The 71397-nt window shown below is 30.6% G+C and overlaps 6 protein-coding genes across 10 annotated transcripts in view; 3 read left to right on the forward strand and 3 right to left on the reverse strand.

Annotated features, from left to right (window-relative positions):
• Positions 1-4658: 4658 nt before the first annotated feature.
• On the forward strand, positions 4659-10685 carry LOC118037967 (peroxisome biogenesis protein 2). The gene is made up of 8 exons (XM_035044161.2): positions 4659-5080; positions 5518-5631; positions 5736-5889; positions 7136-7272; positions 7410-7510; positions 7894-8011; positions 9731-9897; positions 10338-10685. The coding sequence occupies exons 1-8, from the start codon at positions 4979-4981 to the stop codon at positions 10465-10467; spliced, it is 1023 nt and encodes a 340-aa protein (XP_034900052.1). The 5' UTR covers positions 4659-4978; the 3' UTR covers positions 10468-10685.
• A 13202-nt stretch (positions 10686-23887) lies between these two features.
• On the forward strand, positions 23888-27547 carry LOC118037968 (transcription factor bHLH68). Of its 2 annotated transcripts, XM_035044162.2 has the most exons (8): positions 23888-24465; positions 24867-25191; positions 25394-25465; positions 25686-25751; positions 25999-26064; positions 26242-26301; positions 26462-26506; positions 27079-27547. In XM_035044162.2, exons 1-8 carry the CDS (start codon positions 24290-24292, stop codon positions 27205-27207), a joined length of 939 nt encoding a protein of 312 aa, XP_034900053.1. In that variant the 5' UTR covers positions 23888-24289; the 3' UTR covers positions 27208-27547. The 2 variants fall into 2 exon arrangements, with proteins under 2 accessions (XP_034900053.1, XP_034900054.1); XM_035044163.2 differs by lacking the exon at positions 26462-26506 and having other exon boundaries at positions 23890-24465.
• A 10313-nt stretch (positions 27548-37860) lies between these two features.
• On the forward strand, positions 37861-41316 carry LOC118037970 (probable inactive nicotinamidase At3g16190). 3 transcript variants are annotated; one of them, XM_073407912.1, is made up of 5 exons: positions 37867-38063; positions 38192-38305; positions 38717-38951; positions 39078-39194; positions 40915-41316. In XM_073407912.1, exons 1-5 carry the CDS (start codon positions 38010-38012, stop codon positions 40959-40961), a joined length of 567 nt encoding a protein of 188 aa, XP_073264013.1. In that variant the 5' UTR covers positions 37867-38009; the 3' UTR covers positions 40962-41316. The 3 variants fall into 3 exon arrangements, with proteins under 3 accessions (XP_034900056.1, XP_073264013.1, XP_034900055.1); XM_035044164.2 differs by having other exon boundaries at positions 37872-38063; positions 40888-41316; XM_035044165.2 differs by lacking the exon at positions 38192-38305 and having other exon boundaries at positions 37861-38063; positions 40888-41316.
• An 8361-nt stretch (positions 41317-49677) lies between these two features.
• Positions 49678-52118, reverse strand: LOC118037971 (uncharacterized). 2 transcript variants are annotated; one of them, XM_035044168.2, is made up of 3 exons: positions 51872-52118; positions 51606-51739; positions 49678-50858 (listed from the first exon to the last, which is right to left on the reverse strand). In XM_035044168.2, the coding sequence occupies exons 1-3, from the start codon at positions 52041-52043 to the stop codon at positions 50703-50705; spliced, it is 462 nt and encodes a 153-aa protein (XP_034900059.1). In that variant the 5' UTR covers positions 52044-52118; the 3' UTR covers positions 49678-50702. The 2 variants fall into 2 exon arrangements, with proteins under 2 accessions (XP_034900059.1, XP_034900058.1); XM_035044167.2 differs by having other exon boundaries at positions 51606-51746; positions 51843-52116.
• A 5253-nt stretch (positions 52119-57371) lies between these two features.
• On the reverse strand, positions 57372-59848 carry LOC118037972 (cytochrome c-type biogenesis CcmH-like mitochondrial protein). The gene is made up of 4 exons (XM_035044169.2): positions 59651-59848; positions 59209-59386; positions 58048-58179; positions 57372-57961 (listed from the first exon to the last, which is right to left on the reverse strand). The coding sequence occupies exons 2-4, from the start codon at positions 59353-59355 to the stop codon at positions 57761-57763; spliced, it is 480 nt and encodes a 159-aa protein (XP_034900060.1). The 5' UTR covers positions 59356-59386; positions 59651-59848; the 3' UTR covers positions 57372-57760.
• An 8822-nt stretch (positions 59849-68670) lies between these two features.
• Positions 68671-71397, reverse strand: part of LOC118037973 (golgin candidate 5) — a 9966-nt gene continuing 7239 nt past the window's right edge. The window contains exons 15-20 of the mRNA XM_035044170.2: positions 70758-70872; positions 70456-70676; positions 70186-70245; positions 69953-70066; positions 69139-69213; positions 68671-68996 (exon numbers count right to left, since the gene is read on the reverse strand). Of these exons, the coding sequence (XP_034900061.1) occupies positions 68961-68996; positions 69139-69213; positions 69953-70066; positions 70186-70245; positions 70456-70676; positions 70758-70872 (621 nt within the window). The 3' untranslated portion in view covers positions 68671-68960. The remainder of the gene's footprint in view (positions 68997-69138; positions 69214-69952; positions 70067-70185; positions 70246-70455; positions 70677-70757; positions 70873-71397) is intronic.

Raw genomic sequence — 71397 nt, forward strand, 5'->3', positions numbered from 1 at the left:
TTCCGCACTTGGCCAATTCTAGAAGTTCCTTTTTGTCTCCAGCTACTACACCAATAATCATTGTCTTATTTTATCGAGATAGGGCCTTAACTACCACATTTGCTTTTCTAGGATAATAATCGATAATACAATCATAATTTTTATCAGCTCTATCCATCTTACCTGCCTTGCATTTAACTCTTTTTTTGACATCAAGTACTTTAAACTTTTATGATCGGTGAAAATATATACTTGAGTCCTATATAAATAATGCCTCTATATTCTCAAGGTAAACGTTACAACTAATAAATCCAAGTCATGAACCAAAATAATTCATTTCATGTGGCTTTAATTAACTAGAGGTATAGACAATTACCTTACCATGTTGCATTAGCACACAACCTAGACCTTTAATGGAAACATCACTATAAACCACAAATGTTTTTTATCCCTCTAGAAGTATTACTATAGGAGTTGAAGTCAATCTCTTCCTCAATTCTTAGAAGCTTTCATAATCTTTTGACCATTCAAACCTGACTTCCTTCCTTCCTAGTCAACGACGAGGTTATAATCAAAAACCCTTCTATAAAGCTTCCATAATATCCCACTAGAAAAAAAAAACCTATGAATTTCAATCACATTTATAGGTTTTTTCCATTTTAAAACTACTTCTACATTTTTAGGATCAATATATATACCATTTTTTAATATCACATGTCCCAAAAATACCATCTTATTCAACTAAAATTCACACTTACTCAATTTGGCATATAACTTATTTATCCTTAAAGTCTCGATTGAAATTCACAAAAGTATATCAAGATGCCGTCTATAAACACTACCACAAACTAATCCAAATAAGGCTTAAAAACTCTATTCATTAAGTCCATAAATATTACTAGAGCATTAGTTAGCTCAAATGGATTTAATAGGAACTCGTAATGGCTATAACAAGTCCTAAAAGTGGTCTTCTATATATCTTGATCCTTGATCTTCAATTGATGATACCCTGATCACAGATCTATATTTGAGAATACTTATGCTCCCTTGAGTTGATCAAATAAATCAATCCTAGGAAGCAAATATCTATTCTTTATGGTCATCTTATTCAACTACCTATAATCAATACAAAGCTAAAGAGTACCATCCTTGTTCTTTACGAACAGAACAAAGGGCTCTCTAAGGTGAAGTATTGGGCTGAATAAGTTTTTTTTTTTCCCTAACAATTCCTGTAGTTGTACCTTCAACTATATTAATTAAATAAAGGCCATTTTGTGTGGGGCCTAGGAAATAAGTGTAGTGCTTGGCAATACCTTTATAGTTACCTCAACTTCTCGTCTATGAGGTAATCCTGATAACTCCTTAAGAAATACATTAGGATATTCTCATATTATTGGATTTTTAAAACTTATTTCCTCTATTTTCGACATCCTTTAAATATGTTAGGAAAGCTTCACACAATTTTATTATTAATTTCATAGTAGTCATCATTGAAATCAATTTATTAAACACCGCATTTCTCTCCCTTGTAAATTCCACCTCATTACCATTTAATATTCTAAGAATAATTATCTTAACATAACAATCCATCTTAGCAAGATACATACTTAGCTAGGCCATCTCTAAAATTATATCAAAATCTAGCATATCTAGTGATATTAAATCTACCCTTAACTCATAACCCTTTGTCAAAATAGTAAACCCCTCATAAACATCTTTTATTTCCACTTCCTTCCCTAAATGTGTACTAATAAATAACCCCCTCACTATTTTTCTTCCATGTACATTCAATTTATTGAAAAAATTACAAGATACAAAAGAGTGTGTCGCTTTTGGGTAAAATAATGTTTAACCTTTCTGAGTATTACAATGATCATACATACCACCATATCTTTAAAAGGCTTTAACAACAATCTAATCCATATAATATACTCTGCCCTGAGTCTTGTTACCCTATCTTTGGCTTGAACCTTACTAGTACCAACTCTTGACTGGGTAGGTCTCATCTACTCTCCACTATCTATTGTCTCTGATCACTGCTAACTTGATGCCAAAGTTTCTATTTGGGTAATTTCTCTTGAAATGCTCATATTCTCCATATAAATGACATCTCTCCTTCAAATATGAACACATTCTCCAGTGATGACCCTCCTACCTACAAATAAAACACTCCTTACAGTCACCCCACAATCTCCAACATGAAACCAGCTATAAATATCACCATATGGAAAGGTAAATGATCTCTAAGTAGCAGTCCTTAATAAATTGTCACCCTATGCTGCTCCAGCTCTACCTCTACCTCTACCTCTACTAGGAGTAAATCCTCCCTGTTATACTAAGAAAATCTACCAATCAATCCTCTCATATTGGGACCCCTTCCCCTAAATAATTGTCCTTGGCGAAGCCTACCTCCTCCTCTTTTAGAAAGAGGTGGCTTACTTGCAAAACATTCAAGCTCCTTTCTCTTCCCCAAATTTATTTGACCCCGTCTCCTAAAAAAAGCTCCTCCTCTCTTATCACATTGACCCCACATAAATTCTTTATTTATACATTTCCCCCACATGTTTGCTTTATTTATATTTTACCCCACTAAACTCTTTCTTTCTAGTAATTTAATTTTATACCATTTTTTCTCATTCAATTTCATCCTTTTGTTTTAATTAGAGTTTTCTTTGGACTTAAATCGTTTGTTTCCGGGTAAATTTCATTTTTTTTGATTCTATCATACACATTTTTATTTCACTTTCATTGAATTATATGACATACATATTTTTATTTCAACCTCTCCAATTTGTCATCTTCCCAACAAAATAAATATTTATTCCACTCATTTAGTATAATATTGTTCTTACTACTTGCTTAAATTCTATTTAGGGGTTTATATTTTTTTTTCTATAAAAAAAAGGATGCTCTAGTGCCGCAGGTGTGTTTTAAAGAAGAAGAAGAAAAAAAAATCATAACTTGGGTTATAGACTTGACTAAGTCAAATAAGTTAGTTTTATTTTAATTAGATAATAAAAAGGAGGCAGCAACAACATATAGACTAAATAAAAAAAAAGTTCTACAATAACCCGAGAAAAAAAATATTTTTTTAAAAAAGGAAAAAACAATGAAACTCAATTCTTAGCGGATTAAATACGGAACAATAAAATAGGGTGAAAAGGACAAAAAAAGCTAGTCTGATTTAACTCGAGCTGACATGACAAAACATATAACTTAGATTATAAAGGTCGAGGCAATTTGAGAGACCCAATTCATGAGATGGAAAGCCAATATTTTTTAAAAAATCAATGTCAAATAATGAGATCAAAAAGAAAAAAAAGAAAAAAATATTAATTGGTGCTAGTTTCTTAAATTAGAAGCACCCTATATGGAAAAACAACGGGACTCAATTCCCAACCAATTATATGTTGAAGGAGAAAATTAGAAGAAAAAAAAATATCCAATCACACAAAAAGAATAAAAAAATAGCAATTAAAAAGATTAGTGATCAAAATTAAACAAAAATAAACTAGAGGACAACTAAGATTTTTTTTATATCGGGATTGAAAAAAAATCAAAGGAATCAGGACTATACTAAAAAAAATAACACATGAAAAATTGAGATTAATTAAATAAAAATAAAAACTTCACAAAAGGGTCAAGGACAAAAATTAAAAACCAAAAAATTAAGAAAAAAATTCTGAAGACAAAACAAATTGAGGGGCAACTTTTAAAATTTGGAGGGTTAGATGACAAAATAGAGGTCCATTCAAGACAAGTCGATCAAGGATGGATGGGTTGCTGAGACACTTCAAAAACTTACATGAAAGCCATTGTTTGGCCGCACACCACCCATTGGTGCGACCATCCTTTATGAGTTGATGCGTGCAACGCAAGCTTCAACCATTTTTTTTTTATATATATAATATTTATATAAAAACAAAGAACAAATTTGCTCCTCAACCTAATCAACAATAATAAAAAAAACCAAGGTGATATAATTATCATTGGCTGTGCGCACCTCTAAAAAATATGGATTATTCTTTACACATTGATGCATACAATGCACGCTCCAACTATTTTTTAAAATATTTATTATATAGGGCAAAGTACAAATTTGTCTTTCAACCTAATCAACAATGAGAAAAAAAAAAAAAAAAAAATGTGATAGGATAAAAATATCAATGATGAAAGGGCATAACATATAATGAAAACTGCACATTAAAAATTTAAAACCCAAAGCTGACCTCATACGCATGCATAAACTTTTTTTGGTTAAAAAATAAAATAAAGAATCATATTACCACTGATGTAAAAATTTATTTGTCGAAAGTAAAATTATAATTTTACTATTACAAATTTACCATGCCCTTTGATTTGGAATTACAGTAAATAACACACCCTTTTATTTTAATATATTTTGTTAGAATATAGAGAAATTCTGGAGAACATAATCAATTAAAGAGACAAATAAATTAATTGAAGATCTCAATCAAAATAAATTAAAATAAATTAATTTTTTCTTACTATAATTAATTTAATTTGTTTTTTTTTCTTCTATTGTATGCTCTATATAAACAATTATATTTCCATCAAATCAATATAATCGTACTATATTTTTGTTATCATTTTAGATCCCCCTAGAATCTGGAAAAACTAGATTCACATGTTTCTGACAAAGCATTAATAAGACCACAGCACCCTTGTAATCCCTCATTAATAACTGCCACTACTTTCCCACATCTCTGTTTCTTGTTGAACTTGTGTAAGAAAAACAGAAACAGAGTTGGTGTGGTGTATGCCTGCAGACAGCAACTTGCCCATCTCTTTGGTTATAGCTGTTTCCCAAAGTGCACAGCTTTAATACAATACCATCATCCATACTCGCTCCCTCGCTCAAAGCTTCAATTTTTGAAGCAATCAGGAAGAGCAGAAACCCTAGCAACCCATCATCACCATCACCATCACCATCACCATCTACTTCTTCATACAAAAAAAATTAATTAATAAATAAATAATGGCTGCTCTTAATCTTCGACAACCACCACCGGAGGATGAATGGGTTCACACTTATCTAAAATTGCTTCCTCAATGGAAACCTCTTGCTCTTTCTCAACAGGTACCTTCCTCTTAATAATAATTACGTCCTTTTTTTTTTTTCCCATTCATTTCTCTTGTTTCTTGGAGTTCCATGCAGAATTCAAGTTTTATTAATCTAGTTTTTGTTGCAAGATGAAGAATATGAATCTTTCTTTCCTTCCTTTTGTTAATATATTTTGCCTTTTGGGTTCTAAATATTGTGAATTTTCAGTTGTCAAGACGTAAGTTTGCTATAACTAAATTCAAATTTAGAACATTTCTCAATTTCTTATAAGAAGTTCATCCTGGGAATCACGATAAGGGGTATTTCTGTGTCCCAATGTAAATTATAGAGTGCAAGTTTGAATTTTTCCATCTGGGTTCAGTTCACTGAAGATTTTGGGCTACTTCAGTGCATGAGTGATTGCCGTTTATATCATTTTTATTTTATTTCTGATGTTTTAATTTCCTTGGCAGTCAATGATACCGATTTCAATATCTAGAGTTAATCAATTTGATGCTGCGAGATTGGACATTGAAATGTCAGCTATGTTAAAGGAACAATTGGTTAAGGTCTTTTCTCTAATGAAGGTATGGTCTTTGGTTTTAATTTGCGAAGCTGATTTTAGTGAACATGTTGATATTATGCTGCTGGTGTCAATCTTTAATTTGATTCTTCCCTTTATTGGGATTAGCCAGGGATGTTATTTCAATATGAGCCGGAACTTGATGCTTTCCTTGAGTTTCTCATTTGGAGGTTCTCTATCTGGGTAGATAAGCCTACTCCAGGAAATGCTCTCATGGACCTGAGGTACAGAGATGAACGTGCAATGGAATCAAGAGGAAAAGGTAGGCAGGTCTGCGCATTACTGTAATGCTTATGGTGTTGATTTAAGAGAGTAGCTCAGTATTAGGTGATTGTTTGACTGATAGATTGTCCTCAATGGCTATGTTGCTTATGCAGATTTAGAAATGAAATACATGCCTTCTTTACAAATTTTGATTACATATCTAGATAGTGTTTGGGAATTTAGGAGGGATGGATTGGAAGGGATGGGATTAAGGGAGGGGAGGGGAAGGGAAGGGAAGGGAAATTAATTACCCTTATATTTTTTTGGATTCCAAAGTGGGAATGTAAATTAATTTTCTCCTGTTTGTTTAATGGATGGTAGGGAAATGCATTAGTTACAAGTTTACGCGGCTCCTTTTAGGGTGGAAGGGTGAGATTGTTTTTTTTTATTAAGTAATGAGGTTATAACAGGGAGTTAAGAAAGCAATTCCTTTCCTTTCCATTGACCACAAAATTTGGGGCAGACATTTTAATTAGAATGAGGGGTTAATTCCTGGCCTAGGTTCCTCTTCTCCTCCTATTAAATTAAAGCAGAACAAGTAGAAAACTCCTGCCCCAGTTTTTTCCCTACATTTCCATCCACTTCTTTCCGAAACTAATTTTAAGTGATGATTGTATAAATTTTCTAAATTCTGTGATGCACTTCTAGTTGATTATTAAATTAAAGATGTGGCTTGCTTCTTGGATTTCACTATTTGCACTCAGTCATTATAAATTGAACTTCAATTAAAACAGAATTTCCCTGGCTTTATATATATTTTGATGGTTCTCCTTTCTTGTTGAACCGGAATACATATTCAAATATATCTAACTTTCACTTTGAGTACTGCTGGTTTTGTAAATGCTCTTCTGGAAAATGAAATGGATGGACATGACTGCTATGTCTATTTTTCTCCTGTAGAACTGTTAAATAAATTTTAACATTTTTTTACATGTTCTTTATAAAACGTGATTCCCTTTTCTGAGGATCTTGTGGGAATTGAAGAAGTGTGTGATCTGTTTTCCCCTTTGAAATGATATTCCATGCATTTTCACAAATGGATCTGTTCTTTTATATATATATATATATATATATCTCACTGAACTTTCATATCTGACATGCAAAGGTGCGAAAGGCCCAAGAGACGTGTTTTAAATTCTAGCTGAGGAAGGCTCATATGAAGTTCCCTGATAATTCTTCATGTCAGCATTACTTCACCCTCTTTAATATTCTAACTTCCACTTGGTGTGTTTTTTTGCTTATAGTTAGAACAGGTTTGGAAGGACCTGGACTGACCATTGCACAGAAAATTTGGTATTGCATTGCCACTGTTGGTTGTCAGTACACCTGGGCTCGCTTACAGTCATTCTCTGCTTTTCGTAGATGGGGTGATTCTGAACAGGTACAACTATCATTAGTGTTGGGTTTTTTTTTTTTTTTTTTTTTTTTTTTTTTTTTATAAAAAAAAATCTTCTAAAGAACAATTCTCTGAAATGGCAGTGAATATCAAAAAGTACTTATTCTTTGTGTATTTTTCAGAGGCCACTGGCAAGGCGTGCATGGATTTTGATACAACGTGTCGAGGGACTTTATAAAGCTGCTTCATTTGGCAACCTACTAATATTTCTTTACACAGGACGGTATGTTGTATATTGTTGTTTCTTGAATATTAATTTCCATTAGCATTAGTAGCATGAAGTGAGGCTGTGGTATGTTGTATATTGTAGTTTCTTGAATATTAATTTCCATTAGCATTAGTAGTATGAAATGAAGCTGTGCATGTAAATGTAAATTCTCTTTGTAAGAGAGGAAACACACACAACTATTTGGGGAAATGCATATTCAGTTATTATTTGCTTGTTTAATTACAATATCTGCTCTTTTCCTGTCAGCCTAATATGATGATCAAATGGATTGATTACTATCACGAGATATCATGATGGGAGAATCCATTAAGATTATTCACTTATATCACATAATTGGATTTGATGATTCTTTAAATTTATGTCTTGTTTTAATGCAGATTTAGAAACCTCATTGAAAGAGTCTTGCAAGCAAGGCTTGTCTATGGAAGCCCTAATATGAACCGAGCAGTTAGCTTTGAGTACATGAATCGCCAGTTAGTGTGGAATGAATTTTCGGTAACTAATTTTTCTTTAGCATGTTATGTCCTTTTTAGATCAGTATCTTTCTCCCACCTTTGGATGATCTCTTGTTTCTTTTGTTATGATATTTTAGATCAGTGTCTTTCTCCCACTTTGGATGATCTCTTCTTGCTGTTGTTATGATATGATATGTTTTGTCTTTCCTTAGTGTTTGATTTCTTTAATTATTAATATCCAATAACACAAAGGGCAAGGAAATAGTGTGGGTTTTTTCAAGCGTTGTATGAAGTGTCTTTTTCTTGCACTTCTCAAGTGCTGTATTAGTCTGTGATGCAATGTTAGTTTGGTCCATAACTATCCCTCCTTAACTACTCACATTTGGGTTTCTTTCATTGAAGTTGGATCCCCAGGAAATTTTGCATGCGAAGTTATCGGTTATAACTTTTTGAACCTGTTAATATTTTTAACTAGGTTTTAGTAAGTTACTTTTCAACTGGATATTATAGGGACCAAAGTCGAACTCCATGAGTTCACATATGGTGACCAGGATGAGGCTTGTTTGTAGATGGATCAAGGAGGAAAGAGTAAAGGTTAAAAGAATAAATGATTAAGATTTATTACAAGCTCTATTTGGAGTTTCCAAAAGGATGGCCCATTACCTAGAAACTTTTGCACCTTTTGTACCATTATTAATTTTTGGATTGTGTTCATGCAAACATAATTAAACATGATTATTTTGTATCCCTCACAAAAAAGGATAACAGTTGGTCAGGGTTATGTCTCATAGTGAACAAACACTAGTCTAGCAATTATAGGCTCACAATTTATTGGAAGCCACAGTTTTCAACAAGGTAACTATTGATTGTACTTCTTGTCTTTGCGTTGGAATCAATGAGCGATCATGATAAATTGGTTGAACACATCCCTTATTGTATGTTCATGAAGACAATGTAGACAATATATTGGGTAAGCTATATTCCAACCTTTGTAGATTCTGCAATGCTCTACTTCAACCCAGTTTAAAATTTCCCAATGTCAACCTTAGAGTTTCAAAAGAGTTTCCATATGCCCCTTTAGCATTAAATAACTAATGGAAACTAGTGGCAGGACTTCCTTTTGAATTCTTTGTTAAGTATTTTTGGACTTTCAAGGGTTTTGTGGAATACTATCACATTTATGATGTTATGGGAGTAAAAATTAAGAGAAAAATAAGAAAAGAATGACAGCAAAAAACTAGAAAAGGTAAGCATTCCATGAGATGCTGTTAGCTATTCAACAGCTAAGGGCCAAATTAGAACTTTTTTGGAACTGTAGAGTTAACAGTGAAATTTGATCTATATGGCTGGAGTGGATGGCTAAATCTACAGGGGTAAAAACAGTTTACCCCAGTATGATCAATAAATCTGCGTTCTGTGTGAGTGACCAACTTCAAGATGTATCCTTTATTCGTGTTTTACTCAGTGTACTTTTCTTTGTTTCTTTGAAGTGACATTGTTATGCTGTCTCAATTCTCATTGGTAGTTGTGTTAATAGAGCATACTATCTTAGTTATGTGAATTAACAGTTAGTGAGAATGCTGTTTCATTCCCAAAAAGATCGTATTTCCGAAGCAGAACCTTATTAAACAGATGAACATTGTTACTAGACATGATTGGAGTTGTCTCTTTTAGCTGCTGTTTGAATTGCCAAAGTTTATGTACCAGCCATGATACCATCTGCGCTGATAAATGTGGTCCTTCTTTGGCTTATCTGCAGGAGATGTTGCTGCTGCTACTACCTCTTCTTAACTCCTCGTCTGTTAAAAAATTTCTTAGCCCATTTTCAAAGGATAAATCTTCAAGCTCCAAAGTAGATGATGATACTTGTCCAATTTGCCAGGCAATTCCAACAATTCCATTTCTTTCTCTTCCCTGTCAGCACAGGTATACAACTGCTTTCTCCTTTGCTTTGATTAAATCAACTTTTAAGAACCACTTTTGTCGTACGGGCTAGGGCTTAAACAATGTAGATCATTTTCCACCAAATTTTTTTACACACTGCATGAGAAAAGCCTAGGGCATAATTATGATTTCCCCATCCTTGTAAGCCTACTGGCTTTGGTCACAAATACTGCAAATTTCCAAAATCCTTAGCATTGCCCTTCTCTGGGCATGCTTGGCTCAAATTTTGTTGTACCACACAGGCCAAGTCTACTTTCTGATTTATTTCTCTCCTTAACACATATCACCACAATCAGATGTTTGGATATGATATTTTTTGCTAACTTAATCAGTTTTGAAGTACCTTTTCCAGCATGGCTGAATTTCCAGAATGTGTTTCTCTACCCCCTCCCCTAAAATCTGATTATTTTTCCTGCTGGTAGGTACTGCTACTACTGCCTTAGAACACGATGTGCTGCAGCTCCATCATTCCGCTGTACCAGATGTGGCGAGCCAGTGGTTGCTATGCAGCGCCATGGCGGTTTAGCCAGTAATACACATCCGAACCAATGATTACTGTAGGGTGGTAGGATGGAATGGTAGGGTACTGTATAAAATATGCCAAGAAATAGGCATACAATATAATCAAGTGATCACGTTTTCTCTGTAGAAGTATTTATCCCCCTAATCAAGTTGGGGTATCATTCTTTGCCATCTCTATGTGACCGTGAATATTCTTTTCAACGATACCATCAATTCTTCAAAAACAAGGATTAAAATTTCTTTCTTGATTAACGGTTTTAAGTGAAGTTCTCTTTTCTGGGCCTCTGGGTGCCGTGGAGTCCTGTAAGCAATTGCAATGCTTCCTACGTTGATATAAAAACAAAAGAGTTTAATCAATGGGTGTAACACCCTGTAAAGTCAGCCATTTGAGGGCTCGTTATATATCCCAACCATGGTTTATGAATGGAAGGGTGTGCACGATGTGATGTTACTTGTACCTTGTCCAAGGCAGAGACAAGTTTTGGGAGGAGGAGGAAATGCAGGGTGGGCTGGCCTGAAATAGCATTTTGGGTGGCTTCTTTCTGAAAGCTAAATGACCGGTCAGTTGCGGTACAATTTTTGTTGAATTTAAACCGTGGTACTTATTGAAATTTTTATACAGTTTTAAATTAATTTATTTTGATATTTTTAGATTATTTTAGTGTGATGATATTAAATATATATTTTAAAAAATATATTATTTTAATTTATTTTTAAATAACTTTATCGTAATCTCAAACATGTGTTATATTGTTTCCAAGTTCATTTCATATTGCTCTGTGTTAAAAAAAACATAAAAAAAATATGCTTTTTAACATATACTAGAATGATGTCCAGGCTTCGCCATGAGCCAGGTCAAACTTGTCTTCACATAAAAAAAATAATGTTTGATAATAATTAGAGTCAACTTGAATTAACTTGAATAATCTGCTATATAGAATATGAAATTGGGATAACCTAAAAATAAAAAAATAATAAAGCTTAACAAATAATAAAACTCAAGGTCCAATAATCCAATATTGAATGATAAAATTGAAAAAAAAAATTTCAAAAAAAAAAATTGAAGAAAAAACGTTACGTCAACCTGGCTTAACTTAACTAACTCACCACTTATGATATGAGATTGAGATTAAAAAAATCCAAGTCAACTCGGTTTAACTCAACTAATCAGCTACCCAGGATATGAGATCAGAATAACTTCACATAAAAGAAAGTGAACAAATCATGTAGCTTAAGACCCAATAATCCAAATATTAAATGATAAAATTAAGAGAAAAAAACAAAATTTAAAAAAAAAATGTAGAAGAAAAAAACTGAGTCAACTTAGGTTAACTTGATTAATCTGCCACTTGTTATATGAGATCAAGATGATTCTTAAAAAAAAAAGGATAGAAAAAAACTAAAGTTAAATAAATAAAAAAGACCGAAGTTAAATAAATAAATAAAATATTGGAAAAAAAAACTAAAGTCAATCTGGGTTAATTTGACAAACCCGCGACTTGGAACATGAGACATGGATAACCCCATATAAAGAAAGGGAAATTTTTTTTTAAAAAAAAAGTATAAAAAAGACCCGAATGAATCTAAGTTAACATGACAAACTCATGACCTGAGATATGAAACCTGAATAACCCAACGAAAAGGAAAGTAAAAAAAAATCACCAAGATCAAGGTCCAATAACCTAAAATGAAAGGATAAAATTGAAAAAATAATCAATTAAAAAAAAGCATAAAAAAATTTGAAGTTAAATCTAGCTAATCTTTAAAATTTATAACTCGAGTCTTGAGATCAGAATTATCTCATAGAAGATAAATAAAAAAAATCACCATGCAAAACCTCTAATTGTACAAAATTTTAAAACAAAACAAATAGAAATTAAAATAATGAGAATCAAATATGACATAAAAAAGTAAAAGAAATCGTACAAAAATTTAAAAATAAATCAAACAACAATCAGAATAATGAGGAATAAATTTAAAATAAAAACAAAATGAAAGAAAATAATGAGGGACCAAAATTAAAATTAAAATAAATTAACAAAAGGATAAAAAAATAGCAATAAAAAGAACAAGAACCAAAATTGGATAAAAAAAATTAAATGATGAGGTGAAATTGAATAAAATAAATAAATCAAGAAAATGATAAAAAACAAAATAGCAATAAAAAAAAGAAGATCAAATTGGATAAAAAAAATTAAATGAAATAAATATCTAGAGATGAAATTAAAAAATAAATAAAGTTAAAAAAGCATCAAAAGCAAAAGAAAGAACAATTAAAAGAATTGTTATTAAAATTGATATAAATATAAAATGGATGACATAATTGATTTTTTGAAGAACTAATACAAAAATCAAGACAATGAGATGAGGGGGGGTACTCGTTGTGAAGAGGACGTCGCGTCTCTTCAAATGTCATTGTGAATAGTGGTATTTCATCACCGGTAGACACAACACATGTCGTTCAAATAACATAAACGCCTCCAACTTGTTGGCACGTGTACTACTTATATTTTTTCATAACCTTATATACATGCAGGGACTAAATTGCTCATCATCTAAATTAGTATTTACAAAAAGAAAAAATGTATTGAAAAGTCTGAAGTGCCCCTAACCATATTTTTCCCTTTAAGGGCAATGTGGTAAATTCACTACACATTAAAATCATGAAATGATTAGAAAACCCTGGACCCAAGTTTTTTTTTCCTTTTTATGTGCATTAAAATCATTGCATTTTGCATCAAATATGTAAAAATATTTCTTTGTTGAAGTTTAAAAAATAAAAAAAGTTTCATGATAAAAAGATTTTTTTACCCTTAAAACCATGTCAATTGATTTTTTTAGCAGGGAAAAAAATGGTAAATGTAATGTAACAATCCATAATAAATTAAGTACGTGTGTACAACAAAAGTCCGATGCATTTTGGTGTTTTTATTTATTTATTTATTTATTTTTTAATAGCAGTTTGAACCGCCATGCTAAATGGATAGCATACAGTCTAATACTTCAATAATTTTTGAGAATTAAGCTGGGAATATATAATATTTTTAGAGCAAATTAGAGTTTGGACATTGGAGGGCTAAATCATGTAAAACACATAAAAATAATTCGATGTTGGCATTTGAAAACCATAAATACCCGAAGCCTTCATTTCCCGGAAAAAAAAAAAAAAAAAAAACCCTTTATTGATCACAAAATGAAACCTTTCACCGCCTAGCTTTCCAGCCAACGTTCCCAGGAAGGTACAGCACTTAAGAAAACTATTTTTGGTTTGGTTTTTGCATCACACTCATTAATTAATTAATTATGAGTCAATCTATGTTTCATCAAAATTTATTTATTTTTATTAAAAAATAAAATTTTTTATATTTTTAAAATTATTTTAATATGCTAATCTCAAAAATAATTTTTTTAAAATATTATTTTAATACATTTTAATATAAATTTTTTTTTAAAAAACAATTACAACTATATTTTTAAATAAAATACATTTTATTTGCCTGTGGTTAATTGACCGATCTTACCCCTTCACTGCTTTTTTTTTTTCCCTAATTATTATTATTGACAAGAAAAGGACAAACGAAAGGATAATCACTTTCATCAAATATCATTTGCGCACAAAAGTCCCCAACAACCATATACATGGGGCCTGAAAGTGAAAATGACGTCGAGAATTTATATATCTTTGGGATACACTAGCAAACAGAAACAATCATGTATGATGTCCATATACCTTCTATCCAATGAATGCCCCTGAAAGAAAAAAACAAGAAGAAATATATACCCATTAATCCTACTTTAAAGGGGGTACGAGAGACACGAAAAGGTAAAATAAAATTTAAATAATCACTAATGGTTAATTTAACAAAAGCTAATTTCCCTTGAAAAAATATTATTTCCTGTAAAAGGGATCGCTGGTCACTAAAATAATACAATGATGACTTTTCTCTTTTTATAAAAAAAATCATTTCACGAATGTTGAATGTTATACAAAAGTACTCTTTAATAATTTATTTTCATCTAGGATTGAATAAATATAATAAAAAAAATCATTGAAAGACTTTCAAAATTGATCAAATCCCAAGCATGTCATGCAATTATCAAGGGGTAATCTTTCTTTTTGAATCCAAAATTTTTCAATCAACCATAAAAGTTGGAGTTCAACTTATTTCTTTTTTTTTTATCAAACAATGTTTTTTTTTTTTTTTCCTTAATAGGTTTTAAGGGAGTGAAATCTTGCTTGAAACCTTATTTGAACCCTTAAATCCCATCTTCACTCTAAGCAAAACTCAATGACAAGAATCTTGCTTAAAATAATATAATTTTGCCCAAAATAGAATCAAATGCTTGTATGTATTAAATAATGATAAATAAAGTTCATTCAAGTCATGATCCCACCCATCATGCCACTTTTTTCTAAGATTAATCTCATGATTTTCCTAATTTATGATGATGAGACTAGGATTTATTAACATGAGCAAATTTGATTTTAAGATGAAAAAAGGTCATCTTTGGTACATTCTTCATAAATGAGATTTATCCCTTACTATCCCTCTTTGAGTCTTAAATATTTCTTGAATGGTAACCCAGACTATGATCATCTTTCACACTAGCGCATGTTTCAAAAGATTTTAGACAATCGATGAAATTTTCCAAGCAAAAAGAAATATAAAGAGAAAATGGGAAAAAAGTGTTACAAAAAAGAGCTAGCAAATAATAAACTAAAAAATGAAAAAGAAAAGAAAAGTAAAAGAGATGAAAAACAAAAGTCTCTCTAAATCAACCCTTATTATGGTGTAAATTGCAAGCTTGAAGACAAAATATCGAGGACAAAGCATAAAATATAATTGGGAGAATCGAGATTGAAATGAGTTATTAAAATGACAAAGTCAAGGTGACAAGCCTAAAATAATCTCCACACAAGATAAGTGATCTTATGTCTGTTAACCTTAAATATCATTTGAGCCTTATTTATAATATTTTTTTTGTAATCATTACATTACATTTTTTTAAAAGCCTTTTCTGATTAAAGAAAATTTAACTTGTATTGTTAAGTTTAAGCCTCTAAATATAAAAGAAAATGTCTCTTAATAAGAAATAATGGGCTCTTTATGAGATCAAATCATAGGTATCAATAAATGTGCAAGAATCAATACCATACAAAGTAATATGCCTTTTACAAGTCAAAACTCTACTTTTAGAATTCAACTTCTTTGTTCCAAAATAGCCTTTCATTTGCTAGATAATTCATCCAAACCATTTATTTTTGAAAAAAAAAAAAAAAAATTAGGATAACCATGCTTTTGTTGTGCAATCTCAACAAACATCGTCTATTTTGTTGTATGACAAACATAAAACCCATCATTTCTTCATAGCACTTGAATGAAATGTTTTAGGTTTTCAACCAAAAAAATCTAAATGTTCAATTGACTAAAAATACTTTCAAATTTACATTTTAATGATTTCATTCTGACTATTAAACTTATATGAGCACAATCATTAAGATTTACGAGTTGGTCTTGAAACAAAAAAATATATCTATTGAAGAAAAGTATTTTATAACAAAATTCTCATTGATTGAATTTGCGAAGTTCTTGGCAAGAATGATTTTAATGGCTACTAGAAAGCTGAATACATCTAGATATGCTAGGGGCAATTCTATTTGAAAGAATCTATGACTTAGACAATGAATGCGTACCTTTTGATGACTTTTGCAAAGATGATCATATTTATATCAATTTAGAGGAAATTCAATTTTAAGAAAATAATCAAATTATGATTTTCTGGACCTCGTCATAAATTATGAGTGATGTCACTTATGTACAACATTATGACAATCATCCTCTTTGGTTGGGATCTCTCTGGTTATGGGGGAAAGAAGAATGAATTCTTGTTTCTTATAAATAAAAATAGGATGAAGTTGCCACCTAGTATTTTTGGTTACTAACTGGTCTCATAGTCTAGATAAGGGGATTGATTGTGTATAGGGATGACGTATCATCCCTAATACATCTTATCTAAGGTAAACTGTATTGTTTGTTTGTCTGATATAAACTAAGGTATTGTTATGTTTTTGAGCTGTTGGTTTATGTAAGGTTTAAAGTCGGTCCACCCTAATAGAGTGGTCTTATTTAACCGTTTTAAAGTCAAAAAGTATTTTTTATATTTTTGATACTGAGAATACTTCTTATGTATAAGTTTGTAATCCTTGGTATTTGAAGAAACAAAATAAATTTTTGGTATTTTTGAAATATAGGCAAAGTTTTCATGGATTTAATAAACTACTTATTAAATCCAAAATACATGCAAAGATAAAAACTATTTTTCTTGAATTTTTGGTATTTTAAAAAAAATGCTAAGTTATGCAGTGGTTATTTTTTTATTATTATTATTTATGCAAAATATTTGTTTTTAGATATTTGGCCATATGCAATCAAGATTTTTTTTTTTTTTTAAAACCCTAAATAGATAAAGAAACAAGTCTTGATAATTTCCATGGAGCCTGTTTGCCAAACAAGCTTTAAGGATTTAAAAATGTATTTTTTATTTGATAAATTTTATTTTTGTCAAATATAGCCTTAATACTTAAAAGCTCAACGCATTTAGCTTGGGCTATACAACACAAACGAAACACACATGCTTATATTATAGCCTACCCCATGCTAAAAAAAACCTCGGCTATAAACTAAAAGAGGCCAACCTGAATTAATAATAATTAAAAGAAATAAAGAAAACAAATCCCTACCTATGAACAAAATAAAGAACCAAAGTTTTGAATTTAATAACTTTTCATAGAATTGATTTAAGTTTTATTAATTACATGCAAAAGTTTATCATAGCTAAATATCTTTCCATACCACTATTTTAACTATGATTTGAAACAACTCTAAAAAAAAAATGTTTCCCTAAAGAAACATATGGAACTAACTTTCTTATGAGCATATTTAAACTAGGAAATAAGCACTAATCAATGATGAAATATCATCGCAAATTGAGACATGTCACTAAACACTTGAAACTCAACTAGCAGTATAAATAAAATATGGATTCTAGTCACAAAACTCAGAGTTACCGGAGGCTTACATGGTTATTAACTTCAGAGCCCATAAAATTAGTCGAGGTGTGCGCGAGCTGGCCCGAACACCCACATTAATAAAAAAAAAATATATGGATTCCAAGCATGTGAGATTAGTCTTGGTGTGTGCAAGTTGGTCCAGACACTCACATTAATAATAATAATAATAAAAAAAGTTCTAACACAAATTCCAAATTTCAATCACTGTCAAACATCACTATAAAAAACTTGAATTATCATTAATAATAAAGGTTTTTCAGGCATTTAAATTTATACAATGCAAGTTATTCATGCATCAAAGCAACAACCGAGTGATTACTTAAGACAAGTTAATGACATGCTAGTATGGACTACGTCAAGCAAATAGTTATGAAGTTGAAAAATTGGAACCTGCTGGAAGTAATGGAGCCGAACATGTGCATGCCGAGAATCAATTCTAATAATAGCGGTGTGAGTTAGATACATGTGTAGGGATAAAGTTTTTTTATGGCACAACACTGCATGAGCTTATGATGCTGAGAGGCACATAACATTGTGGATCAACTATTTCTCATCTTCTTCTTCTTGTTAATGTTGTCCAAAATATAAGTATATACCACCACCACCACCACCTTCATAGAGATATCAAGATAGGACACATGTACTATAAAATCTAGAATAGAGAAAGAGTAGTTATTGCTGATGACTTGAACGAAGAAAAAAATTTGCTGCTGCTATGAGGGGCTGCTTACTGTGCTGAAAAGAATATCTTCTGAAGGCTACAGGTATGTGAGAGCTGCTGAGGAGAGCTAAAGAAGATTTTTGCTGCTTATGGTGGAGGATGAAATTTACAGTGGTAGCTTAGTTACAGCTTGTTGTGGAGGATGAAGTGTTGTGGTTGAAACTGGTGGACTGCTACTGGATTGGATGGTTGTTAAAAGGAGGAGCTCACGGGTGAATCAACTAACAAATGTTGTCCTTGGTTGACACAGGAGCTGTAGATATCGTGTCGCTGTTTTTGGCTAAAGTAGGAACAGTTGATATTGGAGATTTATGTTGTTGTTCATGACCTTTGAAGTTGGAGAACAAGGAAGTTGCCGATGGTGCCACTTATGGGGGTTGATGGTTGGTGGTGTGTTATAAAAGGAATTAATTCTTTTGGAAGTTTTTTGTTTTTTTAGGGAGAGAGGGTCACGGTTTTATTGTCTGCTCTAACTAATTCTTCTCTTTTATTTTTCTAATGCTCCCTAAACTTCTCTCTCTTTTTTTTTTTTTTTTTCCTTTTTTGTGGTAACCACTTATTTATAAGAAAAACAAGCTTGTTGTTTTCCTTCTAATTGCTTGATCACCTAACAACTAAAAAACCTTTGGTCCTTTAATTTTCTTTTTTATACTTCTGGTCCTTAATTCCAAATATTTTTTATTTTGATTTTTCTTACTGTTTTTGTATTTTGATATTTTTGAAAAAAGACAATGTTAATATCGATTCAATAAAATTGATCAATGATTTTGAAATGAGCGCATTAAAACTGAACGTATCAAAAGTAAATTTTTAAAATTTTAATTCTTCTGAAAAGACACTAAAAATTCAAAAAATGACATAAATACATCAAATATATTTATTTTTGGATTGTTTGCTATTTTTTTTTCAAAAAGTAAGAAAAAAATAGGTAAAAAATTGGGTTATGACAATTTCTCCCCTCTTTACAATGCTTACAATATAAAGTCTTGTAAGAGATTTTAAAAATAAGTTTGTAAATAAAAGAAAAGATATGAAAGTCTTATTTGGGAGAAAATCAAGAGATGGTTATCTTTGTAAATGTTTTAAAACTCAATTTCTTTTTCTTGAAAATCAAAGGTTTTCATTTTGTTAAGAAAATTCATTAAAAGAGAGATCAACTAGAAGAAAAATTGCAATTTTAACCTTTAATAGAGCGGTTGTCTCGAAGATCTAGTCTTTTTTATAGTGACAAACTCCAGGAAAATTTTGGAATTTTGACCTTTAAGAGAGTGGTCATCTTAACGATTTAGTCATTTTAGAGAGTGACAAGCTCGAAGATATAATGAGTACTTGTGTTCGGGCGACTAGCCCATGTTGTGAAAATTATCAAGATTTTTTTACAAATGGTCTTTGTTCGGGTGACCACCTCATGGTTCATGATCAAGTAACTTGCTTGTGATTTCTGATAGGGTGACTTGCCCATGGTGTGAAAAATATCTCGGATTTTTCATGGATAGTCTCTGTTCAGGCGACTAACCAGTGGTTTATATTCGAGTAGCCTGCCCGTGATTGATTTTCTTGGCACTTCTTGATGGTAGGGTTGATGATTGTCCTTTCCTGATTGCTAGGTTTGACTTCTTGATTGCAAGGTTGATATATGTCCTTTCTAATGGTAGGGTTAATTTCTTTGTGCTTCCTGATTGCAGAGTTGACTGTCTTTCTTGATGGCAGGGTTAATTTCTTGGATTTTCTAATGAGAGGGTTGAATATAAGATTCCTGATATAGGGTTAAATGTGAGATTCCTGATGATAGGTTTAAAATGGATTTCACGATGACAATGTTAAAAATTAAGAATCCTAATGATAGAGTTGAATATGGATTTCCTGATAACAGGGTTCAATTAATAGGAAATTATTTTATAATAATTTTCAAATTTGAGATTCCTAATGACAAGGTAAGGACTTAGAATTTCTAATAACAAGGTTTAAAATTGGAGATTCTGATGACATTATTGAAATGTGGAGATTCCAGATGACAGGGTTGAAATGTGGAGATTCCTAATGACATGGTTGAAAATTTTTGGTGTTTCCTTATTGCACTTCTAATGGTAGGGTGAATTTCTCGATGCTTCCTGATTGTAGAGTTGACACCTGTCTTTCCTAATGACGGAGTTAATTTTTTGGATTTCCTAATGAAAGGGTTGAATGTGAGATTCCTGATACAGTGTTAAATGTGAGATTTTTGATGTAGGGCTAAATGTGAGATTTATGATGACAAGTTTATAATGGATTTCTTGATGACAATGTTAAAAATTGAGAATCCTAATGACAAGGTTTAATGTGGATTTCCTAATGACAAGGTTAAATGTGGATTTTTTAATGACATGATTGAATTGGGGATATCTTGATAAAGAGGTCCAATTGAGGATTTTTTTATAACAATTTTCAAATTTGAGATTTCTAATCACAAGGTAAAGATTGAGAATTTCTAGTGACAGGGTTTAAAATTAGAGATCCTGATGACATTATTGAAATGTTGAGATACCTGATGACATGGTTGAATTGTGTAGATTCCTAATGGTATGGCTGAAAATTTTTGGTGTTTGTTGATTGCAAGACATACACTTATCCTTGTTGATGACAAGGTTGGACTTCATTAGGGATTTTTTTTTTCTCGAAAATTTCTACAAAAATATTATGCAATGATTTAGGATTAGATGACATGCACTTTTACCTGATTGAAAATATAGGACCTCATTTCTTGCCATCTCTCTATTGCTTGATGGATGAGGTTTGTAAATTCTGAGATGACTTCCCTTGGTTTTTAAACTCTTTAACTCATATGAGTTTTACTTATGTGGCTAATGTGTTTGATTGCCTCTTTGTCACACAACCTAGACCTTTAGGTAATAAATAAAGCCCTGCTCAGCTAACCATTCTTTGAGAAGTGACAAACTTTCTTAGCCATGGAATTTTCCCCTGGTTGGATTGTGCTCTCCAATTATGGTATTCTTGCACCATTTCCCACTCATTTCTATTTTGAAGAAGAAACAACGCTTTATTATTCATATTTATTTGAAGGAATTTATCAAATAATCTATTGTCAATGACTGTTGCAAATTGCCCTTAACTGATGCATTAATGTGATAACAATTTTCATGTATTTTAGCCATCTTTCAAAAGAATAGACTGGATCTTTAGCCATGAAGATGCCCTTTAAATGCAGCTTTACTCTTAAATACTGCTTGATTTCACTAAGTAGTCTTTTGTCTTTGAGAAAATTCACCTTCATCTGATTTAGATGTGCTTGTTCTTCTAATTATCTTTAAGAAGCACTTATCATTGTCATATGCCATTCACATCTTTGATGAATTTTGGTGAATCATCATTTGATTATTGTTATCGCAATTGCTTCTTTGCCCCCTAACTAAACTAAATATTATTTGTTGTCCCACTTAGGATGGACTGCATTACCCCTTTGACTGCTCAACTATTAAAGAATGATTTAGAAGAAATGTAAATGTTATTTTTGACAAGGACTTTGCAAATTCAGTCATTGACTTCTTTTGTTTAATTAAAAATTAATATCTTGTTTTGAAATCAACTTGCAAATTTTAAGGATCATGTCATTTCAAGTCTAATTATTTCAAAGAAATCATGAGATATAATTTTAAAAGTGTTTATTTGATTTTAACCCGAATACATGTCATTTAAGACTAAGATGCATCTGTCATTCAAGACTAAGATGCATCTTTTATGTGTTTTTGACTGAGAATTGACAAGGTAAAGGTTGAGAAACAACCTCCTATTAGCATTGCATTTTTTGAATTAATGCATGAAACGACGTCTTTTATATATATATATATATCAAAAACTTTTGGTAGTGCATTTTGATTTGGTCCTTGTCTTTTTAAATGTTTTATTTTTTTAAATTTTTTTTAATATTTCTTTAAATTTTATCCCTGATTGCATTTAAAATGGTTCCTCAATATTGGCTTATTTTTCAATTTGGTCATTGGTTTACTATTTTTGATTATTTAGTTAATTTCAATTATTTTCTCAATGTTTCTTTATAAATTCATTCCTAACTGTAATTTTTTTCTTTTAATTCTTTTTTTAAAATATATTTTTTGAAATAATTTATTTATTTATTTATATTTTTTGAGAGGTCAGAAATTGAGTTGTAACACTAGTCTAAAATAAATTATATTTACCACATTGAATCTCACACTTTGGTTTGAAACTAGGAGTTATACTTCATAATTAAATGGTAATTAAATTGATTACTATATATATATATTGATCCATTTATAATTTTAAAAAATAATAAATTATGAATTAGTGGATAATGATTATATGAGTATTTTAGTAAGGAAAAGAAGATGACAGAGGCATTCAATACTCCTAGGAAAGTTTTTCCATCATCATTGTTTTCTATTTCATATGATGAATTCACAAACTTTTTCAAGTGCTAATTTTATATTGGATACAAAGTTCTTTGAGGTCAAACATGATCCTTGAGTGCAAGTTCCATTATATGTATATTTCTCCAAACTCATCACTTTATGTATACCCCTTCTACTGTCTGAAACGGCACCCGCAAATATTAATATACATAGATTTATCTCAGTATATGTATGTATGTATGTATAGGAGTGTATGATAATATTCGTACACCAATTTCTATGAAGTACTGCTGCTGGTACTCTTATATTTTGGATCGACCATAAATTAACCTGCAGCTGCATCATTTACATTCAATTTGTGGGCCTGTTAATGTTTTTTCCAGTCAAAGGATTGCCAATATCCTATGATTTTCACCGTTGCATTATCATTACATTGAAATCAACTGGAACAAAGTTTTTTTTTCATGCTACAAGGCAACAAATCATATGCTCCAAGATCACATTGCTATTTTCGCAGCATCTGAACACGTTCACTTTCTGCTTATCCTATATCCAGAATATATATATCCATATCAAGCCACATTATTAATATATTCATAACTTAAATTGCAGTGCTTCAATCATAATACAGCGTCCTGCATAAAATGTAAAGCATAATGTACGTCGGGTTGCACATTATAAAAAAAGTCTCTGAATCATTAGAAAAAGGCTGGAGCATGAGACATCCTTAATCTTGATGAATGTATTTAATTTTCTTGGGTTCGATTATTAATGCGCAGACCAGATCATGTGTGCACAAATTCATGGAAATTTCTTCGACTGAAGCAGACGCATAACACTAACTTAGAGACCTCCAAATTCGTAGAGTATTGTACCCTAGAAATCTCTTTCTGCTTGGGAATGTGCAAAAAGCAACCTCATAAACACAATAAAAAGCAGCAGCTTGAGTGATATATATATATATATATATATATATATATAATATATATATATATATATATATATATATATATATAATAGTACATATCGTATGAGGTGTGGGGTAAAAACTTTTTCCAATAAGCCTGTCGCATTGTAGTGAAATTGTTGGGTCTACATAGATTTGGTGTTTCTCTTCGCTCACCTGCATTATTGCACTTGCAAAGAGAAAGCATGATAAATATCAAATTGATAAATACTGTCATTATACCCTAATCCCACTCTAACTCTCCTATATCTATCTCCCAAGAAAATTAATCCCAATGTACTACCCCAAATCAAGGGAGATGGTACAAAACCATTAGTTTATGGATTGAAGACACTGCCCACCAGCTTTTCTTGCCCCACTTTATAATAAAGCTAAAGCAGTGGGAATAAAAAAGAATACTACATGAGTGAAAGAAGAAGAAAAGAGAAGGAGACATATGTAAAGCTCCTTAACCCCACATCTCTATAAAAATTCTTTGAGGACAAAGGCTCAAGTTTTCTTCAGCCTCATCTGAGAAAGCAAACAGGACACTCAAAGCTTTAGCAAAGGGCTTTTATGGGTGCATAAACGGGGAAATACGACAAAGTGATCAAGAAAGCGAAAAAAAAAAACAGAGCAAGGGGAAAAGTTTTAAATTTTTATGGTTCTCTTTGAAGGCATGAATTGAAGTGTGTTTTTTGCAGAGGATCATCACTGAAAAGCTAACGATGGCAGGAAACCCTAGCTGGTGGAGCATGCATCCACCTTCACAGCAACCTTCTGCTTTGTTATCATCTTCTCCATCTAGCTTCCCTTCCCCATATGTACTTGGATCTTCTCCATTCCCTTTGAATTCTCTGCCTGATAACCAAGAGCTTCCACAGTCATGGAGCCAGCTACTTTTGTATCTCTCTCTCTCTCTCTCTCTCTCTCTCTCTCTCTCTCTCTCTCTCTCTCTCTCGCCAGTTCATCTTGTTAATACGTAACATGCTACACTTAATCCATAGATTCATTTTAATTTTTATTCTACTAATCATATTTCATTTTTGTTTCACACTATCTTTCTTATCTCCCTTTTTTTTTTGTTGCTGGATTTTTGTCCTTTCTTTTCCTAAAAGTTCAAAGCCTTTCACATATTACATGAGTTTTCAATAGATTTTTGATCTAGAAATTTGGCTCCTTAAATATCTTTATCTTGAGTGTGTCTGTTGGATTTTTCCTTGTATACAGCTAGCAGGCATGCTAATCACAGATCATCTTGACCTGGATTTTAAGGTTTCATTAATTTGGTTATTTGCTTGTCAGGGGTGGTTCGTCAGGAGATGAAGATAGGTACGGTCTGAGTCAATTTCAGCCTAAAAAGTTGGAAAATTGGGAAGACCAAATATTAAGTCCGTCTCCAAGTATTTCTTTGGATGCTGATGTAAAGCAAGAGGTTTCCCACAATAGCAACTTATATGGTCATGGGGAAGAAGACTTTCAGGCAGCTAGGCCCACAGCTTGGCCACAAGCGATGCCGGTCTCTTCCCCTAGGTCTTGCGTCACAAGTTTAAGTAGTAGTACTAGTATATTAGACTTCTCTTACAACAAGGCAGATGGGGCAAGTCAGCATCCAGATCAGTCATCTGAGGTACGATGTATAGAAAACAAACTTCAGTTAATTTATTGGAGTAATTAAGCTCTCTCTTTATATATATATATATAGTCTCCATTTTCATAGCATATATATATGATCAATTGTTGAGTCATATAAATTCTAGCCAGCCAGCTCTCGGTTAGTTCTTCACCTGGGTTTCTCATTTTTCTTCTGTTTTCCCCCCCTTTTCTGCTAGTGTAACAGTACAGCCACAGGTGGAGTGTGTAAGAAGGCTAGGGTTCAACCCTCTTCAAGCCAACCTCTTAAGGTGAAATGACACGCAGAATCTCTCTAACTTTCTCTCGATGTGCGCGCACCTGCCTGTTTGTGTCTCTGGGCGTCTAGTGTCTTTCTCGATTGTCTATTTCTTTGAGCATGTGTGATTCTTCTGCTATGGTTCATCTATTAAAAAAATATGATAGTTTTATCAGAAACCTAGCTAGTGCTCTATGATTTTCTAATATATTTTGTTTTTACCATGGAGTCAGGTGAGGAAGGAGAAGTTAGGTGATAGAATAACAGCTCTTCACCAAATGGTTTCTCCTTTTGGAAAGGTAAATGCACAATAAAACCCCCACTTCCTGATCTGCAAACTAAACAGAAAGAATTAATTATGAACTAACAGTTTTTTTTGTTAAAAAAACAGAAGGCAGATTTATTTATTTTTTCCTTTTAAATTTTGCACTGATAAAACTTTTCTCTCTGTAGCCCTTTATCTTTAGTCGTTTGGCTCTCTCCTTTTAACATTAAAGAAGATAAAAAAGATGACTTGGAGTATGATGATATGTTCCTCTTTTGCAGACTGACACAGCTTCAGTCTTGTTAGAAGCTATTGGGTATATCAGATTCCTTCAGGGTCAAATTGAGGTGATGTTTCTTCGACATATAATATATATTCTCTGCAAGCAGCTCAGAATCAGTGAGAAGCTGCAGTTAATGTGTTCAATTAGTCCTTCTTTTTCTACTAATGTTTTAGTTATGGAAGTTATAAAATCTCTTATTCTCTCTTTTTTTCTGTCTCCTCCGCCCCCTTGATTTTTGCAGGCTCTTAGCTCCCCTTACATGGGCACTGCCTCACCAAATATGAGGACCCAGCAACAATCTGTAAGTACTTGTATATATAACTGTTCCTCATTCCCAATGCAAGAGTACCAAGATCCTCTCTCTCTCCTTACATGCTCACGTGTGACTAGGCAAGTATGGCTAATTGTGTTTAAAAAATAAAGATAGTTTAACTAACGAGGGGGGAGGATTTTCTTGCTAGGTTGAAGAAGAGAGAAATAGTGCATTTTCTGAAGACATGCGTCAGGTATCGCTTTATTGGATCCATCACTTCTATAAAAGCAACTAGGGATGGTTTGTATGCGGAAAGCATATATGCTAAAAACTGTATTTTAGTATTCATATAATGAATAGCAGTGAAAGAATAAGGTTCCTAGCTTTATGCATATATATTTATCAACTTAAGAGCATAATCTGGGACTACTTTAGGTTTACTACTTAGTTGGGAATCAAAGAAGCATTGGGAAAGATGGATAATGTTTATATATATTATTGTTCTCTTCCATGCTTTGATTTCCATTAAGCTGTTGAATGACATCGGCCGGGAAACATAAAGGAGCTCCTAACATGAAGCTTCCTTTTCTTTGTCTAGCATCTTCATACTAAAACACGTTTTGGTCTATAGATTAGCTTGCAATCATCATGATTCTTACCCTCATTAATTATGACTCTTGATTATTGTTGTCGCCTTTGAACATTGAATTAATTAGCTACATAGTTTGAAGAGTTTGTTTACAAGAATATAGCATTTGTTAATTAGTACCTTCGCATATTTTTGTTAAAATTTATGTGTATATATTTATTGGATCATATTTGCAGGATAATCAAGATCAGGCAAAGGACTTGAGGAGTAGAGGACTGTGCTTGGTTCCCGTGTCCTGTACTCAGCATGTTGGAAGTGACAACGGTGCCGATTACTGGGCTCCCGCTATCGGAGGAGGGTTTTGACCGATGTAATATGATTCCGAGGCCGTTTCAAAGTTTCAGAGAATGATATAACATCATGAGCAGTCACTCTGCTGCAACATTCCAAGGCTGATTGCTCATGATGGTATGCTATTCTAATTAGAAATGGCCATTAATTGTTTCTGAACCCTCTCTAGCTAGCAGGTTTCACACTATCTGTCTGTTGATGTTTTCTTTGAGCTATTTTTGTAGAGCTCCTTGAAATTGAAGTTCAATTAGCATCTCAAAATGCTTTTTCCAGGATTAGCATTCTTTCTTCTTATGTTATTGAATAGTGGAATGGCTTCTGCCCCCCTATTAAATGTAACTGCTTGTTTTCCTATTCGTTTATCTTCTACTTTCTTATTCTCATGAAGGAATTTGGATGCAATAAGGGTGTTTTACAGCTATCTTTATGAAAGGACCAAAAAGCAAAGATAAATACACTTTGGCTATTTCTCCTTGTAGATAAATTAAACCAAAATAAAAGAATCAAAATAATTTATATCAACAAAGTATCGATCTTAAACTTAGGTATCTAAATTAATCTATTTATTTTATTTCAAATGATCATGGACCAAATATGTTTCGATGTGAATAAATTTTAAATCTTTCGAGATCTCTTCTATCTACAACATTTTAGGTCTTCCTTTCCTCCTTATCCCTTTGTAGTACTCCTCTCTACTTTCAATTTTATCTATAATTAAAGGGTTACATGGACGTTTAGATAGATGCGATCATCTCTAATCTTTATCATTGATACAGGGATTGTAGAAATATGAAGTAGAAGTAGTTCACTCACAAAAAAAAAAAAAAAAACAGTTTATGTTAATCATTTTAAGGTACAGAATAAAAAACATACAAGTGTAAATAATTGACCACTCTAAATATACAGAAATATATAAATTTACTCACCACTTTAAAGATACAAATTAATGAATAAAAGTTCACCACTCATAAAAAATACAAAATTGAATAGGGTACTAAAAGGCCAAGTCAAAGAGTTTTACTTAAATTTTGACCAAAAGATGCTTGATATATAGTTTAAATGATCATTATATTCTTGAAACAACCTTTTAATAGTAGGCATAAACTAAAATGACATAATTAAGACCAAAACAAATGACATTCACAAAAAACTAGATAAATAATAACTAACAAATACTTTTTATTTATTGAAAATACAATCAAACTCATAGAAAGCTTAAAAACTAAAGAGACACAGACAACTTCTTGTAAAACCTCTAAGCATGCATAATTGGATAATCTAAAAAGATCACATTCTAAATTTTAAAACTACATAAAATAAAGTTATTTTTCCATGCAATGAAGAGATGCAAATTCAGGCTCAAAGTAAACAACATCAAGAACTTCATTAATTTCCATCACCAACTTAAACTCAAGTAACCCAACATCAATAGGACCATTAGAGAACACTCTTGTTTCATACATTTTCTTCTACATACTTTTATGTTACAGTATATCCATCTTATATATTTATCTCTACAACATCTATTTTATACAGCCTTATCAATGTTTCATAGTACGCACCTTTTTTAGGGTCTTTTAACACACCTGCAACACTTCTCTACTTCAGTCACTTTACTTTAATTTTATAAGTTACATCCTTATTGATTACTATATTCTTTTAAATTTGTTTATACAAAAAATAAATATCTACATGTCATCCAAATAAAAACAATGATTATTCATAACCAAACAAAAAAGAAAAGAAAAGATGAAATCAATCATGAACAGTGCAATAGATTAAGAGTTATGATTGACCAAGAAAAAGTGATTGATTGCAGTAACAAGAGTTCAAGTAATCAACCATAGGTTTAGTCCCATTTAGAATGAGAGGACTCAATAAATTAAAATGATCAATGTTATAAATTAGTAAGGATTCATGTAGTTATTAGTATAATGTTAAGATAGAGTTGAATTTATTTTATGGTTTATCATGTAATCTTCTTATATGATATAAATAAATTGATACAGATTAGATTTAAGTATTTATATGAAACTCTCACACTCTAACAATATATATAGGTCATACCAATTACTAGAAAAGAGGGCAGCTCTATATATGCAATTTCAATACAATTTTCTTTATGGTTTTTATTGTTTTGTTCACAGCTTTTTTTTTTTATTATTATTTTTATACTTGAGGTTTTTCAGTTTCTTTCTCTCCTTCTTAAACCTATCTTTTCCATGTGTGGTTTTGCTTCATTCTGCTTGATTTTGCGAGGTTATTGTTGGTTTCCTCTCAAGATTAAGTTTCTATTATGTAATTTATCCTACTTAAAAGGTAGAAATAGTTAACTAGTAAATATATTGATTAGAAGAATATCTATGATCAATATATTGGCATGTTTGGAGGGATAAATATCAATATCCATTCTATTAAACAATAATCATGTCATTTTTTCCAACATCATTGCCTCTACTAATTACTGGTGAGTAAGTTGGTGTTTCCATACCTTCAACATAACCTCAAGGTTATATGTGTAAATGCAAGATAAGTTGTCCAACATATTTTGAACTCTAATATTTCATTAAGGCATTTGTGATATTTTTGTCTCTTTTAGAGAATTCCAAAAAAGATTTCCCTTGGGGTGATTATAGTCAAAGGTTATTATTCAAGAAATAATTTTCAATGGCTCAAACATGGACAATAATTGATAATTTTTTTAATTTTATAAAGGGATTGTTAAAGATGACATTTCTTCATTTCAAATCCAAACTTGCTTACGTTAATAAATGTTAGCATTATTCTAGGAAAACTGGTTGGTCAACTTTAAAGAAGATGTTGTGAGGCAGGTAGGTCCTTAACCTAAAAATGCATCATTCATGTAATTGAAATATTGATTTTGTTTTGGACACAACTTTATATCAAGCAAGGTTTTTGATAGGGAGATGTAATGGAAATTTTTATGATTTTTTATAAGGATATGTGTAAGGCTTTGTCTCTTTATTTGTATCAACGGTGGATAGGGATTCTTTTCTTTCTGTTTTTTAGTTTTAAAAAAGGTGGGGATTGCCCCTTAGCATTTGTATAATTCATTTTGGAGTCCGACCAAATTTAGTAATTTTTTCATTTTATTTATTTGATTATAGATAAGAACAAAATGTCAATGTACTTCAAAAGAACATTTAGGGATTTTAAAGCAACAATAAAATTAAGAAAGTATATTTTATTAAAAGTGCAATGTGGTTCCCAAGACACGTGAAAAGCAAAATACAAAAAAATGATCTCAAAGACCCTGCTTATAAAATTTTGCTTGCAAAGTAAGGTTGTGACATCTATCTCATCTTCATATTAGGTATTCCAACTCAAACCTCTATGGCTTTCAAAGTTGACTCATATGTGAGCTTGTTGTATTCCTTGAAAAGAAACCTATACCTCCCAAATAGGCTTAATTTTAAATTCTCTAGTGGAGTAGTCATTTTGTCGCGCCTTGATGGATGTCGTGATGGGACCTGAAATGTATATAGCATAAAATTGGGAGTCGTCACCTAGTAATTAAAGGAAACTAGGAATCCTAAAAATTAGCACTTGTTCCAGAGATTCATGTAAAGGGTTAGTTATGTGTAACAGAAGAACGACGTCACCTTTAGAGCATCTTTTCTTACAAAGACTTACATTTACTATGTTTTTCTCCTAAATTTGTATTTTCATTTGCTTGTAATTATCCTAATTATTTGTATCTTTCTTTGTTTTTTAAAGTTTTAAATTATTTTTATGAAAACATTAATGTTAGTCCCTAAAATAGAAAACTCGTCGATTTTGTTATTTAAAAAAACAATCAATCATCCCCTTAAAAATGAGATTTGTCTTTCGTAAAGTTTTGACATCGGTACCTATATATAAAAAAAAGTTGTCACTTAAGTTGTTTATACTATGAGAATTGGACCGTAAAGATGGTAAAATGGGATTGGACTTTGGACCATTTATTTTTGTTATTTTTTAATTAATTTTTTACATAAAAGTTATTACTAAAACAAATCATGACTTATACAATATATAAATCAAGTATACAATATTGATACATAAATAAATAAATAAATAAATAAAATAATTATTTGGAGGTTTGAAATTGATCCTTAGCATGTAAAAACACCAAAAAATGCTGAAAATTACCATTAGGCCATGTGGCACGTGTGCAATCCACGTGCCAGCTATTTAAGTCTTCCAAGATGTGTCGTATGTGTTTACAATGTGCCAATAGATAAATCCCGAGAATAAAATAGAGCATGGAATAAAGAAAATTAATTAATCTCTCATGTTAAACTTATATGGAGAGAAGGGTTGAGGATTGTTAGGTTTTTTTTTTAGTTATGTTAGATTGAATTTTCATGAGGAAAGGAAGATTAGGGAGGATATGAGGGCTGTAGGTTCAGCTAACCTAAAGAGACTACTAAGTTCATGGTTTTATGAGTCTTTTTTTTTATTATTTTTTATCGTGGGTTGGTGATGTTTATTGGTGTAAAAGTAGAACTTGGTGGTCAAGACAAAATTGTGGTGGTGTTATTGGAGGTGCTGTTGAGGTGCCATGAGAGGTGCTATCATTGTTAAGATCGTGTGGTTTGATTTGGGTTAGTGCTCATTGGTCTAGGAAGTTCGTGTTTTTCTTGGGTTTGTTATTAATCATATTTATGGAAGAACTTGTTGGGTTTTAGTGAGGGAAAATAGACTGATAGCGAGTGGTTTGAATGGATGTGATGTTAATTTTAAGGGAAAACCCACTCATCATCCAATTAAGTTAAACTAATTAAATTCAATCCATTTAATTCATGTTCTAAGTTTGATTTTGTTCAAATCAATTCATTTTAGTCTAGAATCCAATTAATCAATCCTAGCATTAATCCTAGATTTCAATCTCCTAATTCCCATCCTTAAAATCCTAAATTTCAGCAAAGCAATCAATTCAAATCTAAAATCTAGTTCTTTAATCAACTAAGAAAATCAAACCCCTCAAACCCTAAAAACCAACTAAATTGGACTAGATTGAAACAAAAAGACTAAAACAAAGTTATATAAATAGGTAATTGGTCCTCGAAATGTTTCTTCCTTTTCATTACAATCCTTGGCTTTTGAAATTTTTTGATTTTATTCAATTAAGAAGTTTAATATTGAACTTTCTTTCAATTTAAACACTAAATTGAATTAATTGATCTTTCCAATTTCAATTTAGTCCTTGGTTTCCTAAAATTCCATAATCTCATTGCTCTTTTCAATTGTGTCCCTAATTAAATCAATTTATTATTCTAGATTTACCATTTAATGTAAAATCATAATTGGTTATTCTATACTTCATTTTGAAACCAAATTGACTTCAAATTTCAAATTACTTTTTAAATTAAGCCCTCCATTAATGTCTAACTTGGCTATTTGTTTTAAAACCATTATTGAATTTCCAAATTTCTTTCACTCTTATTATCCAAATTAGGCCCCATTTTTTTTTTTTTATCAATTTCCTCTTCAATTTCAACCTCAATTATGACCCAAAAATATTCCAAACTTTATTATTTTTACTATGATGCTCAATTATTCCCCAACTATTTTTTTATTTTTATTTTTATTTTTATATATTTTTGTATTTTTTTCATGTTTGTATTTTATATGATTTTTTAAGATTTCTTGACAAAAAAATTTTAAAAAAATGAATAAAATAATAAAATGATTAAAAATAACTAAAATTTTTACTGAAAATACATATTTTTTTGGATTAGTTGTGCAAGGAAAAAATACATCATTCCTAGTGCACCCTACCTACAGTAAGCTGCATTGTTAATGTAAAACATGTTTCTATTTATTGGTCTCATCTAAGGTTTAAAACATATCTCTTTTCATGAAGAAGTCACTACCTTATTAAGATATATAATATATCTAACACAAGGTTATTTTTTTTTCTTAGCGGAAAACATAATGACTAATCTAGTTGGTCCATCTAAGTTACTAAATGTGAGCTTAACTCAATGAATGATCATATCAAGCCAAGACTGTGGGTTATAATATCATACCAAGCTAGAAATATATCTATATATTAGAATCCTTCCTAGCTTGGATAGTCTTACTAGGTCAATATACTTGTAATGTTTGCACCATAATTTTAAAACCCAACTCAGGCTAAGCTTCGGGTCCTGAATCAAAAGGGTTAACCAAAAAAATATTTTATGATGAAAAATATAGAGCAAATTTTTAGTGAAATTGACTTTTCATTGTTTGGATGCTGGCAATATAATTGGTCCAATTCTAGTTGGACCTTATTATCATGTCATTTTAAAGCATAGAAACACCCATCTTAAATTAACAAAATTATAGATTAACTTGTCTTCTTGAATAAGATCCCTCATTATATCTATCGCATGTATGCGAGAGGCATCAAGGGGTCATTGAGAGTCGCCACCTAGTTCTTTGGTTTAGGGTCATTAGAAAATCCGAGTGTATTGATTTTCTCAGAGATTTAAAGGAGAAGGAATTTGTTGTGTCTAGGGAAGGTATTAACATTCTCAGCATACCGTACCTGAGATAAGCAACTTTATGTCATTTGATGTGGTTTAGAGGGTTTTATGGTTTTATGATTGGTGGTCTATATATGGCTTAGGATTAAGATTTATTTGTTTGAATAAACCTAGTGTTAAGAATTTATTATGGGCTCGTATACCTAAATAAATTCTTATGAAAAAGTTAATTTTTATAATTTGTATTTTATGGTTAAAAATAATCCTAATTAAAATTGATGAATATTTAGAATAACTCTGAGAATTTTCTAGTCAACTCTTAATATTTAAATACCAGCCTTGCTTGGAGGTCCAACATTTATACCTGAATATTTAACCATTAATCCTTATGAATTAAAAAATTGGTGATTATTGAAATATTGACCAAATTTTCATAGGTTCAATAAATTGATTATCAAGTCCAAAATTCATGCTAAGAAAAAAAAATGTACTATGTATTTTATGTTTTTAACAAGATATGCTTTTTTTTTTTTTTTTTGGTATTTCTCAGAGACTTGGTTGTATGCAATACAAAAAGAATTTTCAAAAAAATTTAAAAGAGGTTTTACCGAACACATTCTTAAACTTAAAATTAATTTAAAAAAAAAAAAAACAACAACATCCAAACGAAGCTTAAAGGAAAATTTGATTGTTATATTTTACCCGATTGGTTGACTTGGCTGGGTTAGCCTAACTGAGTTGACTTAGAAACAAACCTAAAAAAAAAAAAAAATATAAAATAGATCAAACTTCAGAAGAACATAAAAACTTAATAAAATTATGAATCAATTGCATAAAAGACATAAAAACTTAATAACAAGATATGATTTTTTTTTTTTTTGTATTTTTAAGAGACTTGGTTGTATGTAATATGCAAAAGCTTTGTATATTTGTAGGCTTCTTGAAATAAAAACTATCTCAAAAAAAAAATTTAAAAAAGGTCTTACCAAACACATCCTTGAAACCCAAATTCAATTTAAAAAAAAAAAAAAAACAGCATCCAAACAAAGCCTAAAGGCAAATCTAATTGTTTTTTTACCCGATTGGTTGACATGGCTGGGTTAGCCTAAATGAGTTAACTTAGAAATAAACTTTAAAAAAAAAAATCAAAACTAAAACAGATCAAACTTCACAAGAACATAAAAACTTAATAAAATTTCAGCCAAAACGGATCAAATGCATAACAGATAAAAAAAAACTAAAGAACATTCAAAGGCATCATTATAAACACAAATCTCCATCTATACATGATATCAAACAAAAAGAGGTATGGTTATGTTCGCCATCACATATAGAACAAGAATCAAGGGTTCATTCGCTTCAATTGTCACTAGATTAATATGATTTTGCCGAAATGAATTTCGGTTCAAAACTAAAACCCAAAGATTAAAACCTTTTAAATGTGTTATTGATACATAAAACTCCTAGATTATTTACTAACAATAACGGACAAACTTGTATAAACTAGAAATTAATTGAAACAAGCTCTAAAACTAGTACCTAATGCAATATTCAACCAATGAATTTCCAAAACCCAAAACGCAGAAACCCAGAAAAAGCTAAAAGCACCTAAAATGACCATTTTAAGCCTTTTAAGCATGTTTTTCTTATTTTCATATACCACATTTATTAATGGTGAATATTATTTGAACCAAAGAAACTATAAGACAGAACAAAAACTAAAAAATGCATGGATTTCTCAATTTTCAAAACTAGCAAATCAAAACAGAAGGCATGTTTAATCAATTAAAGCTTTAAAATTCAACTTTTGTTATTCCAAAAGACTAAGTTAACAACCCAAAACACCAGCACTAACTCTCTATCACAGAAAATGAGCATTCTCTTCGCTATCATTTTGGTATTTATAAAATTAAAACAAACATGTAATGCAATATGTAAAACCAAGTAACAATATGTCAAAACATTCAAAACTTTACACTGAACACTAGAGATCAATTCAGTAGGCCCCATGGACTCCATTTTCAAGATTTAAAAGTATATACCTTTTCAGCTTAAAAACCTTCAAATTTGGATTGATATTTTGATATTACCCTCCTTCTTCTTTATCTTTAGACCTCCCAAGACATAGCTACAGCTTCCAAGTTCCTTTGGACCAACTTGCTTGCTCCTTTGCTAAAATTTCTCTTCCCCTTCATTTTGCCCTCCCCTTTTTTTTTTTTGCCTTTCTTTACTACTAGATCCTTTCCTTTTATAGATGGGTTTAGGTCTTCTAGATGGGTTTGTTAGGTATCTAATAGACTAAAACCTAGCTGGTTTTGCTATAGAACCAATGTTTTGGGTTTAGGTGGTTTTGTAAGAAACTTAGATACCATGATGAGGTGTTTTCTATCTTTAGATCTAGAGAAAAAGGTTTTAAACCTTTAATGGGAACCTTTGGGGTTTTCTAAGTGGAGCACATAAAAAAGTTGGGTGGTTTTCTATAAATGGATGTCTTTGACAAGGCTGCCTAAGATAGTGATTTTTGTGGCTTGCCAAAGCAATATTGACATTAACATTGCATGAGACCACTTGAACTTGGTAGAGGAGGTGCACACCTTTTGATCATATTCATTTTTGCTTGATTTGGAGGTTTTTAACTCTATATTCAAACATTTGAAAGTGTCCACTCAAACAGCGTGATGACTGAAACTGTAATGTTGACTAACTAGGGATAAGATGTTGTGGAGATCAATGGAGAATATGGGCTATAAACATTTGATTTTAAAGACGTGAGATTGTAGAGGGCGTGTTTCTTAATTGAATGGTGATGATTACAGTCTTTAAAGTAGTCATAAATGTCACATTTATTTGCTTGAAAGTGCCTACTCAATCAACCAAAAATTAAAGAAAAAGATGCACAATACCTTGAACGACATCTTTTTAACTAACTTCTACGTATTAGGGTTTTTGATTTGGGATATGGCAATTTTCAATTTGATCCATATTCTTTCAATTTCATTTGATTTTACTTGTAATTTCCCTCTAACTTTCTAATTTCATGCAATTGTGTCCCTACCAAATTCATTTGTCAGCCCTAATTTTGAGCACTTTTTACAAGTTGATTATTGGTCTTTGATTTGTTCAATTAGACCCCCAGATGACCACCATACTTCCAATTATCTTTGATTTGACCCTTGATTTCTCTTAATTCCAGTCCCTGAAGTCACTTGTGTTTTGCAAGGTAGTCCTTAGCTCATAAATTGTTTAATTACATCCCTATTTGCTCACCAGACTTCTAATTTTATGTAATTAAGCATCTAATTTGATCAATTAAACTTTTTGAATTTCAATTTTGGTCCCTAAACTTCATTTGTTTCAATTGACATAAAAACTTACTCATAAAAGTTGATTTTTCTTGCAATTAAACCCTGAATAAATTTAATTAAACCTTTTAAAATTACAATTTAAACATCTAAAGCATTTTTACCAATGGCCCCCCTGTCAATCAAAACCCCTCGTCGAGACATATAAACAAACATCAACCTATCACATCCCTAATGCTTTTCACCTCAAATTGAAACCCTAAGAAATTCTTTCAACAAGAGAAAATAAAGCCCTAATAAATAAAACCAATAATGGATCACTTTCATGATCACAAAGATGATGAACCCAAGCGCAAGATGAACAGTGAAGAAATCTTTGATGAAGAAGAAATGCATGTCAATGCTAGTGCACTATGCAAATAAAAATAAAGAGGATGAACTTTTTTGAAAAGTGTTTGTAGTGTAACTTGTTTGGTGAAAATTAATGGGATCCTGCAAGGTCATAATTTTATAGCTCTTGGCCAAAGGCAAGATGAAGAGAAGATTTTGGTCATATTATTAGTTTTGGTTTTTGGTTTGGATAGACTTGGAGGATATGAAGACGGTTGAAAAAGATCAAAGAAAAGGTTGACGAAATGCACACTAAGATTTAGAAAAGAGATGGGAGATGTTAAAGGTATACGCGTCAGACTCGATTTTAAAACAATAGTTTGCAATTTATCTTTTTTTTTTTTAATTTAATTGATAATAAGCACAAAAACAACTTATTTTGATTAAAAAAAAGGGAAAGTGAAAGATAAAATATATTTACCCGAGTCAGCATAACTTGGGAGATACTCGCCAAATTAGCTGGAACACACTAAGGTAAGAGTAAGACAAAGACACAAGTTATTTTGAGTTGAAAAAAAAAAAATTGCTGAAATCAAATTCCTTATGTTATTTATCAACTAAAAATACACTCCTAGCCAAAGAGAACAGATGCCAAGAAGAAGAAGGCCTAGAAACTCATCCGGTCTAGCTATCGCGTAATTTGAGAAAATGAGCATGGCAGATAAATGGAACCAAACTGCTCTATTAGTCATTGACATGCAGGTCTCTCTCTTTTCTCTGAATCTTGTTTGCTACATGTGTGTGTGTGTGTGTGTGTGTGTGTGGATGTTGAATATCAAGTATTTAAATATGAAAAGAAATTTGCATCATATGTTTTTCCTTTTCTTTAGAATGATTTTATACTGGAGGATGGATTGATGAAAGTGAATGGAGGCAAAGCCATTGTCCCAAATGTGATCAAAGCTGTTGATATTGCTAGGCAGCGTGGCATCCTTGTTGTCTGGGTGGGTACTGGCTACCCTTTCTTTCTTGCTCGTTTTTTATTTCTATCTCATACCCAATTCTTCTTCTTTTCTTTTTTTCCCTTCTAACCTGTGGGTGTGATTTCCTGGGAATTATGACTATTTTCGTTTGAAATTATGGTTTTTTGTCTTTTGTTTGTTTGGGTTTTCCATTTCTAGAAAAAGAGGAATTTGGGAAGGGACTATTTTCACTTGGCTTGGTGGTCAGGAGTAGATATCATTAGTTTTTTTAATTTGCTGGGATGTTTATTTTTTGTTCAGTTTAATTTTGCATAACTGTTAATTTTATTGTTCAAGTCTAATCGTGATTGACATGAATTGGAAAACTGAGTTCATAATGCTTCTGTATGACGATGCATTGAGGTTGGCTATACTTGGATTTTGTGGCTTCAGGTTGTCCGTGAACATGATCCACAAGGGAGAGATGCCGAACTCTTTCGCAGACATTTGTACTCTCCAGGAAATGTGGGTCCCACCTCGAAGGGAAGTGTGGGAGCAGAACTGGTTGATGGTCTTGTAATCAAAGAAGGGGATTATAAGTTGGTGAAGACACGTTTCAGTGCATTCTTTGCTACTCATCTTCATTCATTTCTGCGTACTGAGGGCATTAAGAGTTTAGTAATTTCGGGTAAATGCAAATTTCAGGACTCATGAACCTAGTTTAATTGTAGTTTAATGATGATTGTTGATGAACAAGGGATTTGAGTGATTTACGCGTGCTAACAGTCTGTGATCCTTAAAATTGTTCACGTAGGGGTTCAAACTCCAAATTGCATAAGGCAGACTGTCTTTGATGCGGTAGCTCTGGATTACCAACCTGTTACTGTTATTGTTGATGCCACCGCTGCTGCTACTCCTGACATACATGATGGTACGTATTCGTTGATTGCCTGCAACTGGTTCTATCTTTTATTGATTTTTTATGCTTTTGAATGAATATTTTCAAGAATTTGACTACCATGTTGATAAATGATTGGAGCCTTGATAGGATCAGGGAAGGAGGAAAATAGGAAAGGAAAGGAAGAGGAAAACCTTGAATCAGAAAGTACATTATGTAATTAGTTTTAATTTCCTTCATATTATCTACTTTGCTAAATTTTGCATAATTTGCAACCTTTGAGATTGTTTTATATGTCGAATATTAAATTTCCCTACACAAGTTGGCTCTCCATTGTTTTTGAAACTGTAGTGATGAAGTTCAATGGGGGTCGCGTATATAGTTTAACATCTACTGCATTAAGAACTATACTGTGCATTCATGGTTGAAGTTGCTGTTAGCTTTATCAGGTTTCCTGTCCTAGACTAAGAATGCATTTTGAAGGCATTAAGTGTCTTGGAGATTTTTGTTCTGGTTCTTGGAGTTTGATAACTATTTTGGGGTACGTATAGGCAAAAAGACATTTTTATCAAGCTTCCTTTGGCATGATCGCTTAACTTATGTCTGATTTCTGGTGAATTTGAATTCTGTGAAGCAAGTACCATGAACGGACTAGCGCAATAAATCTGATCTTTGAAATTGAATCTCTCAGCAAGATGATGTAAAAATAAAATAAAAATAAATATTTGAAGCACCTATGCTTGATGTGATAAGCAAAAAGGATAGGTGAGAAAATGGAGGGAGAAACTGAGATGGTTGTTATCAGTGTAATGGTCATAGAATTTTGTGATTCAGGGATTTAAAAATGGAACACAGCAGTTATGGTAAAAGGTAAATGTGATAGAAAACCATTAGCATCACGCTATGAGGTTCAAGGAATCACTCTTTGAATATATCACACTTTCAAGAACCATAAACCAAACAGATGAATTTTTCATTGCTTCGTTGAGAATTGAAAAAACTCTTCTCTTTGCTGGTTAATACAAATCATAAGCTGATTTCTGTAACCATAATATATTCAAATCAAGGGTGATAAGGGATTTTTTCTTTATTTCATATCTTGTACTCTGTGAAGTTATAAGGAATTGGAAGTAAAAGAGTATATGTGAAGCTCTGATGTAGTGGCTTAAGCATAATGGATGAAAATATTTTGCCTGAAATTTAATGGTGTGTAGGAATTTGTGGTGTGCTGGGGAGAGATTAAGACCATAAAATATTTGTCAATAGTATTAGGGAGTTTTGATGATTTAGGACAGAAATTGTTATCTGGCTCAAAATATTTTCAAACAATCGGGTCACTTAATATAATAATCATCACAAAGCCGTTATCATTTTGCTGAGGCTTCCCTTTGGTGATATCCACAGCATCATTGATCTCTCAGCTATAACGAGATAAAAACTTGCTGTGGCTGTGTCTTGCTTGGATCTCAATAATCCTGCGATTGAGAAAGGTGGATCGATCACTGAACTACATCTTACTATCTATCCTCTCAAAGTGCTGAGAACAGTGAAAAGCAATGCATAAATGAAAACGTGCATTATCAACTCTGTTTTTATGATGTGGACATTCTTTTCTTGCTATTTACAACATTATCTTTTCATTTAGCTATCTGGACACTCTTTTCATGCTATATTGCTTTGACAATTGGCATTCATTACTGACATGGATCCCCATTTTTCGAACCAGCCAATATTTCTGACATGAAAAATATAGGAGTTGAGACCCCAACATTGCAGGAATGGTGCGGTTCTGGTGCTTGACTCACCTCATGGTCGAACGAGGTGCTGCTATCTCTGATTGTTCTTGCATTGTAGCGTTCAGGAAGAAGAAAAAAAAAGTGCTTGAAAGGAGCTATTTGCGTGGTGTGGTGAGTTGTCATGCTTGCAGTTTGTCGGGCAGCCGAATATATGTCTAAATTCTAGCGAGACAGAGAAAAAAAAAAAGTAGCTCTCTCTCTCTCCCCCCCGCCCTCTCAAAACAAATTTGAAACATTTTATTGCCTGCCTTAGTGCCTTTTGGTCCTTGCAGTTTAATTGTAATACTATTTCATATGTATACTTAATTCCTTACTTTTCTTAACACAAACAAAAATAAATAATGAACCAAATTTGTAAACATGACTCTCTCAAGAATAGATGTAAGTGGAACAAAAATATTTGATAGAAAGAAAAATAAAAGAGCAGATTCTCAAAACAAATCAAGTTATTCTAAAAATAGAATACGTTTTGGAATTGTCTATGTTTATGCACAATTATGACAATTGATTTAACATTATTTTATTTTAAAATAAACTATTTTTTTATTTTAACAGACACAACTTTTTATTTTAAATCAAATTTCTTATTCACCCCTAAGAATTAGTCATGTAAATGGAAGTTGTTTGATCAAGATAAACTTTGAGAGAAAGAGAGATTAATAGTGATATTTTTTTTTCTTTTTATTATTTTTAATAAATTAGCAGTGTTTTTGAAAGATAAATTATATATATAAAGAAAAGAAATCAAGAAAAAGAGTTATATCCCAAACCTCTAAAATATTTATCATTTTTTATCATTAAATAAATTAGCACTAGAAACACCACATGTTGGAGGGAGGAAGAAGAAGGAAAGATGGTTACCTGATCGAGAGGTGAGTGTTGTTTGGCTAGTGGCGTTGTAAGGATGATGGCCCTTAGTGGAGATGCTGGTGGAGTCTGTTGGTCTGGGAAGAAGTTCCTCTGCTGTTGTTATTGTTCACGGCTAGAATGGAGGAGAAGATCTAGCTATCGTGGGTGGTTCAGCCAAGAGAGGAGAAGTTGTTGGTATAGTGTTCACTATTGCTCATGAGGGTTGGCTTTGCTAATGTTGTTTGTGGCTGTTGGATGCTAGTGGAAGGAGATATGGAGGTTGTGGGCAACTCACAGTGCAACTAAATGAGAAAGGAGGTTGTCTTTCATTTATGGTTGAAAGAATTGTTGCTATTATTGTTCATGGTTGAAATAGAGGAGAGGATGCACATCTTTTGTTGGTGTAGTTTGTAAATGAATAAAAAAAGAAAAGATGTTTATTCGATAGTGGAAAGAAACGCTCCCTCCTAATGTTTATAAGTGTGGGTTTTTATTGTGTAGTAAATTAAATCATGGTGGAAGGACTCTCTTATTTGGCTTTCCAATGTTGTTATATGGATATTTATAATATCAAAAGATGACATTTGAGACTTGAGACTTGAAACTTAATTCATCCTTGAATTAATTTTTGTAATTAATTTTGACATTTATAACTATTGAGATAAAACTGAATAGCAGCTATTTAATTTAATTTAAAGTATAACTATTTCATGGATAGTTATACTGTTTTATAAATAGTCATACTGTTTCATCAAAAGTTATACTATTTCATGAATACTCATACTATTTAATGAACAATCATATTATTTCATCAATAGTCATTGTTTGATAAACATTCTTTCTATTTGATGAATAGTCATAGTGTTTCATCAACAATCATATTGTCATGCTTTTTCATCAACAATTATAATGTTTTATTGTTATGTTTCAAGTCTATAAAAACATGTTACTACACAGAAAACATAAACATAAAAAAAAAAAAACATATATTCTTTTCTTAGTCATATCTTCTCATTCTTTTATAGATTTAGAAGTCTTAGTTGTATCCTGGAGGTGTTGTCTTTTAATGGGATAAATAAACACCTTAAAGATAGTGTTTTCATGCCTTTAAGCCAACTCCATATTTGTTTCCATCCTATATTTTTTTTTTAACAATTTTAAGGTGTTAATTTTGATGGAGACATATATGAATTACAGCGTCAGGGTTGTTAACGATGTCAAAATTCAACTAGATCATTTTGATGGTACGAATTACACAAGGTGGTTAGCCAAGATGGTGTTCCTACTTACTTCATTAAAGATTTACTACATTCTTGACCTAAATCTGTCTACACTACCTGAACCATAAAAAGATGAATATGCCACTATTAAGATTGAAATACTAAAACGTGAAAAAGATGAAGTGTTTTGTCGAGGGCATATTTTGAATAGTCTGACAAGTCAACTTTATGACATCTTCTCCAAATTAAGGTTGTCAAAAGAAATTTGGTTGCTTTGAAAACACACTACAAGTAGAAAAAATCAGGTTCTGATCGTTTTCATGCTTTAATTTTTTTTTAGTATAAGATTACTAACAATAAGCTAATCATGAATCAAGTCCATGAAATTAAAATGCTAATATCAAAACTTAGTGATTTGGATATCAAAGTTCTTGATTCACTTCAAGTAGGGGCTATTTTATCAAAATTTCCTCCATCCTGGAATGAATAAATGAAGAAGATGTTGTATTGTATAGACAATTATACCTTTGAACAGTTTCAATCACACTTGCAAATTGAGGTTCAATCTCGTATGTGTGAATTGCAAGCAACAAATTCTAAAGTAAATTTGGTTACTAAAACTGGTTTGAAAATGACTCAAAACAATCTAAAAGTGCAAAAGAAAGTAAACAAATTCAAGAAGAAACAAAATGCTAATAAAAAGCATAGGGTTTGTTTCCATTATAGAAATGAAAGGCATTATATAAAAGAGTGCAGATTCAAGAATTTCAATAAGAAATGTGGTTCTTTCAAAGTGAATGTGGTTCTTTTAAAGTGAATATGGTTGAAAAAGATGAAGTCAAGGTTGGTTGTCGTGGTTTCAAACATTCAAATTAAAATGATTACCGAATTAAATATGGCAACTAATGTTGTAAAGACTTTGGATTGGTGGTTGGATTTTAGTGCATCAACTCATGTTTGCAATAATAAAGCATGATTCAAGACTTATGAAGAATTGAGGAAACTTGAAAAGGTCTTAATAGGTAACCATAATTCTGCCAAAGTTTTGGGAAAATGAAATATTGAGTTGAACTTTTTTTCTGGATAAAAATTGTCTTTAGTCAATGTGTTTCATGTTCCTGAAATTAGAAAAAAACTTATATTTACTAATCTCTTGTGCAAGAAAGTGTTCAAGATTGTTTTGAATTCTAATAAGGTTATTGTAACTAAGAGTGAGATGTTTGTGGGAAAGGGTTATTCTTGTGATGGCATGTTTAAGTTTATTATTAATGAAATTAATGTTATTTCTGCTTATATGGTTGAATCTACTTCTTTTTCTTTTTTTTTTGTATACTAGATTAGGACATCTAAATTATATATATTTAAAATATATGTGTAAGCATGTTTACATTTCATATCAGCATAATAATAATAACAACAAATGTGAAGTATGTATTCAAGCAAATATGACAAAGAAGCTTTTTTTCTAAAATAGAAAGGAATTCTCAATTACTTGAGTTGGTCCATTCTAATATATGTGAAATAAATGGTATGTTAACAAAGGGTGGGAAAAGATATTTCATAACTTTTATTGGTGATTATTCTCATTTTACGTATCTTTACTTGTTAAATACTAAAGATGAAGCCTTTAAAAAATTCAATGAATTCAAGAAAATGGTAGAAAATCAAAAGGAAATGAAAAATAAAATTCTTAGAAGTGATAAAGGTGGAGTACTTTTATAAAGAATTTTTTACATTTTGTGAGAAAAATAGAATAATCCATCAAATGACAGCACCCTATACACCAACATAATGGACTTGTTGAAAAGAAAAATAGGACTTTAGTAGATATGGTCAATGTCATGCTTTTAAATGCTAATTTACCAAATAATTTATGGGGTGAAGCCCTACTTATTGCATGTTACATTCATAATAGAGTACTATCTAAAAAATTAAATGCTTCTCTCTATGAAGCATGAAACAATAGAATACCACATTTGAATTATTTTAAAGTGTAGGGGTGTGTAGCCTTTTTTTTATAAATTTTATGATCCTCGTAGAATAAAATTAGGACCCAAAGATCTTAAGAGTGTTTTTGTTGGTTATGCACAAAATTCAAAGGCTTATAAACTTTTGGATTTAGAAACTAATGTGATTGTTGAATTTATAAATGTTGAATGTATCAAAAATAAATTCATAAGTGATTCAAATATGCAAGAACCAAATCTAAAAGTAATGACTCTAGCTCAACGTTAAGTGAAAAACATAAAAAATTAGAAGTAATATGTTCAAGTGAACCTAGAAGAAATCAAAGAGTTAGAAAGGAAAAACACACAAATATAGATTTTATTTTTATTGATTTAATTATATTTGTAGTGGAAGGTGATAGAAATATAGTATTTAAAAAGACATCTATGATTCTAAATATAAAAAATGATCCAAAAACATTTTGTCAAGCTATGTCTTATAAGAATGTTGCTTTTCATAAAGAAGTGGTAAATGATGAAATGGCTTGGGTCCTAATAGATTTACCTCCAGGTTCTAAGCCAATAGAATGTAAGTGGGTGTTTAGAAGAAAATACAATATCAATGGTTCTATACAAACCTTCAAGGCAAGATTAGTTGCCAAATATTTTACTTTAAAAGAGGGTATTGATTATTTTGACATTTATTCTCTGATGGCAAGAATTACATCAATTAGAGTTTTATTTGCATTAAGATCAATTTATAAATTGTATATTCATCAAATGGATGTAAAAATGGCTTTCCTAAATAGAGATTTAAAGGAGAAAGTGTACATGGAGAAACCTGAGGGTTTTATACTTTTTGGAAATGAAGAAAAAGTCTATATATTGGTAAAGTTTTTAAATGGTTTAAAACAAGCTCCGAAACAATGGCATGAAAAGTTTGACAAAGTAATTTTATTGAATGGTTTTCATCACAATGGTGCTAATAAGTGTATGTATTTTAAATTTGCAAAAGATTTTGGTGTGATTATTTATCTCTACATAGATGACATGTTAATATTTAACACCAATATGATTGGAATAGTTGAAACCAAAAGTTATCTCACTTTTATCTTTAAAATGAAAGATCTTGGTGAAGTAGATACAATTTTAGGTATCAAAAGTTAAGACACATAGTGATGGCTATGCATTTAATGAATCACAATATATTGAGAAAATGCTTGATAAGTTTAAGCATCTCAATGTAAAAAAGGCTAATACCCCATTTAACCCTAGTATGAAGTTAAATGATTATGGTAATAAAGCAATAGCACAACTAGAATATGTTAATGCCATTGGAAGTCTTATGTATGATGTGCATTGTACAAGACCAGATATAACTTTTGCTATATGCAAGTTATCAAGATATACAAGTAAGTCGAATATAGATCATTAGAAGGCTATTACAAGAGTCTTTGGTTATCTAAAAACAACAATCGATTTGGGCTTGTTTTATTCTGATTTTCCAGCTGTGATGGAAGGATATAATGATGCAAGTTGGATAACTAGTTCAAGTGATTATAAGTCCACATCGGGATGGATTTTCTCACTTAGAGGAGGTGCAATATCTTGGGCATCAAAGAAACAAATATGCATCTTTCATTCTACCATTGAATCAGAATTTATTGTTATGGTTGTTGCAAGTAAAGAAGCAGAATGACTAAGAAATATGTTCTTTGATAATAAGTTATGGCCACAACTTATGTCAGCTATTGCTATATATTGCGTTAGTGAAGCAATTATGTCTTCAGCTTATAGTAACATTTACAATGGTAAGTCAAGACATATAAGCATTCAACATGAATATATTCGAAAGTTGATTACAAATGAGGTAATCACCATTTTTTATGTGAAATCTGTGAATAATTTAGCGGATCCGCTCACAAAAGAACTATCTAGAGACATTGTATGAAAAACAACTAATAGAAAGGAGTTGAAACCTGTTATTAAAGATACCAGTAATAAAAACCCAACTTTACATCAACAAGAAGCTTATCTCTAAGTTTAATAGATAAAACAAGTTATTGTTTAGTATATGTTGAACACTTATAATTAATTTTAGACCTTATTCTGATAGTATTCAATGTGTTTTATTACACAAAGGAGGATAAGCGTAGGCTATTAATGGAATTTAAAATTCGTGTTTAATGTGATAAAGAGATGTATAATTCCACCAATATAAATATAGAAATGGTGCCGCTTTTGACAAGAGTTAGGGTTTTCTCTTGTAAATATTAATAAAAATAAGATTTTAGCACATGGCCATAATAGTGCTAAACAGTTGCAAACCTCTTTAAGAGTTTGGATAGTATTATATGTGTAATATCTTTTATTCTATAACAAAAGTTTTGGTTTAATCTGTAGACACCAATAACTTTAGTAGGATTTAAGTTCTAACATTAATTGAAGGTTTAAATTGCAAAATACCTTCTTGTAAAGATAATTCTATCAAGTGAAAAGACATTCATTACAAACTAGTGGGGGATTATTGGTGTAATTTGTAAATGAATAAAAAATAGAAGAAGATGTATATCCGACATTGAAAAGAAACACTCCCTCCTAATGTTTATAAGTGTGGGTTTTTATTGTGTAGTAAATTAAATCATGGTGGAAGGACTCTCCTATTTGGCCTCATAATGCTATTATATGGATATTTATAATATCAAAAGATAGCATTTGGGGCTTAAAACTTGAAACATAATATGTCAGTGAGATTAATTCATCTTTGAATTAATTTTTGTAATTAATTTTGATATTTATGACTGTTGAGATAAAACTGAATAACAATTATTCAATTTAATTTAAAGTATAACTATTTCATGAACAATTATATTGTTTCATGAATAGTCATACTATTTGATGAACAATCATATTATTTGATGAACAGTCATAGTATTTCGTCAACAATCATAATGTTTCATTTTTATGTTTCAAGTCTATAAAAATATGGTACTACACAGAAAACAGAAATATAATAAAAATATATATATTATTTTATTGGTTTTATCTTCTCATTCTTTTAAAGGTTTAGAGAACTTATTTATATTTTAAAGGTGTTGTTTTTTTATGGAATAAATAAATATCATAAAAATAGTATTTTCACGCCTCTAAACCAATTTCATATTTATTTCAATCCTAAATATTTCTAACATCTTTGGTGTTGTTGCTGCTGTCAGTGAAGGACAACTGTCGTGGGTTGCTGGGGAGGTTAGAGAAACTCTTTTGTGTTTGTTTACTCCTGGGGTTTTGGTATGGGTGTGCTGGAGGGTGGTGGCAACACTAACCATGGTGGCTTATCTTGGAGGAGGTGGTGATACTCACAGTGCTGCCCCTTTGGTCCGTTTTGGAAGATGAGAGAAACATTGTCTCCTTTTTTTCTTGTTTTTTTTTTCCTTTACTTTTGAGAGAGTGCAACTGGTGCATAGAAGGGTTAATTATTTTTAGGCTTTCTTTTGTCTGGAGGGTCACGGGTTTTGTTCTTCCTTTCAAACAGAGAGTGAAGTCATAAGGTTTGTGTCATATATGGGAGAGAAAATGGGAGGGGGGGTCCCGGTTTTGCTGCTTTTTCTTGGTCTCTCAGGAGAATGTGGAAGTCATGCAAGAGGATTGTTTTTATATATATATGGTTAATGCTCTAACTAATTTTATTTATTTATTATTATTATTATTATTTTCGTAATGTTCTCCCCTAAATCTTTCTGCTTTTTTGTGTGTGGTATAATCATAGGCAAAATAAATTTGTGTTTTTTCTTCTAATTGTTTGTCCTCCAGGCAACTAAAAAATCACTTTGATCCTTTATTTTTCTTTATTTACATCTTTGATCCCCTTGTTAGTGTATATTTTTTATATTTTTATTTTTTTATTTTGATATTTAAAAAAAAAACAATATAAATGTTGGCTTGATGATAAAAATAAATAATGAACTTGAAATGAAGGCGTTAATAATAGTTGAATGCATTAAAAATAAATTTTTGAATTTTAAATTCTTTTAAAAAGATTAAAAATGTTGTGAACAATGAAAATATTTTTTTTATTGAATTTTTATAGAACTATTAATAAAATGAGCTTGAAAATCAGGTAATGACAATATCTATAAAGATTATCACTATTGCGGGTCCTCTCAACTGTGTAGGTCCAGGCATTAGAAAAGATGTTATCGTTGCTTACAACGAAGTCATAAGAACTTCAAAATGGACATGGATTTTTCAAGGCTGCTTGATGGGGTTTATATTATTTGTCTGGGCTTCAACCTTTCTTCGTTGTATCGCAAAACAAAGTCCTCCGATACTTGTATTAGTAAAATAATCGAGGAGAGAAGTGTCTGTGAGGAAAATAATGAAAACAGTAAGACAAAATTTGCGAAGAATGTTTTTTGTATGAGAATGGATACTGAATTGTTGTTCTGCACTTTTTGGCCCTTAGATATTTATATACACATGAATAAAGAGCTTGGTTGGGAACACGGCTAGCTACGTGTTCCCAAAATTTTTGAGTTTTTTTTTTTTTATTATTATTTAAAGAGCAGAAAACACCTTCACACCCAAACTTAAAGAATTGTCCAGAGAAAACTCTAAAGGTCACACTGCTTGTTGTGACTGCTGTCTCGCTGATAAATTCTTCGCGTGCTTTCATTGGGCTTAATGATTGCATTTTGATGGATTGAACTCGAAAAAAACAAACGATTACATCACATCACCAGAGAAAAAAGATCAGTCATTGCAATGTAGTAACACTTATTGATGCCCGTTTTTTAAAAAATAGAAAGTTTAGACAACCTTTATCTGTTACTCGTTAAATCCATGGTTTCAATTGCCACAGCCTTCCAGTACATCTCCATCGCTCCTTGATCGCCTTGAAGCAGTAGCTTCTTTGTTTATCTCCAATCTGTAAAGAGGGCGTGTTTGACCCTCGCAGCTTCCCACTGATTGAATCCTGAAGCTGAATACAAGTGTCTTGGCTCTTGAGATAGATAGCTTGCTAGGGATTCACACCATCATGTCTTCTACTGCACCAGCCAATGAACTCGGAAAACTGTCCCGGATGTCTCAAGGTCTGGCCTTGAAGTATAGTGGTATTCTAATTGCTGCATAGAGATTTGTATATAGTAAAGTACATAGGTATGGAATGAGAACATCGAGATTTGGGCTCTGTTGTCAGTCCATGCATGAATGACAAACCACTTGAGCTCTCAAGTTTGTTCTTGTAAGGTTTTTGATTGAATCGTGATCTGTTATGTCTAACTAACGTTGTAGTGAATCTTGAACTTCTAGCTAATGTACTCTTAATTGACAGTTTTGTGTCGAAATAAAGCAAAGAATCTGAATAGGCAGCTGTCTGGAGGAAGAAGAAGCAGGACCTACAGCGACCATGATGTCATTTCTAATTGTCAAGACAAGTCATTCATCATATATGAAGTGTAAGATGCTTATGATTTTTCTTGTAATGTTCCACAATGAGCCTCATATATAGCAAAGACTCGAAACCAAAAACAAATTAAAAGAGAGTTTTCTGGTCATATATATATATAAAAACCGATGCAAGACTGCAACTGGAAACTTTAATGAGCTGAAACTTCATGAATACACTTGGTGAAATTCATGCCAATTATTGCAAAAAGGCTCGATACAAACACTGGTTTCTCCCCCACCTAAGCTAAACTCTGTGGCATATCGAATGTAAATGGTATAAACTCAAAGCTTACTGGCTTTATTTGAATTATTATGTGAGGCCATCCATTGCTTTCCCAGAGCAATAAGTTCCCCGTTACTTTTCCTTCTAACCTCTACGAGCACTGATGTTATCCTTCCCTTGTCCCCCACAACCTTTGCCTCTACTTCAACTTCTTCCTGCCATAATAGTAGCAACATACATTTAGGAATAGTGAGTAAGAAGAAAAGGAGCAAATGCATTATTGTTTTCCCTCTAATCTACTTCTCCAGAAGTATAGCTTTGAATGCTCCCTTTTGTCCAGCGATACAATTTCCTTTGAAGATGACACCAGAGATCCTTCCTGTGGTGAAGTCCATATACAAAGAATGAAGGGATTGGGATACAGGATATACTATTCACTGAAGGATTGCAGGGAAAAGGCCCTGAACAAGTAAGTTTTCTACCAAGGACAAACGAATTCTGGGAAAAACTAGTGAGCACAAAACATTATAAAACGTTTGCCATTTGAATTGGCGTGCATATCATACTGATACATCTAAAAACATAGCTACTTGTGGCGAAAGTTTTATGATTAGGAAAAGCAAGATTACACTGATAAGTTTTCAACTACAATCTATTGTCTTCATTGCCTAAGAGGTATTTTGTCTAACAGATCATATTCCCTAGCACTACTTCAATAATTCCCGAATCCCTGAATTAAACCTTTCTGTAAACCTTGATTATGTATTAGCCCTAACGGCATAACAGCTTGTCAGCCTGGATTATTTGAATGATAACCCCTCCATCTCCCAATTCATTCTCTGAGTTTCCAGTACAAGTAGAACTCAAAAGTCAAGTCTTGACGATTCAATATATGCGGCCATGTCATGTAAGAATAAATACACAAAAAATAAAATAATTGAAAGAAAGAGTCGAAAGTGAACTTGAATTTTAGCCGTGGATAAAAAGGAGATGTTGAGGTCAACAGATGCTTTGATATGGCCACCATAGGAGTAAATAGCAGCTGCACCCACATCATCAATCAACGTTGCCATGGCTCCAACATGCCAATTCCCATCTGCATCCTAACATAATAATTGTTACATTACATCAATTTATTAGCATATGAAAAATAGAAAGCAAGAAAGATTCCAAGTTACTAAGTGGTTGAAAGGCCTAACTGATATGCGGTTTGAAACGACAAAATCACAGAGTACGAAACCCTTGTGTGCCTTCACTATTTTGAGACCTTCAAGAGTAATTGCCTCCAGTTGGTGGCCTAAACCATTTGAGAGATCTTCAAGCCATCTATTGGAGCTCTGCATTGGATTGTCTTCCATCTCCCTTTCTTTGCTGTTAAAAGAAATGGCGCCTGTTTTCATAGATCGGTTGCCTCCATGAGGATTATTAAAAGAAAATCAGTCTGTCTTGGCGGCCATTTATGTAAGCCAGCAGAAACTATTTTTTTATTAAAATGATGGATTTACCTTCTATCGAGTCTTACAACTATGCCCCTAGCAACCGGTCAAAATTATGTCGTCACCTGGTGGAATAAGAGCCTCTAGAAATTATTCAAACTTTAATACATATTATTTAATTTTAGTATATGTAGAATTAATTAAAATATGTATAAATTCATCCATATTTATATTAATTAAAAAAAAATCCATGTACATTAACACTAAGTGATAATTTAATTAGTTAGATTTTAAATTTATTTTTTAATAATTATAAATTTGAGTGTTTTGAGGACTGCTAAAGGTTATAATTTTTAACTTTAAAATTTATAAAATTAATTAAAATGCACATAAAATAATCTTAATCTGAATATTAGCTTTTTTTTTTCTGACATTTAATTTTTCTAAATACTGTGCTGGCATGTGCTGTCAACTTTATTTGAAATGACATATAACTGAGGGCAACAGGAAGGGATCTTCAAGCGTAGTTATATAAGAAAAGAGAAAAAGACTCATATTAGAAAATGTTAATAATATAGGGACAAAAATAAATATGAGTAACCCTCCCTAGCAGTGGTTGGTGTGACGATGTAACAGTCTTGTAGGAATTAAGGTTATAAAGGATGAAATTGTAAGGTTTTATTGGAGTGAAAGTGTAAGATAACAAGGATCGTAGGTACTGAATTAGAAATAAAGAAATAATTTGGTGACCAATTTGAGGTTGGTCGGGCCTCCCATGGACTAAGACCAAATTATAAAACCTGCAACACCTCTTCCTTGTACTGGAATAAAAATTAGGTCCTCGATTTACTGAGGACCAAGTCATATTATTGCCAATTCTAAGAATTCTTCTGCCACGCGTCGCCGACATGTGGGTGAGATGATTTAAGCCATCCACGTGTCTCCCAATAAATCTTAGCATCTCCTGAACCTTCTTCTTTAACCTTCCCAATTCCTTTTATTTCTTTTTTGTCCCACCCTAAAGTCTCCGAGGCAACAAATCTTTCCCTCTGGTGTACTGCAGACGAATTTACAAGAAAAATATGTCTTGGTAAAGGGGATTTAAAAATGAAAATGATATAGTGTGGTAAACATCTTGAAAGAATAAATAATATAGAATGTAAAAGGTATTTTAGAAATAATACAATTTGAATACAACCATTTTTCAAATATCAATTCTATACATGACCTCGAATATAACATCGATCAATTTCTTATGTTCGTATTTGGAATTTTAACTTATTTTTCTAATTACATTTATTTAATTTTTGTAATTTTAGATTTCTTATCAGGATAGATATTGAATATTCCTTATTTTTACTCAATGCTATTAAAATCACAAATTAACTCATAAAATCGTAAGATTTTACAAATTAGTATATGCTTAATGTGTAAAATCACTTTAAAAACTTGAAAATTGATAAAATTAGGTGAAATCGTATAAAAACACGATTTTAGACCTAATTTTACAATTTCAACAAAACCATACACTGCAGTATATGTTCCCTCCAAGCTCCAACCCTCCATAGTCCACATCAGCATTAGCCAATAGCTAATAGCCACACACACATACAACATTTACTCTAAGACAATAAGGCCTAATCTCTTTCTCTATTAACCAACCACATGAGATTGACAACTCACGGCTTCTTCTTCATTAATAGTAGCAACACTCTTCTTTTTTTCCCCATCATCAACAGCTTTCTACCTTTCTTTTCAGAGTTCAATCTTCGACTCTTCATCAACAGAGCTCTCTCCTTTTTTTCATCATCAACGACATCCTCTTCACTTTTCATCAATAATGCTCTCATTTTCAGTCTTCATCAACGACTTCCTCTTCAGGCTTCATCAATAACGCTCTTCTTTTTTTTCCATTATCAAACAACTTCCTCTTCACCGTAAGTTGTTCTATTTATAATGTCTATTGAGTCTAAAAGTGAAAATGTGATATCCTCTTGTACAGATGTTGATTTTCCTAGTCCTTATTGCCTATGATTTTGAATAACCCTTGTAATTTTTTGCCTACCTTGTATTATTAATTACACATGATTGGTGCTGCAATAAATGCTTGTGTGCAAAAGTGTCGTTAAGTTCATTCTAAAAATTCTACATTTTAGGATGTTATTTCAGTATGCAGGGTTCCTTCACTAAAGCAAGGGATTGTTCAATATATTAGGGCTATATATGTTTTCCCAGAAAGTGGTTTTGGGAAACCACTTTTCAAATTTTCCTGTGTTTGTTTGTCCATTAGAAAAGTTGGTCAACGGAAAACACTTTCCAATCAAAAAAAAAATTTGGCTTGATTTTTAGGAAAAGTGTTTTCCTGAAAACTTTGGGCGGAAAACACTTTTTAAAAGTTGTGAAAAATTTAGAAATGTCATATTATTTATTGATTATATTAAATTGGGTCCTCAAACTTTTGATTGATATATATATATATATTATATAGAATATTTATTTTTCAATTTCATCTCTTTAAAATTTAATTTTTATATTAACTTTGGTCCTTATTTTTATAATTATTATTTTCTTTTCCTTTATCATTTTTTTTATTGAATTTTTTTATCAAATTTGATCCTTATTCTTTTGATTTTTATTTATTTTATTTGAAATAATTTATGAAATTTTTTAGATTTGATCTCTATTATTTTGATTATTATTTATTTTATTGAGATAATTTATAAAATTATATTTTTTTTTCAATTTCATTCTCATTGAACTTTTTAATTTGTAAGATTGTTTCTCATTATTTTAATAAACTTGAGAAAAATAAAACATTAATAAGTTATTTTACAGCTCATTTTTCATAACATAACCAATCACTGGAAAGTGTTTTCCAACTTATTTTCTATTACATTACCAAATATCATAAAATAATTCATTTTTCTGAAATTCACTTTTCAAAAAGAAACTACTTTCCAGCAAATAAATAGGGCTTAGATGATAGACTATATTATATTAGCTCTTGAGGAGACTGTCATGCATGGATTAAGCCAATTTTGAAACCCAAAAGGAATGTTAATTCAACATATATTCTTCCTAATGGAGGTTGATGTACAACAATTGTAGAATAAATTTGGAGCATTAGCAACTAATCAAATATCATATAGAAAATGAATTATCACCTTTGTTTTCCAATATATGTGTTGCTTGATTTTGATATGTTGTCTGCATCCATGAAAATTATATATTCTACACAAGTAGTTCTCTAAGAATGTTTTGCAGATAGAAGAAATTTTTCATTTTCAACAAGCAAAGTTGCAAAGCATTAATAACTTAGATTGAGGAAACTTTGTATCAAACAGTTAAGTTGCTGAATGAGAGTATTATAGTGAGTTTTGTTATTTTTAAGGAGTAATAACTTGGATTCATAAAATAGAACTGGAGCAATAATTTAAAGAAGATCAAAACGATAGCTTAGAACAACAAAATCAGTAGACACATTATATGAATTATGATCTCTTCTTTAGTTTTATGAGTTCTTTATGCATGCTTCTGGATTATATGAATTGTTATGCATAATACATATATTATGGTACTTCTTTTTTAACACAAATTTAATTAGAATTATATAATGTTTGGATTGATTACAGGGCTGATTTGAGTTGATTCTTGAATTGTTGAACTTATGGCATCTAGAAAATATTCTTCTGGTAATAGGCTTGATGTAGGATGGTAACATGGTATAGTTATTAATAAAAATTCTAGAAAAGTTCAGTGTAAGTATTGTAAAAAAATTTTATCAAAGGAGAGTCATGGTATTGAAGATGATTTGAAGATTAAAATTGATGACAATTTAGAGAATTCGAGTTTTAAGTTAAATAACATTGACAATATTGGTGTTAGTACTAGTAGTAGTACTAATGTTTATAATATTGGTGTTGGTACTAGTAGTGACATAAATAATCCTCTCGATGATAATGATATTGATGAATGTCTGAGGAATAATAACGCAAATGAAGGCAATGAAGCTAATTTTAGTTTATATGACACATTAACAGATTGTTTTTTTTTTTTAAGTTTGTTAATGATTAGTTAATGAAAAGTCTCTTAAATTATATATGAATTTTTATTTGAACCATACATTTTAAGATCCTTGAACTATGTATGAATTTTTATTTGAACCATGTATTTTAAGGTGCTTATAATATGTATGGAAAAAAAATTCTTTATAATTTTATAATTTCAAGATTTCACAATCTAATTTTACAATCTAAAGTTATTTTGTATTTTCTTAGCCATATTAAAAATATATTTTTGACAACCTTGCTAAAAAGGTTTGCTGGCTATACGTTTTACTTCTTTAACAAAAATGGGTTTTAAATAAGTATCATGCCCATCCATCCATGTATGCTCCTCATGATTAAAATTAATCTCCATCCGCCAACTATTATTCTCAGTGTAACCATCCATTACCCTGTAATTTTCTTACTTTATCCATAATTAACTACAAATTAGTCCTTTTTAAAAAAATTGATTTCAAACCAATTCTTCAAAAAAAAATTAATATTTTATTTCAGCTTTGTGATATTGTACATTTTTTTGTACTAAATTATCTTGATATCATAATTTGAATTGCAGGTGCGTGAATTAATCTAGATTTACTCGTTATTTATTTTTCAAGTTACAAGTTTGTTATGCTAACTCAAATTAACTTAAATTTTATTTATTATTAAATTTCATTATTTTATATATTTAATAAGTTCAGTGTTTAGTTCATCAGTGGCCACAAAAATGGTGTTGCTACTGACCTTGGGTTGGGTATCGGTATGATACAACATATCACATTTCAACAGGGATGACCCCTTTCCAAACACTGTATGGACGGCTACCACCCTCTATTCCAATGTACAATGAAGAACTATATCGCTCAACACTGGTGAATGGGTATTTTTGAAGCTGCACCCATACCGCCAACAAACAGTCTTCAAACGAGTCCATCAAAAACTAGCTAATTGATTTTATGGACCCTACCAGATTCTAGAGAAGATCCGATCTGTTACAGTTATCGAAAGGGGCACACACTCACCCGGTATTTCATGTGTCACTACTTAAACGATATCAGGACACCAAGGGCATTGCTGATATGAAACCAGTTGAGTTATCACCATTTATTGACGAAGGGGTATTCATCTTGGAGCTTCAAACCATTTTAGACTACCACTGGCCCGAGCAAGGAACCTATCTTGTTGAAGAGAGCTTAATGCAATGGAAGCACCTTAAAAAATAGAGGACTTACAGACTTAGAGCCCGTTAAAAATTAAAAAATATTTTAAAAAATAATCACAATCACATTTTTAAATAAACCCTTAACTGCTATGAAAATCTGATTCCAACGTGTTGAATTTGGTGTTCATAGCATACAAATAAAGCATCAGTTTTTGTGTGATATGGATAAAAATATATATATTCCAACAGAAGAAATTGAATAAGAAGACACCAGTAGGCATGCTAACGTGAAGACTCTGAATTGGAATTCTGGAGTTACAACAGAAAATCAGGGGACAATCATACTTCTTTCTCATTACCAAGGGCAACCCCCTTTCAACAAGTTGATCAGCATCCCTTCCATACTTACCAGGGTACTACCCATCAGAGCAGAGCCAAGTGCAAATGCAAACAATCAAGGGGAAAAACACTCATTATCGACCAGTCCAACTTCTCCACCAGGATGGAGTAGATCCTCCTGGGGGAGGAGGTGTAAGAATATCCAGCATAGTTTCCTTCTCCTTAGGGGTCAATGGAGCACCTCTAACTAGGTCCAGAGCCATAATGTGAACATTAGTATTTTGCCTGTGTTTCTTGTACGCCCAAAATCCTCCAGCAACACCTGCAACTAGAAGCTGCCCAAAACTTCATATTATAAGTATGGACTTAAGAAGAAAGCTTCTGTTACTAAATGATGGTACTTATAAGCTCTTTAACTGACCGGTGAAAGCCACAAGGCTGCAGTCTGCATATCAAATTTTGGAGCATAAAGTACTGTCTCCCCAAAATCATCCTCGAGCTTTTTGTAGATATCTTTGTCAGTTTTCCCAGCCTGAATCTCATCACGAATCAACTACATCACAAATATTATCAGCATGTCAGTTTTGAATGGTATCAGACAGCAAGACAATTAGAGAAGCATTAAGATGGGATCAGTATCAAGGAAACTATTGACCAAACTACTAGTCTGGTAAACGAAATTGCAAAAAGCAGAAAATTAACCAAATATCATGCTAGGAGGTAGCAATGATGATTCAAGTTGTGACTGATGAGTCTAAACAAAAAACCATTCACTAAATTGCCATTGTTTGATAATTCTAGTTTGGAAACAAGTTTCTCATCAAAGGAGTAGTTGAAAACATGCTAAATTTACTACATACAGCTACGATTCCACAGTTTCTCTGCCAACAGTGATCGTCCTATGCAGCTATCAGCAAAGGTTTGTATCACTATATAACAAACTCTTGAAGCCTAAGCTCTTAACTGCACACTAGCAATGATTTATTTTAGTAAGTTAAAATGTTATAAAGGCAACAATCAAAACTTTCCAAGCTTCTGAAGATAAAATGTTGACATCACTCCACACGGTTTTGAAATGATAGACTCAAAGCTTAATTGAAGGTCCAATGAAGTGTCATTGAATCATGGAACATGACAACAGGGTTTGAATCGTTGAACAAGGACAATAACAAGCATTGCCCGTGGGCGATCTGAAATGGTGATTTACGAGGATTGATCAAAAGAATGAAAAAAATAAATAAAACAAGACATGGCAAAAAATCAAAATCATTTAAGAAACCATCTAAAATGTTTCAAAATGTGGCTTGGACTCAAACCGGCCCGTCAATATATACTCCTATTAGACAATTATAAAAGTCATAACCTGGGATCTCTTTAACAATTTAAACGTTTGAATTAAAATGGTTTCTTACATGATATCAAAGTCTTAATTACCAACGTTGAGATGGTTATTTGACACCTAATCCGCAGTTGAAATTAGAAGCAAAACATTGAAAATAGAAAATAAAAATGTAAAAGCAGCATTAGGATAATCATATTCTATTAGGAACATTTACAAGATATAACATGATAATATTTATACCTTCCTTAGGAGAATGGCGATATCTGCCTGTGAATCTTCAATGGACTGACTCCCGCATTCAGTGCACCTAACATTGTGGCTAATATTCCTTGCTCGAGCATCCACTACCTGGGCCTTCTTCAACTCCTCGTCTTGTTCGTTTCCCATAATAGGTAAATATCTTCCAACTTGAAAGTAACTAACAAATATCAAAAACCCAAGAGTTTAGAAATCTTGATTTTGTCCAATTCTCAGTGAGGCATTTTATCAAACACATGGTAAGCACCTCGAGACCCAGAAAAAACAATCATCAAGAAGAAAAGCCAGAAATACAATTCAAGAAAACCGTAGGGGAATACACAATAAACTAGTGATTGGTTGAATTGAGGAGAGGTCCTCCAATAGCTAAATTCCAAACAGGGAGAGGGAGTAGAATAAATAGAGGGAATCAAAGAACGCATACCTGACACACACAGATAACAGTGACTAGAGAATATAAAGATGTTGGCTATTTAGAATTAACAAGCTTGATGGGGTTATGTTTCTCAAAGTGTTTGGATGATTAATGTTTTTGAAATGTCAAAAACAATCTTTAATTAAATCAAACTAATATCAAAATGAATTAAGAGCTTTTAGCTATCTTGTTTATCCATTAAAACAACATTTTTAAACTGATTTTTTTTTTTCTGAATCTATTTATAAGCCATTAAATTTACAAATAAAAATAAGCACATTTTAACTAAGAGAAGATTAAAAAAAAAAAAAAAGAATCTGAGTTGGAGTCATCCATCCATAAATATAAAAAAATAAAGTTAGTTGTTGGTTAAGAATTATGCTTATATTTTAAAAAACATTATTTAGGAATACAATGCAAATCATGTTTTATAAAAATTTAAAAATTTTTGTTTTGTTTAAATTTAATTTTTTATATATTTTCATATTGTTTTGATATACTGATATCAAAAATAAATTTTAAAAAATAAAAAAATATTATTTTTTAATATATTTTAAATAAAAAATACTTTAAAAAATAAAATTTATCATACTTTCAAATACATTCTAAACTAGTCGTGTGCGACCCACATTAAAGAGGAGAGGCATATTATTATAACCATATTTTGTATAGTTTTCTTGATTTTTCTGCTTTTACATTTTATCAAGAAATACTTAATATGAATTTTATTTGCTAGGATATAAGTTTATTCCCACTCATTAATTGTTATAGATTAATAACAATTAATATGAAATTTTTTAATTGTTATAGACTAATAACACATTAAATTAAAAGAGCCTTATTTAATGTGTTTCTTGAAATCTTAAAAGTAAATAATTTTAAATGGATCTTATTTACTTTATTAAAAAAGATATAAAAAAATTTAAAATGAGTAGATTATTCCAAAATATTTATTACTTTGTTTTCCAAAAATAAAAGTCACGTAATTTTCTTTCTTGCAAACTTTACATTGAGTTGGTATTTATTGCAAATTAATTTTATAAATAGCTTATTCAAAGAATCATGATCCTAATTTTTGTCAAAATCAAAGACCATATACTATAAATCATAAATTATTACTAATATTGTTTTGTAATGTTATGACTTCACTACTAAATGCATGTATAGAAACTAAAAAGTATGGTAATTTGTGATGTTATGACTTCACTACTATATATGAATGTTTATTTGATATGTTAGATCCTCCAAAATATTTTATTGATGAAAAATATGTATTTTAAAATATAAAATTTTAATCAATTGAAGATAAAATAAAATCATGAAGATATAAATATTTTTTTATTTTTTTCTTACTATTAGTTTTTTTTAGAAAAAAAAAAAACATAAAGGTAGCGCTTAATTATTATTTTTGGATAGTAAATATAGAGACAAATGCGAGAACAAGAATGAGACGGAATAGGGAAAAAAAGTTGACTTATATTAGGTAGTAGTTTATAACACGGAGTGAATGTCTATGTATTTTGGAAAAAAATAAATAGTGCCCTTAATATAGATTTTTTTTTTTATTTTAGTTTATGATGAGCATTATTTTTTTTATTTAACCTAAATTAATAATTTCTTCTCTCGTCAAAATCATGTTAAAAAAAAAATAGTAATCATTATAAAAAAAAAATTCATAGCTAAGAAGATAATATAATTAAATTATAATTTACTCATTTATTAAATAATTTATATAAAAATATTTAAACCAATATTTATTAAATAAAGGATTTGCACCAATACAAAGTTAAAATCTAGCATAGTTTGAACTATAAGATAATAATTTCATCATAAATGCAATTTTTTTCTATTATTCAATCCTTGTCTCTCTATCATTAAATTCAATTTCTTTCAGAACATGATCGATTTCTATTCTTTATATTATATATGTTTTAATTACAATACTAATTTCCCAATAATGATATTCATTTTCTTTTATAATATTAAATAAATCACGGTACAAATAAATCTATCTTACACTTTTTAATAAAAATCACTCTTTCATTAACTAATTTATTTAATTTATAAAAAATAAATTTATTCTAAAAATTTTATTTTTATTTATTACAAATAATTACATTGTGTAAAATAATTTACTGTTTATTTTGAGCAATTGATTTTTGCATATTAATTTGATAAAATAAAATAACCAAACTTTAATACAATTATATTTTTAAAAAAAATTATGTAAAAATTAAAATATTAGTGTGTGTATTAAACATATTTTAAAATTAGTAAAAAGAAATATATTGAAATTATGAAATTTTTAAAGGGGCATTTGTAAAGAAAAATAATAACTTGGTTTTATCTATGTCTTCATTAAGCATTTATAATGCACAAGAATAACTAATGGCATTCTAATGATTACTACTTGGAGTCCACTTTAAAGAAAAAGATAGACTCAAAGAAGAGATAGAAAATAAAATTAATGGGCCCGTGAAAAATAATAAGATCATCTCTACTTAGTATTTATCTTTACTTCTTGTATCCATCTTTTTCTTCACTGTAAATTCTAATAAGTAATTAATAAGATACCACTAATTACTTTTTAAATACCATATAAAATTTATATTTTCTGTATACTTTATATCCCTTATTTTTTAAGGGATGAAGAATTGGCTAAAAAAATATCTTTTTATAACCAAATATATATATATATATATATATATATATGTCTAACTGTATATATCTTTTTTCTTGTAAGAAAATAATCAAATACTATTTAAAATGAATTATTTTAAAAGTTAAAACTAAAGGGAATTAGTTTTACTTATCCTTATATTTGCACATGGTGCCAATGTATCTCCACGTGTAATTGCTTCCAATTCGTCTCTGAATGTTCGTTGGTATTGTTTTGTTAAATATTCTGTTTTTAATTCATAAAGAATATCTTCATATAAAAGACTCAAACCAATAAAATTTATTTAAAAAGTACATTGAGAAAAGAAAGAATTTTATCACTATATGACCATTGGTTTCTTTTTCAAATTTCTTTATTTTTAATAAATAAGATAATTTTGTCGGTCTATATGAAAATATGCTATAAAAATGTATTGGAGAAAGAGATAAAATATGAGGATAGATCGAGAGCAATTTGATTTGTTGGGAGTTAATGATTAAATTTAAAATATAAGAAAAGATTAAGTTAATTTTTCCAAAAATTAAAGAATAATTAAGATAAATACTCAATAAAATCTTTTTTTAGTCTTTATAACTAGATTTGTGGGCCGCAGCATGCCATAAACTAGAATATCTTTTTATATATTAAAAAAAAAAATGCTCATGTGATGTAAGTGTATTTCAAAGAAGTAAAAAAATGTGACTCGGGATATAGAATTGACTAGACAAAAAATGGTATAATTTAATTTGACAATAAAGTAAATGGACAAATTTTAAAAAAAAAAATAATCTTAGCCAATAAAATATGAAAAAAATAAAAGAAAATAGAAAAAGAAAAGAAAAGAAAAGAAAAGAAAAATAGATGTTAGCAAACCTAAGTGAGTACACCTAACATGTAAATTAGGTCATGAGATCAGGATAAACCAATAAAAAGTTAAAAAAAATAAAAAGCCAAAGTCCACCTCGAAATAAATCCAACATAGAAGAATGAAATTAAAAAAAAAATAAACCCAGAAAACAACCCGCAAACCAAGTAACCTGACCAAACTTTGCAACCTAGACAATACAAATGAAACAACCCAGTAGAACGTAATTAAAAAAAATATGATAAAGTTTAATTCTAAATATACTAAATACCGAAGTAAAGAATGTAAAAAAAAAACATTAAATAAAATAAGGTGATCCTAAAAAAACCTAAACAGACTCGGCCATACTTGTGGTCTGAGTGATGGAACCAGGATAAATAAACAAAAAAATAAATTGAAAAAAATCATGAAACTCAATATCAAAAAATTTCAATCTTGAAGGATGAAACTGAAAAAAAAAAAATTAATTCTTAATCAATCAAATGTGAAGGATGAAATTAGAAAAAAAAATTAATTTGAAAAATCTACCAAGATAAATTCAACAAAGAATGACAAATAAAAAGATTAGATATAACCTAATCTTTAATTGAATAAATGATGAATGATAAAATTGAAAATATAACCAAGTTATTTTGAAAACTAGAGAATGTTTTATAGAAATCAAATAAATAAAATAATGGAGCCTATTTTTTAATTGAATAAATGATGAATGATAAATTTTTTTTTAAAAAAAAACATGAACTTATAAAAGGAAAAAAAAGAAGAAAAAAAGAAGCCAAGTAAACTTGGGAAAACCTTTAAAATTTAGGTTAATCTTAAAAACTTGTAACCAGTAAAATTCTAGACCTAAGCTCAATGAAAAATCTTCATTCCTAATCAGTTTAATATTAAAAGATGAAATAGAAAAAAAAATCAATGTAAGAATTTATCAAAGTAACAAAAAAAATAGCAATTAAAAGAATGATGATAAAATAGAATAAAAAAAAAACTCAAGAATGATCAAATTGTAACCCGTGAAATCCTAGACTCATGTTCAATCAAAAAACTCAATTCTCAATCACCTAATATTTAAGAATAAAATTGAAAAAAATATCAATTAAAAAGATTTAACAAAAAAAAAAATAGTAATAAAAAAATAAAGATTGAATCTAATAGAATGAGGATAAAATCATTAAAAAAACTCAACTTTAAAAACTATCCTAAATAAAAACAAACTTAGCCTTAGACAACAACAAATAAATCAAACAAAAAAAAACTTGGCCTAAGTCGGCTCGAGTTATGCTGCATAACCTGCAACCTAGCATATGAAATTAGGATACCCCATAGAAGGTTGGAATTGAAAAAATGAATTGTAAGAATATATATATATATATAAAAGACTTATATCAACCTGAGTTAACTTTTTAAAATTATAGCTTAAGTTCCAAGGCTAAAATTATCTTAAGAAAAGGAAATCATGAAAAAATCATAAAACTAAATTCTCCATCAACAAAATATCAATGGATTAAATAAAAAAAAAAGTTTTAAAAAAATGATCTAAAAAAAAAAAAATAGCAAAAAAAAAAATAAAAATCAAATAGGAAATACAAATAAAAGTAGATAAAATGTTGAAGGATGCAATTAAAAATAAATTCAATAAAGAAAATGATTAGAAAAAAAAAATAACAATCAAAATAATAGAGACCACATCTGACAAATAAAAAAAAAATCAAAGGATAATGAAATTAAAAGAAAATTCTAATTTCAAGGGTTATTTAGAATAACACAAAGTATTAAAAAGAACAATGACCAAATATGAATGGAAAAACAAATTGAATGACTACTTTGAAACTTTGTAAAGGCAAGCATGAAAATCAAGGATGAAAGATAAAATAAAAGCAAAAAAGGTTGTCGGTACCAAACATAAAAAAAAGGTTTGACCACTACATAACGTTGCATGCATTGCCCGAAAAGCACAAACACAACCACACACAACTGCATGAACATCACACGTTAACCACTTTTTAATATTGAATAATATTTTATCTCTGTGAAAATACCAAATTTCCCTTAGTCGAACTGGAAAAATACAAAAAAAGAAAAAGAAACAAAAAACATAGTGAAAAGACTAGAGAGCCCACAGGCATAAGCTTTAAAAAATTGAAATTAATGGGCAATTAAGTCATTTTATTATACTAGCAAAAGTGAAAAGTCTAAACAACCCCTCAACTTTGATTTAGTGTTTTTCACATTTAGAGATATTTTAGTAATTTCACAGTAAAAAACCAATAATACCTTGTTATCCCCACCACCAAGGCTACAAATTTTAGCTGAGAATGTAAAAATCATTATTTTACCAAGCCAATAATTCTAGAGCTACAGTAAATGTGCCATGAGTTATAGTTTCTGTTTTTTTTTTAAATAAATAGAGTGGAAATAACAAGTTATGAAGTGAAAATAACACTATTCTAAATATTTTTATTATTATGCATTTTTTTTTTAATTTTCTAAAATATTTATCTTAAATTTCTGCATTTATCTTTAGCGTCAACAATCCAAAAGCATTTGTAAAGATATGCATGGAAAGGAGTAAGCTATTAATAAGTATTTTTAGTCTAATAGACAACCTCTTAAAAATAAAAGGTATAATTTTATATTTATAGAAAATTCTAAAACCTCTATAAAATATTAAATATCTATTTTTTTCTTAAATAATATCCATATATTATTTAAAGATAATTTTAAAATTTTAAAGCAATCAAGTCCTTACTTGATTATTCTAAGACTATAATTATAATCATTGAATTAATTACATTATAGTGCTTAATTTCTAAATTTGTTTTCAATCAAGTTACACTTAATTAATTATTTTAGTTTAATTTCTGACTAATAATTTTTAATGTGTGTGACTCATTAAATTTCTAATATGTTGATTCAAATATAAATTATAATTATAAATAAATATAATCAAATAAATCTAACAATTTAATTTATTATCAATTTAATAATTAATTAATTTATATTTAAAAATTAAGTGTATCACCTATCAAAATGTCATGATCTCTCAAATATATAAAAAAGATCATAAGTATTTTAACTTAACCTTATTGTTAGGTCATTCTTTTGAAAATTTTTTTTTATCCCAACTTATGTTGTGAATGACGAGTTGATTTAAATTTTTTTATTTCAATATTTTATAATTTTTTTTTTTAGTTTTATTATTCTGCATTAAATTATTTGCCCTCGAGATTTATTATTTTCTTTCTTTTATGTTTGTCTATTTTAAAAGCATATTGATAAAGTTAACTCAAGTATTTTTAATTTTTTTAAATTGAATTTTGATTTTTTTTTTACAAGGGTGTTTTATATCCTCGATAATTATTGAGCTGTATAAATAATGAAGGCACTTGGAATTGCAGATTCCACCGGGTTCAGGAACAGCTTACAAAGTTGAAAACCATTATATCAAGAAAAATCCTTATGAGGAAAATCGGTCCCATTTTTTAAGTGCCATATCAATTCATAGAAACCCATCATAGACTAAGGTTATTCCTCGTAAAACCTAGCATGATTCATAACTTGATACCTCAGGAAGACAAGAAGAGACTGAAAAGGTAAAAAAAACCCTGCAAAAGTAAGCTATAAATTAAAAAGCATTTAACTAATTAAATTCACAAGATCAATAATAAGATTATCTCAAAGAAGTGGCGACAAGATCTTTCAGTAGCTTGCTTTAACTAAATTACGTTTGTCTTTGAGTAAGGAAGGAAGTATAGAGGACAGAAATCTATCCGTGTGAAATTAAACTTCAAATTCTGATTTTCTCCTCCAAGTTTTTATATATACGAAGAATTTTGTTTGTTTTTTAATTTACAACAAACCGCTCAGTGGCTCTTTCTCTGGCTGTATCCCCGTTACTTTTTATTTAATTATAAAAAATAACACCCATAAAATGAAGAATCAACCAAGTGCTAGGATAATAAATTTATAAAAAATAAATTGAGAAACTCAATTTAAAATCAACCAATATAAAAAAAAATTAAAAAAAATCAATATTAAATAATAATTTTTTTAAAAAAATCAATAAAAAAACAAAAAATAAATCAAGAGCACGTGTGGGTGGCCCAACGCGTGGCTTTGCCAACTTAGACCACTTTTTTTATATATACTTCTCCTCCCTGGCGGATGGCTCCACTCCTTTTTTTTCTGAAGTGGGTAATTGATCTTTTTTCTAGTGATAAAAAAAATTAGGTTCCAAGTTTTTAGAGCTCAAAAAACTCTACACTCAACTGGTTTTAATTGAAAATACATTCAAAACATTATATAAACCTTGAAAAATTATTTACCCATCCCAAAATTACTCTAGAAATTAAAAATCAATCTAGAAAAACAAATAAACATCAATTTCTCGATATTTTTAAAGAGAAACATCACATTCATTAAACTACTTTTGTTGAATGAAATTCATCAACACCAAGATCAAATTTCTTTTTTTTTAACCAACCAACCTCTTTTTTTCTTTCTCATCATTTTCAAGCAACTTTCTTTATATTTTCTTAAGTCTAAAAACTAAAATATGAACAAATTAATTTTTTCCTCGTATTTTTAAAGAGAAACACTATATTCATTAAACTATTTTCGTCGAATGAAATTTATTAAGACCAAGATTAATTTTTTTCTTTTAACCAACCGACCTCTTTCTTTTTTTTTTTATTATTTTCCAATAACTTTCTTTATGTTCTCTCAAATCTAAAAACTAAAATATAAAATTATTAAATTTTTAGATCAAAATTAAAATTATAAAAACTAGAGAAACTACAAAGGAAGAAAAAGGAAAATAGATGGACTAAATAGAATCTTTTTCATGTGAATTTAAATTAACCATCACTTTGATCCTCTTTTTGAATTTTGCTTTTATTGAACAATTTTTCACAAATTGATCATCGAAGACTGCAACGTTTCAATTATATTATTATTATATTTGCTGAATAACTGATCCAAAGACGAAATCTTTGTTTAACCTATATTGATCAAATATAATATTTTTTTGGAATGAACAAAAATATAAGAAAGTTATTTTCAGTGCTTTCAATCAAGAATGCTTCATGTATGAGAATAAATAAGTTAACAATGATCTTATTGCCTTTTTCTTCAAGAACATTAAAACTTGTAAGATGTCTGCAATGATAGAAAGAAATATAAAGAGGAAGTATTAACAAAACTAAAAATCCAATAGAATAAGCACAGATCATAAGCATAGAGCTTTTGTCGAACAACGACAGTTCAAAATATATTTTTTAAAAATATATTAAAATAAAAAAAAATATATTTTTAAGATTAGTATATTAATATAATCTAAAAACATAAAAAAAATATTTTAAATAAACAACCAAATTTCAAAATTTTTAGGAGTGCGATGCAAATACACCTTTGCATCACACCTCCAAGGTTTTTTGTGATTAATCTAAATATTAACCTCATCAGCTTCATAAAATAAAATGGAAGTAGCCAAGGTTAAGACTGTAATGAAGAATTTGAATCATCACTAAATAAATCCAAAAACTCAAAATCATCTTCAAGCTGGAGAAACAAATTTGTCACGATCTGATTTTTGCTATACAACAAATTCATCTCAATTACAATACAATTTTGGATTTCATGAAAAAGGATCCCCCAAAACACTTGAAGAAGCTGCTTGCCCCGAACCACAAGTATAGAGGGCAAAAAAATGTTCGAACAAAATCACATCTACCAGACATCCTATACCATGAGCTTCACAATAAATGGCAAATACCACATTTCGTTGAGTCAACTTATCAGGCATTGCCAGAGGATGTACTTAATATTTGGATCTGTCAACAATTTGCAAGCATAAGCACAGAAACAAGTAGTGAAAAGGAACTCAGGCCAAAAAATGAAACAAGGAGTGAAAAAGAACAAGTTTTGGACACGGTTTGGGTAAAAAGAAAAAATAAAAAGATTGAAAGGAAGTACCTTATTCACAAGCAAATTTACTTGCTCTCTGTACATTTCTTTCAAGTCTACAATATCAGCACGAAGTTCCTCCAACTGGAAATATGCAGCCATCAAAAAGTCAGGCTATCATATATAACACAAATTCCACGACTATAATCAAGAAATTCCATCTAACCATATAAAGGGCATCACAAAATTTCACTTCCATAATCACAAAATGGAAATCTCGATACAAGTATTTTTGCGATCAATAAAATTTAATATCTGGCAAAGAGTCTTCCAACAGAATTACATGAAAAAAATTTCAGTCCGCGTGTTATTCTTCCCACTTGTATTGGACAAACTTCATGCTGAAGCCCCTACTTCACTTTTCATTTCTTCAAGAACTCCATTTGATTCAGCAGGTGCATATTCCATGAAGAGCAGTTTTAAGAAAAGAAAGCGGAACAAGAAACAAAGATCTAAAGCGCTCCAGTAGATAAATGCATTATACAGTCTCTACACTTTTTATTTAAATAATGAAGATGCCATGTAGTAAAATGACTAATCATGTTTCAGGGCAAACTTAATTCCACAGCCAATAGCCCAATACTTCATTTCTGGGCGTCAGAAGGAACATGCATTTCTTTAATAAGCTAATCAAAACAAACATTCCTTCAAGGATAAAAAAAAACTGGCTTAAAAACTTTTGAGGAGGCTTAGCGCATTTCAATTATGCAATAAGATCTAGAAAACATCAACAGCAAACCAGACAATTTATTCCATGAGAACATTAAGGCTGATAAAATTGTTTGCAATCAAAGGAACTTCCAAACAAGATAGACATACGTACTTCCTCATCACGTTCACCCATTAACTCCAGGGCAGCAGAGTGCCTTCTCCTCAGTGCATCTAGTTCTGCCCGGACACCAGGCAAAAGGGCAGACTCTGCCTGTAATTTCTCACACTGCAGTGGATCAAAATATTCATTGAACTCAATTAAATGGAAAAATCATGGAGAACAATAAAATATAGGAATTACCTTTGCTGTAAATGTGACTCACTAAAGAACATGTACAAACTCACCTGTGATGTCATTTTGACCAACTCTTCTGCGAGAGAGTCACGGATAGATTCCATGGATGCCTGAAGCATATAAAAAATGTAAATAATTCATCAGAGCTGCACTTGGAAATTGTAATCATAAACTCAGATGATCATCCAAAGGCAACACATCCCCAAAGCGTGCACTCAGCAAAACTTAGCTCCAGAATGCACAATACAGCATACAGATTGACAATATGTTATAACAAGTGATCCTTTAAGCATGAAGTTCAAGAAAAAAAATACACTTACCAAACGAGACATATACGATGCAAGTTCACCCTCTTTCTGACGAAGGGCAGATTCGAAAGCACTAGGTGTCATGCTCTTCATGTAGTAAGGACTCATGGTTGCCTCTCCAGGATTCCTCCGTTCAGAAAGACTGTCGGATGTGTCTAAAGATGCTTGCAGAAAATAGCTCTCCTCAATGCTGCCCAAGCTACTAGCACTGGAGAGCTTTCGGGTTAAGTTTCCTGCAAAATTAGCAAAATGTTACAAAATATATGAACATGATAATAAGGTTAACTGGTGTAAATTTCAAAAGTAAAGCAGACCATTCTCAAAAGCAGAGTTGCTCCTTGCAATAGGAGTTTTATCAGATGCAGAAGCAGAATGGATGTGAGCTGTCCTCTCCAACTCCAACCGAGCAGCTTTCTCTCTTTCAATTTCCTGAAATAAAATAAGAGCTTAAATCATGAGTCTTCCAAACAGCATTGCAACTTAAGTGCATATGATAAAGTAGGAAGATAGCTTTTGTTCTATTCTTTCAAAGAAATCTCCAGCTTAAAACCATCCAAAATTTTAGAGAAATCAGTATAGCAACGCCGAAATTATCTTCTACAAAACCATCCAGCTTAAAATGAATTCCAAATGTGGATTAAATTAATAAACTTAATATTGGCTTCTACTAATGTCAAGATGATCTTCTTACTAACAGGTGAAAAGATCATGTTCATGAAGGGAAAATTCATTAATTGAAAAGAACCAAGTTCTTCAGCTGAACAGACAAAACATCAATACATGCCCTTTCCATGGATTCACTTTTTAAGACATGTCAAGTTGAGCATGTTCGTCTAAGCATTGTTGAGACTGAATTGTGTTTATAATGCAGTTGGCAATGGAAGAAAAACTACAAAGCAAAGGCTACCCAGAATATAAACACATGCAACCTAATTAACCATGATAGACATGAGT

Source organism: Populus alba, chromosome 3 (assembly GCF_005239225.2).
Source record: "Populus alba chromosome 3, ASM523922v2, whole genome shotgun sequence".
Lineage (NCBI taxonomy): Eukaryota > Viridiplantae > Streptophyta > Magnoliopsida > Malpighiales > Salicaceae > Populus > Populus alba.

Bases quoted from the DNA above. Each gene is read 5' to 3' on its own strand.
- LOC118037967 (XM_035044161.2), top strand. From the start codon at position 4,979: ATGGCTGCTCTTAATCTTCGACAACCACCACCGGAGGATGAATGGGTT. The intron at 7,273-7,409 runs GTACAACTATCA...TGTATTTTTCAG, and splicing joins GATGGGGTGATTCTGAACAG to AGGCCACTGGCAAGGCGTGC. The intron at 8,012-9,730 runs GTAACTAATTTT...GCTTATCTGCAG, and splicing joins TAGTGTGGAATGAATTTTCG to GAGATGTTGCTGCTGCTACT.
- LOC118037968 (XM_035044162.2), top strand. From the start codon at position 24,290: ATGGCAGGAAACCCTAGCTGGTGGAGCATGCATCCACCTTCACAGCAA. The intron at 24,466-24,866 runs GTATCTCTCTCT...TTTGCTTGTCAG, and splicing joins TCATGGAGCCAGCTACTTTT to GGGTGGTTCGTCAGGAGATG. The intron at 26,507-27,078 runs GTATCGCTTTAT...TCATATTTGCAG, and splicing joins TTTCTGAAGACATGCGTCAG to GATAATCAAGATCAGGCAAA.
- LOC118037970 (XM_035044164.2), top strand. From the start codon at position 38,010: ATGAGCATGGCAGATAAATGGAACCAAACTGCTCTATTAGTCATTGAC. The intron at 38,306-38,716 runs GTGGGTACTGGC...TTGTGGCTTCAG, and splicing joins GTGGCATCCTTGTTGTCTGG to GTTGTCCGTGAACATGATCC. The intron at 39,195-40,887 runs GTACGTATTCGT...TTTTCGAACCAG, and splicing joins TACTCCTGACATACATGATG to CCAATATTTCTGACATGAAA.
- LOC118037971 (XM_035044167.2), bottom strand. From the start codon at position 52,043: ATGAAAACAGGCGCCATTTCTTTTAACAGCAAAGAAAGGGAGATGGAA. The intron at 51,747-51,842 runs GTTAGGCCTTTC...TTATTATGTTAG, and splicing joins TCGTTTCAAACCGCATATCA to GATGCAGATGGGAATTGGCA. The intron at 50,859-51,605 runs GTTCACTTTCGA...CTATTATGGCAG, and splicing joins TATCCACGGCTAAAATTCAA to GAAGAAGTTGAAGTAGAGGC.
- LOC118037972 (XM_035044169.2), bottom strand. From the start codon at position 59,355: ATGGGAAACGAACAAGACGAGGAGTTGAAGAAGGCCCAGGTAGTGGAT. The intron at 58,180-59,208 runs GTATAAATATTA...TTTGTGATGTAG, and splicing joins TCGCCATTCTCCTAAGGAAG to TTGATTCGTGATGAGATTCA. The intron at 57,962-58,047 runs GTCAGTTAAAGA...AGTTTTGGGCAG, and splicing joins CAGCCTTGTGGCTTTCACCG to CTTCTAGTTGCAGGTGTTGC.